Below are 72,089 nucleotides of genomic sequence, written 5' to 3'. Positions count from 1 at the left end.
ATAAATTAGGGATTCAAAAGCTAATAATATTAGGATGTCCCAAATAAAAATTGGATCATTAATAGTACTAATGATGTAGGAGTACGTGCATGAAACAAAACTGAAAAAGACGGGTATGTATATCAAATGGTCTAGCTGGCAATGGCATGGTTTTAGATGCTTGCCGTGCTACATATGTAATTTTATATTTTGCAACCTGATACGATCATGTGGTTCAGAATAATTTATTGTTGATTATGTTATTTTATTTTTAAATTAATACCATTCATATTACTTAAAAAATAAGATTTAATTTATATATATCTTGTGATCATCGGCCAAATCAATATAGCTTGCTAAGCAATAATAGGTGTATTTAAAAGGGGTTACAATATCTAGCTTATAATTTTATATACAAGAGTCAACGAAACGTAGTTAATAATTTAATTAATAAGGGAAATTATAACATATTTTCCTAAGGACAATATTGTGCTCTAACTACAACTAATTAGTTTATTTTCCAAAATGTTGTACATGCAGCTAGCTACAATAAAAATAAGTATTTATAACGGATTATTTGTGACGATAACGACTATTTACGATAAAAATAGACTCATTTAAAAAAAAAATAATCATTTTCGTTAAAAATAACTAGTTACAAATAAACAGTTTTATTGCAATAGCTCTCTATTAATTTGGAGGAATGGACAATACAGTAAAGCTTGCTGTACATGCGTAAATTATATAAATATATATATAAATATATATATATATATATATATGCTAGCTTTATTAATTAATGGAGTTACGTTAAATTCTATATATATTTTAATCTCGCTTTCATCACACAGTACTGTACCCATGTGACAATATTATTTAATAAGGTTAGTTTTTATTTCTAATCTTTAATTTGAGCACAATAAATGGTTTTTCATTGAATTACTACATTATTAATATTAATATTAATTGTTTTATATATGTTATCTCCTCGTTTACATTCAAAATCTACTTCAACTCATCTCAATTCATCTTATCTCATTATTATAATTTTTTCAAATTTTCACATAAAATATAATAAATAATTTAACTTTTATTCTACTATTTACAAACCATCTCAACCTATCTCAATTCATTTCTAAATCCAAACCATCGGTAGATGAAGAAAATATGGCCATGAGTTTTCCGTTGGGAGTAATTCTTTGTTGGTGCCGTGGACGGTAGTTCAATTAGTACTAGTAGTAGGTGTAGAAAACGATAGCTTATAATTAGCTGTTTATTCGTGCAAGTATGCACAAAATTAGTTAAATATTGGACGTGCAAAATGCAGATCGATTGATGATGATCTTCCTTGCGGAGCATGCATATATATTAGCTAAAATCTCACGTCAAAGAATTAATCAATCAGCCGGCAATATCATATATAAGATTATTATATTAAAGCAGATAAAGATATGGATTTGTGTTTTGGTAGTTAAAAGACTTTGTCCGTCTCGTTTAGATAGTGAAAATATTTCATGATCTCATATCATTTCATCATTATAACTTTTTCAAATTTCTACATAAAATATAATAAACAATTCAACTTTTTCAAGTCTTAAAACAATAATAATATTAAAAAATAATATTATAATAATATTTTATTCAACTTTTAACTTTCATTTAAAATTATATCATTTTGCCTCATTATCAAACTGCACCTAAATTAAGCATACCACCAAGAGTAAGGACTACCAATTGAGAAGGGTCAAGCTACTATTGGGTGCCCTATTAAGATTTTGTTTTGGTTTTGTTTGTTATTGAACCTCACTACTGATTCAATGGGTGATCATGCCATGATCTATATATGTTTGTTAGCCCAAGGTTTGGGGAAGCGATGTGAGATTTGCACATGCAATTTGTATTAAATTATTGTATTTAGATTCTTGAGATATTAAATTGTGAAATATATACTAATTAAACACTCTAAGAATATATAATTCGAATTTCTTTAAAAATTCACATATAGATAGACTATAATTTAAAGTTAAGCATGCATGGAATGAAATGAAAAACTTCATTTCTTAACAATATTAATTACTCGGGAAAAAAACCAATATATTTACATCCTCAAAGATATATCAAGGGTTTTGCTGTTTGCATCCCCCAACTAACAAAGCTACTGAAACATTGAACTCGAAGTACTGCATTTTTGCAGTACCATTCATTAACATTGAACATGGGTTGTTTACTTCTTCTTTTCTTTTTTTAATGGTCATTGGAAGGCATATTAGTGTTTTTCATTGGGCTGGACCAGTTCCGCTAGCTATGACCCTTCTCGGACTGAGATGGGCCTACACATAAGGCCCATGGGACTGTCGGCAAATATAGCCCATGGGCTGCATAAAGAAGATGACAGACCACCCCTCACACGGGAAAGGTGCTGACGTGTATAGATAGGACACAACCTGCACTGACACGTCTAGCAGAGGCACATCGCGAGAAGTCCATGCCGCATTAAAGGATCAGATGATGGATGTGGACGTAGATCACGATCGACTCCCCTAACACTAGACATAGAATATTCCCCCGACAGGTAGTATAAAAGCTCAACACCAGGTTATAAGAGTTCTTTTTTATGTTGGCTAATTCTACTAAGAAATCTCGAGAGGGAATATACTAATTTTGATATCGAAGGTTCTCCGAGACCTCCCAATTTTATTCTGTTGCATGTGACTGGATTGAATATCTTGTATGCAAAACACATCAACAAAAGTAATAATTTAATTGGAAAATTCTTTTATGTTAATTAGGAGATCACAATATGTAGATTAGGTAAAAAATTAAAAATAGAAGCTAGCTATCTAGCTCAACATGTGAAATCCAAATGCATGCTGCATGCATGCATACTCACAATATGATTTGTTGAGATCGGGTACTGTCAATTGACTACGCGATTTAGAAAGTGTTTCATCTTATTTCATCTCGCATCTCATCATTATAAGTTTTTCAAATTCTCACACAAAATATAATAAACAATTTATTTTTTTCAAATCTCAATTTAACATTTTCAAATCTCAAAATAATAATAATATTAAAAAATAATATTCTAATAATATTTTTTTCAACTTTCATATTTCATTTAAAAATATCTCATCTCATCTCTGAATCTAAACCAGTCCTTAAAAACGGTTTCATTTCATTTCATCTCATTATTACAACTTTTTAAAATTCTCACACAAAATATAATAAATAATTTAACTTTTTTAAATCTAAAAACAATAATAATATTAAAAAGTAACATTTTAACAAAATTTTATTCAACTTTTAATTTTTATTTAAAATTATTTTATCTCATTTTACTATTCAAACATGACATAATTATCACACTGTACACGTACACACAGCCGCGTGGGGGTGTGAAAACGTGTACCAAAATCAGGATCCTAATTCCTATCTCCAATTCTTCCCAAACCACTACATATACTGACTTATATTATATATATTGAAAGAAAAATGTTAGTTTTTCTCTTGGTTTGATCGTTAGTATGTTTTATTTTATTTTAATTTTTTAAAATATTTTAAAAATTTACTACATACTCATAAATTTATGTGTTTTTTTAAATATTAAAAAAAAAAGCAAAATAAACTAACGGTCGTGTCACGATAATATTAACGGGACAGCACAGTAGCACGAACCTATGTGAAATGAATTAAAGCCTGAAATTCCCATTGCACAACGGTCATGTTCAATTATTCTTGACAATGTTGACAACTTGAGATGGCTAAGTTGGCCGGCTGCGGGCGGCTCAAAAAGTCTATGTGATGATCATGACTTCCATGGCCGGACAGTAACCTTTTTTTTGTTGAATTTGTTTATCGTTCATATGCATTTTTACATTTAAATAAAAAAATGATATTTATAATTATGGAATATATAAATATCGTATAATTTTTTTAAAAAAAATTAAAAAATATAAAATTTAGTAAAAAGAAATTATTTTTTAATAATAAATCTTATTTCTTTTCAAAACAATTATACGACATTTGCGAATTCTACAATTATATATAGTATATTACTAGAACAAGATTGCAATCAAATAAAAAAAAAAAGACAAGAACAAGATCAAAGCTGTAATATTGGTACCATACAAGGAATAAACGCAACTACGTACGTACTAAAAACACAAAAAATAAGTATCTTATAACTTGTCGTTCAATTGAAATCTTCTTTAATTGATTGCCTGATGGAAATAGATATACGGTTGAACGGAGAGAAAAATAAAATAAAATCATTAAATGCCACGCATTGTCCAAATATTCTAGATGAAGAATATTAAATATTGAAAAATATTAATTTATGTATTTAAGAAAAATTTATAAAAAACTTATTTCTCTACGTGTCAATTATTGATATATATTAAAAATTATGAAATTTAAAATTTAAAAAAAAATGACAAAATGAATTGTATACGTAAAATTATAAATACATGTAGCATTATTCTTAAAAATTAAACCGTCACGTTGATGTGTCTATTTCTAAATTTTCAGAATTGACCTATATATATGTCTTAAAGCTAGAAAATATCTATTTTCGTTTGATGATCACTTGGTTCGGGTGGAAAGACTGAATTCACAATCTTCTTTGATAATATAAAGAAAATGAAAGATCACTATAATTTGTTATATTTTATTTTATTTTTATGCTCTAAAAATTAAAAGGTTGCAATCAGAAGGGGGACTTTTAAAAAAAAATCGGAAGCCATCGTCTTGCAATAAATATGGTTAGCTGCACATTGTGGACTTCTTTAAAATATTGGAGGACTAATTAATTAAAACTATGATCATGTAATGTGATGAGTTATTAATATTAATTGTCACATTTATTTTCCGAAAGTCCTAATCAGATCAAAATGACCAAAGTGGTTGTAAGTATAAATCTGTTTGTTAATTTTCACATATATATCATTAACCCCATAATTTCTGAATTTTGGAAAAGAGCGAAAAAAAATGTGTATGATACAAAAATAAAATATTATTTTTACTTTGGTCTATGAATTAAAAGAAATTATCATTTTACTGTAGAGTTGTAAAATGGTTCCTCTTTGTTCCCTTTAGAGTACTTTAATTTGATTAGTCAAAGTTAAATGATATTTTTTATGAATGTAAAAGAAATTTGACTTTTGACTATTCCATTCACATAAATCTTCACATTGGAATAATTATTTTTTCATTACATAACAATAAAATAATATAAGATGAATTTAATTTTGATTATTCACATCAAATCTCCACATTAAATTATATATTTATTCTTTATATAGTAATGAATAACTAATAATTTTAAAAATATTTAATTTTTTTAATTATTAATTTATTTTATTTTATCATATTTTACTATTCTACCTATTATATATTAATTAATAATCATATTCTTATTAAATTAATATATCACAATCTCAAATTAATATACCAATTATGATAAAATATGTGATAGAAAGAAAGGGAAATAGAAATAATTAATAAAATATATATTTGATGTATGTACAGTAACCTTCAAATTTAAAAAAACTTTTGAAAGTTACTGCAACTAAATTCTAAATATTTAGAATTTAGTTAATCTATTGTGAATATATTTTGCTCTCAAATAGCTAAATACTTAATGAATTTAACTTTTAGGTAATCCAATGAGAGTGCTCTTATATATCTCTATTACAAATAAGAATTTATCAATAAAATTGAGATATATTTTTTTTTTTTTTAAAAAAAAGAGTTTTAAAATGGTTGGGTACGTAACGGACTTGCATATATTATATAATGGACTTTTATATTCCACCTAACATGACTTTAGTCTTTAGTGTATTGACTGTGGTTTCAAGTCACCAGAGCTATGGAAATTAGATGGGACGATAACCCATATTGATCTGCAAAACAATGAGCTGTGGATGCATGTTTCTGAGTTTCCTAAAGGTACGTATATTATAAGGACGACTGAGGACCAGAACAGGCCTCTTTGCTGGAGAACTTCGTATATAACACGCCGTTTAGGTCCAACACCAGTGGGCTCTGCTACACTTGATGATTGCTTCTGACTTCTGAGACACTTCATTAGACTTTGTGAAAAGAAAATGAGAATCATACTTGTAGAGAAGTAATGATGGATTTGAGTGGTGAGTTGATTGAGATTATTTAAATTGATTTATAAATAATAATATTTTATAAATTTTATTGAGTTGGATTTGAATGTATAAAATAAGTTAATATATGTTTAAATTTTTATGTGAAATTAAAAAAGTAGTAAATTCTATCAATAATTAGTTTGAGATAAGTTAAGATGAGTTTCACATTCAAATATTTTTAATCTATAAATTAATATGACTTGATTTGGTATGCAAGTTCTAAATAATTTGTTCCATAATTTACTCTTTTTTGGAAATTGCCATTGATTGGGCATGATCATAAGTGTTGGACACGTAGGTGGATGAATGCTTTTAAGTCCTAATTGGATAGTAAAAGTATTTTATCTCATCTAAAATTATTTTATTTCATCTCACTATTCAAACTTCACATAAATCTAACATGGATTAATGCTACGTGTCTGGGTTGAACTTTGGAGGTGAGATGTCCTAATAAAAGATTTCAATAAACAACTTAATATATAAAATTGCCAAGAGTCTAATAGTTCGACGGCATATGACCCGGTTCTCTAAATAAAAAAATTAGATTCGAAACCCCCACGTCTTTTATATAACCTCAATTGATAAAACAAAACTAAAAATAAGAGCAGTGTACCAATGACCTATATCATTATCCGTTATATATATACCAACTTCTCCAGGAAAGAGGCCTGTTCAGTGTTCTGGTATCAATACAACTCCGCCAGTTGTTCTTAGTCAGCTTACACCTTGGTAACTCAGATACATGCATATGAACATGCATCCACAGGTCATTGTTTATTTGTACATAAATATGGGTGTATCGGCCCATCTAAGTCAATGCACTGAGTTCATGTTGTGTCCTGCATACCATTTATAATTTGCATATGTGTATATCTTTTCTTTCTTTTTATTTTATATTTATAAGAACATCTAGTTAAAACTAAGAAGCAATAAGTATATATAATGAATTTTTTCTCCCCTAGTTTCCATATATATATATATATATATATATATATATATATATATATATGACTGCTTGCAGAAACAGAGTAACAAGGTCTTAAAACTCATAAAAAAAAACCATGTAGCAATGATTTAGAAATTGTTACCACATCACCATCAAAATCAGCATATGTCAGGGTAAAGTCAGCATTGGCCGGGATGTTAAATGAATAACAGATTTTTCCCGTCAAACTAGCCATCCCGGGTCGATCATAAATTTTCATACACTTTAGAGTATCTCCAAATTTAACCTGTAGAGCTTTAGATCAGATCACCCGACTTTATATGTGAATCTTCTTCCTTGGCATCCCATGTAGCAGTTAAAGCAAAACTTCCCATCTTTTGAGTTAATTCAAGCTCCGGATCAAAGTCATTGTTGGTAGTAGCATTTGTTAACAAGTTATATTGCAATTTTGCTTGAAAAAATATATGTTGCAGGCCTGGAAATATTTTTGCTTTGGTGTTTTCCTTTTTGATAGTTATTAAATATTATTTTTCTTTGGAGTTTGTCCAAAATAATTGTCCTTCGAAGCTAGAATAACCCCAACTTAATCTGTTATTGACATATGTATATATTGTGAGGATTTACTCTTGTACTGACACTCAGCTTTTTCAAGCAAACTCTTATGGTTTGTCCCATGTTCATACAGCAGATGAAACATGATTGTGGGGCCCTACACTTATGGTTTGTCCGTGGTCACAGCGGAAATGGGCTGAAACCTATCCATACACTGTCCAGAATCCATGATTGTCAATAGCCTAGGACTCAGATTGGCCCTGCTTTGTGGCATTGTAATATTGGCATTGTCCAGAATTCATGTACTTAGATGCCAAGTGCTCTCTTTGAAGTTTCAAGTCTGTATTGCACACTGCTCTCTTTCAAGTTTGAAGTCTAGTTGTTAATTGTATAGCTAACCTATTGCTAATTCAAAGATCATGACAGATTCTGGAAACTGACATCATGTGCTAATTCAAAGACTAACTATAATGACTGATTCTGGAAACTCATATTAAAGAAGTTTGAATTTGAAGGTCTTTCGAGGTATTCAGCAAAACATCTTTTGCTGTTGAAAAAAAAAAAAAAACAAAAAACAAAAAAACAAAACAACACGGGTCGGAATACCAATTTTTTGAAAACTTTTCGGGTCGGCTAAATGGGTATACGGCTAATCGAAACTGTGTTGTTTCAGATCGGGTAGGAAATGTTTATTTTTTGGTCGGGTCGGGTCGGGTCGGATGAATAGTTCTGCCTCCATCTATACATGCTTAAAGTCTAAAGATTAGCCGGTTTTGCAGCTGCATGAGTAGCTTGATTTCCTTCTCTGCCAATCAATGAGAGCAGCCAACTTGGGTGGTGACAAAACTATCCCGATGTCTTCAATTACTTGCCTTGTCCAAGAGGAATCTACTCTAATAACATTAATAGAATCCACCACAACCTTTAGCATCCCCTTCCAATACCACCTGTCTAAATCCAAACTCATGACATAATTAGCATCCCCTTCAATTACTTTTAATATTGTACATTCAACTTAGACAATTAAATATCTCACTTGAATGAGAAGTTACTAAGTACGTAATTATTATTTTACAGGCTTTTTGGTAGTTACATTTTTTTGCACGTATATATGTTGCCATCACCTTCTCAATTATTCTTGTTTGCACATTTAATTGGAACTCAATAAGTCAATATATTTATATTTATATATATATAAATTGGACCACATTCAGAAGTATGGGCAATTGTCCATACGTTTGGACCAATTGGACCCATTGTCCCATCCATTAAAAAATAAACATACATTAAAAAATTGAAATACCCTAAACACAGAAACGTCAAAACGTACGCATGTGAAAGATCACTTTGTTGGTATATGGACAATATTTCAAGGAAAACACTATGCTCACGAAGGATTTTTATGAAATTCTCTACCGAATTTTTTTTATTTTTATTTTTGCTTAGTGATTAAATAAGTGTTTTTAAATGTGATTTTTTTAAAAAAAAATATTTAAATAGTTTAAAAAAATAGTAAAAGAAAAAATAAAAAAAATAAAAAAAAGATTGTGAGTAATCGGTAGAGGATGTGGACGTAGCGACGTCCATATTTCAATTCCGAGTGAGTGGACGGTGACTGTCCCATGAAAATGATCATTGCAGAAACTTTTGAGCCGCCGCCAGCCAACCTATCATCTCAAGAATAATTGAACACCGATGCAGTTGTTCCATGGGAATTTCAAGCCTTTCAATTCATTCAAGAGTAATGTCATAGAAAAGTTATTTATAGTAACGTATACTTTACATTTGCTATATAGTTGTTTTTAATTAATTATTTTTAACATTCATTTAGGAAGATATATGGTCAATATGATGTCACATCATGTGTATAAAATAAATTCTCTCAATAATAAATTCTATCTATATTTATTCTTCATTTAATATAGGGCGGTGCTCCTCTGCTGGATCATTAGATTTAATTGATCATTTTATTTATTTTTTAATTTTTTAATTCCTATTTTTTTATCATTTTAAAAAATATAAAAGAAATATCAATACACTAATGACCATTTCTTTAATTATTAAGTAAAAAAATAAAATAAAAAAAATAAAATACAATACATAAAATGTCAAAATAAGAGAACATATTAAGTGTGTAAAGTAGCATTTTTCTTTTAGATATACATATATCACTGCAATTAATTTTACTCTTAGCAACTAAGTTTTTATAAAATTGAATTTATTTTTAATTAAATTATATGATTACGTTAATTGATTGAATTTATTTTCTTTTAAATTATGCAAGAAATTTATGTTTTAAGATTTTTAATCTAAATTCAAAAAGTAAAAAAATAATAATATCAAAATAGTAATACAATAATAAAGAAAATATAAGAGTATCATTATCTTTTATTCTCATTATTTATACTAAAATTTGTTGTCCGAACATAAGGACTTCAAGTAAGAGAGAAATAAACCTATTAAGTTGGGCCCTATCGTTCTTAATATCTTTTCTGATATATTCGAGTAGTAACAACTTGAGGAGATATTTTTTCAAAATGTTTATTGTTTATCTATGACCATGGGAGTGCAATAAATCCCTGGTCTCTATCCTCACCCTTGGCGATTAGATTCACGGATAATTAGATGAATGGCCTCTAATTTTCTTTTTTTATTTCTAACAAAAGATGATTTCTTTTATGAAAAATTAAAATTAGATTGTGTTTATATGTTGAATCAAACTAAATTCATCTCAAATTAATTATTATCGAAACTCATTACTTTTTTTAACTTTCTATAAAAAAATTAAACTCATCTCAATAAAAATTATGAAATATTATTATTCACAACTTAACCCGTCTCAACGCTCAAAGATAGCCTAAATCTAAGCATGTCTTCTGCCTCTCATTTGTTGCTACAAAAAGGAGAAGAGGACTGATACGACTATTGAAATAGTATTTTCAAAATGTATCCCAAACGTATATTTTATTTTATGTATTTTTTTAATTATTATAAATATTTTTTAAAAAAATAAAAAATTTATAAAATTATAAAAAAACAATTTCTTAATTATTAAATAAAAAAAACTCATTTGAAATATTTTTTAGATTCTAAAAGGAGAAAGCGCCAGTTAATTGGCAAATCAACCGTTGAGAGTGGGCTTTCTTTAGGTGAGAGAACTGATGAATGAGTCACCTACAACGCATATAACGATACGTCCGGCCCACACCTGAAAGTCACGTGTACGAGAGTACTAGAATAGGCAAAGGCATTTTATACCTCACGCTCATTCAAAGGACAACGCAACATTTTTATTTGTATATATCTTGATTATGGATTCTGATTTTTGCAGTTTCTAATTTTATTTTTTCTTTTGGTGAATAATAAACTTATTCCGGCTAAAAAAAAAAGACAGGCTAGGTGTAATGAAAAATAGCTGAATATATATATTTCTATGAATCAACTCAACAAAAAATAAAAAGTAAAAGTAAAATATAAATACAAGGTACCACATAGCACTGTTCATACGGGCCGAATTTTTTTCCGGCCCGGTCCGGAACCCGGGTTCCGGTTTTCGGCCCCAATTTTGGATAAAAAAAATGTTTTGACTAGAAAGAGATATTCACAAAATAAATAATAAAATAACATGACTAAATATAATATATTATAATATAAACGAGTTCTGTTATTTATAATTATTTTTGTATATTTTTTTATGTATTTATTAATATAATTAACTAAAATAATTATTTTATATTAAAAAAAAAATACCGCAATCAAATGTATTAGTGGAAGTATACACAGATCTAGGGACAAACGAAAACACTGGAATGAAAATATAGAGTAAAATAAGAAGATCTTGAAAGAAATTACTGTATGAGGACGAAGGAAAAAAAAGAGTAGTAACTATTAATACTTAAAATTTTGTCTTATACTCGCAGCGTTGCTCGTTGATAGTTCGGTTGGAGATGTAGATATTGAAATCACAAGTTGTGGACGTAGTGGCGTGGATTTTAAAGAAAAGGATTTTGACTTTCCCAGAAAGTTTGATGTAGGTGTTGAGGGGTAGGACATCGGAGTTGACATCGGAGAAAATCTCAGTCATGTTGGAGAGCAAGCGGTCGGCAAGGATGGTGACCGACAGGTTCATGTGCTTGGTTTCGCCAGCAGATATCTTGTCGGCGAGCAGTGGGGCTTCACCGACAAGCTTGCCTCTATAGTTGAGGAGGGCGGTGGAGTTGGAGTACTTGAAGCCGACCTTGTTGGGATTCTTGACGGAGACATCGACATCCAGAGTGATGTTCAAGCGCACGGCTAACCTGGTAATGTCGATGGAAAAGTCGAGGTCTTTGATGCTCAAGTCTTCAAAAGTGGTCACCGGACGCTTGGCTTTGAACACCGTGAAAGCTAATATGACAATCAATAACACGATGCCGATTACAGTGCCGATCACCGCTAAACAACAAGTCTTTCTGCGCTTCCTAGATGAAGCCGGATTTGGACTCGAACTCGATCCACCTGCTTTCAAAGCTTTTCCTTCAACATCCATCACTGTGCTTTGCTACTAATGTTCTTCACGAAAACTTAAAGCCTGAGCCTGCCTGCCTATATATATAACTAGTTAGAGGGCACGTACAAGTTTCCGGCAGACGAGATTAGTTAAGACATATTGCAAGCAAAAGTCAGAAAGTTATGAATCGCTTAACCCAATACAGACTAAGAACCACCAAAGCATAAAAATCAGTCCATATAAAAAAGTGTTATATACGGAGTGAAATAAGCACATGAATTCGTGACTAACAAATAGCCACACACTCTCCATGGGCGACAATTTCATTTCTTACTCAATCCTAATTTATTTGAGAGATTATTTCTAGACAAATTCTTACCGAATTACTTTGTTAAAAAGGTGACCATACCTTTAAATTTTTAAGGGTAAAAAAACTTTTTTTAGATGGCCTCATTTTTAAAAAACTAACCTATTTGAAGCTTGGAACTAGCTTTATTCTTCATTTTCTTCCTTCGTTTTCTCATGAACCAGGCAACTTTTTTTTATAAACCACTAAACCAGTACAGCAGCTTCTAAGGCAAATGGGAAAAAACTCGCAAACTAAATTCAGAAGCTCGAGGACTTATTGAGGCACAAATACCCAGAGAAGTCCAAATCTGTAATGGGAATCAGAAAAAAACTTACCCCATGTCATGTAATCCCAGAAAGATCCACGAACGCCTTATGATCAGATCCGCTTAGAAATTATTTCCAGGAAAATTGAAGCTCAAAGGGAATCGATCCGATTCCAGGAAATTAATAAACAATAGAGAGCACCAGTCCTGTGTGCCAGGGAAAATCATGGGCATGAGGGAAAAAACTAGAACAACCAAGAAAAATATTTAGAAATCGCCAGCTAGCTCTCATGTGAGAGAGAGAGAGAGAGAGAGTTATCACAGATAGATATACTTGGTGAGTCTTACCTTTCCGATGAAGAAGCCGAGATGGGAACAATTTCATAAACAGTGCGGCTATGAACTTTATTACAACAGATAACAACCAACAAGCAAAGGCACCATAAATGCTAGCAGTATTTTCGTCCCCACATGCAGTGATCACAGCAATAGCTATGCCGCGTATAAGAGTAATAGAAAGATGCATGCACAGCGGGAGAAGATCATGGCGCGCAATTTGCATGGCCATTTAACTTTTGTAGCATACTTTGCACGCAAAAATCTAAAAATCTTATTTATTGTTAACAGCTAAACTCTCATTTTCTGCCCCTACTTGTTCAACTACGTACCTTCCACGGCACCAACAATTACGGAAAACTTACCGTATTTTTCTTTGGCCAACACAAGTGCCGTTATAAATGTTAAGATACAGAGAGATTCTATTTTGAAGCCGATAAGTAGGGAAATTGTTAAAAGTGTTATATTACATAATTTATTTTGAAAGATAAATTTTAAATTTTAAATTTTATAAATCAAATGTTACAATTTAAATGATATAAATCATGGTGTGCTTCACATATGGGATGCTTGAGAATGAAATAACTCTAAATATAAATAATAAAATTTATATTAAATATTCTACGTGTTGGGTCAAACATAAAGGGATCGAGAGTGTCCCGTATGTGAGGGGAATGAAGACATAAATAAAAATAATAAAATCCACATATTCTTGTTAGTGGACTTGTTTGGACAGTGAGATGAGATGAGATGAATTGTTTATTATATTTTGTGTGAGAATTTGATAAAATTGTAATGATGAGATGATGTGAGATATAATTTTTTATATGAATGGTGATTTCACCATAACTTACATAGATAAATTATTTGGAGATAATTAATATTATAGTTCAATGAGAACTGATTTTATTGTGTTCAAATTAAACATGTTGAATGTTTGTTTTTTTTTTTTTTCCAAACCCTACTTCGTGTGAGTAAAGGTATCAGGTATCCCCACTCTATTCCGTATTTACTCATATAATTAAATTCTTTTTATTTTTAAGTTATAAGATTTCGTAATAATATGGGTACTGAATAACTGTTTCTTTCTTCTATTTTTTGTATTTTACGTTAAAACTTGCTTAATTAATTCCTAACTATATATTGAGCAAATTGCATAATAAAAAATCACTACAAGAAAAATGAATATTTATGACGAATTATTTACAATAAAATAATTATTTGTGACAAGAATAATCGACACATGATCTTAGGAAATAACTTATCACAAATAAATAATTTTATTGAAACGAATGTGGCGTAAATTGATTCCTTTCGAGAAATGTTAGCCGGGGGGGTACATACTACTTTATTACAAGGGATTTATGAATCCGCGTAGCTCTTTCATAGCATGCAGTAAATAATTAAAATTTGAAAAAATAATTAAAAATACTTCTGACCATCCTACTCAAATGCTCTAAGCACACCCCAAGGGGCACCTACTGCACCTCCTGGTTGATCGACATCGCCTTTGGAATGGAGAGTTGACCACCGTTTATATATAAATTAGATAACTCTCGTGAGATAGGTTGATTTGCTTACGAGGGTGGTTGATCCAGCACCCTATGGTGTTAGCTATGTGAAGCCTGGTTTGTGAGTTGAGAAAATGCTAGATAGAGATTTTACTCGACAATCGCGCAATGAGTCGCTCAAGCGAAGCTCAGGCAGAGAGTTAACCTGACTAGGCTCGTGCAATACGTAGCTAGAGCGAATTAAGTTCATGCAGAGAGTTCGCTAGAATCTCGCTCGATAGGTCGCTCGAGCGAATGTCGGACAGAGAGTTTGATCGATAAGCGCTCGACACTCCGCTCGAACAAATAACCCAAAAATATGTTTTTCTAGGGTTTATGTCGTATGACTATATATATGTTATTATATGTGTTTTGTGTGCAGGTTGAGAAACATGAAACAGAGAGAAAAAGTGAGAGAGGCATCCCTTGTCTTAGAGAGAGAGAAAGTGAGAGAGAGACATTGTATTGCTCCACAATGTTCCTCATTTTCTCTGAATAAAATCTTTTGCAACTCTGTGGATGTAGACACATTACCAAACCACTTTAATTTTGTATCATGTGATTGTTTGTTTACTTTCTTGTTGCCAGTTACATGTCTGTAGCATTGTTGGTGTGAACTTGGGGTGTGTTAATTTCCCAACATGTGGTGGCTAGACCCCACCCGAAAGCCGATCGTCATGTCAGCCACCCATGGGTGAGGCTTCTAGGATTTTGAGCCACCCCCCTTTTATACATTTTTCAAAAGACAAAAAAAATATAAAATTTAAAGTTGACGTATTATCTAGATGAGTAATGTTAAATACAAGTTTTATGTATACAAATCTCGTGCCAATCATTTGTAAAAAGGTGGACCCTATTTGAATAAAATGACTTTTTTTTTAAATACTTTTTCACAAAGGAGTCCACTTTCTTTTTAAGAAGGCCTGCGCGAAATTTGTATATTTAAGACTAGTACAAATTATTACTCTATCTAAATATAATAGTACACTTGAATGGTCATATTACTTTGTAAGCCCACGCATGTTTTTCGTTCTGACAAGAAAAATGATATAGATTATACTATCATTTTAGAGTAATGCTATATACAAGTCTAAGTTTTGCAAGCCTTGTACGGGCCCCTTTGTAAAACAGTGAATCCCATCATAAATGTTATTTTTTTATACTTTTTCATCGTGGGATCCACTGTTTTACAAAGAGACTGTGCGAGGCTTGTATATTTAGATTTTGTACAAATCATTACTCATTATATATTATCAAGGTAAGGACTTGATTGAATTATTACAGCTCACCCAATTGTGGTGCATCGTGTATTATTAATAGGAATCATTTACGGTGTTTGAGAGGCATGTTTGGATATTATGAGAATTCTCAAAACTTCTCATAATTTCATTTCCAAATATTACTAAACATAAAATATTTTTTAATTTCAAATTTTCATCTAATCATTATTCAAATACAAAAAACAATACAACTTTTATAATTTTAAAACAAAATACAAAAATCAATAAAACTTTTACAAACCTAAAAATTAAAATAATATTAAAAATTATATTCAAACAGTTTTTTTAACTTTTTAATATTTTTATTCAACTTTTTTGCTCTCTTTTCTCAAAATCCAATAAAATATTTTCATTCAAACTATTTTACTATCATTCACAAAGTTTTGAGACACTCCAAGGGTCCAAACATGCCCTAAGAGATACTAATAAGATAGTTAATGTATAGCTATACAAGATTAGTATCTAAGTCTGACTATGATACATTTGGTAAATCGTCTTATTGGACTTTATCTTGCAGAGGTGTAGTGTCGTGCTTCACAGGATCTTTAAGAGAGTCCTTAACAAGCCTCTACAATCCCAAGTTTGGAGAAACGACATTGAGCTTGGTTCTGATTAATGAAAAATGAGCTTAAGATAATGGCTTTGTGAAAATGTCTACTAATTGGTCTTTGGTGGACAGAAACTGAATGTCAATGATCTTTCGAGCTACCATGTCATGAACAAAATGAAAGTCTACTTTCACATGTTTCGTATGGCGTGAAACACCAAATTAATTGAGAGATAAGTAGCACTATTGTTGTCACACCACATAATTTGTTGTTTAGTGATTGAGATGTAAAGCTCTTTGAGCAATGAGAGTAGCCACTGAAGTTCTGTTGCAGTGTTAGCTGCAACCTTATACTATGCTTCCGTTTTTGAGCAGGCTAGCCTGGCCCTACTTCTTGCAACTCCAGGAAATAAGATTGCGCATCAGTCATCTTAGGATCCAGCCCAATCCACATATGAAAATGCTTGCAACTATGAGCATGATGATTTTTGTAATAGAAGACCAAAGTGAATGGTTTGTTTGAGGTAGTGCAATAGGAAGTTTATAGCTTTCCAATGAGTGAATTTGGATTGTGCATGAATTGAGAAAGCGTGTTCATTGTGAATCAAATATTTGGTCTAGTAAGTGAAAGATATCCTAGGGCACCTACGGTGCTTCTAAAAAGACTAGGATCTGTAAAATCCTTATTATCAAAGGTTGTGAGAATCATGGATGTGGCCACCAGAGTCCGAATCGACTTGGCCTTAGCCATTTTAGTTCATTGGAGAAAAATATAACGTTGCTATAATAAAAGTATACAACCTTGTCCATGAATTAGCCTCAATACCCATAAAGAAACTCAGTGATCCTAATTCTTTAATTGCAAATTCAGAATGTAAGGCTTGCAGCAAACTATCAATGACATTCTTATTTGACCTGGTAATAGGAATGTCGTCAACATTGATTAAAACATATATGGTAAAGCTACTCGAAACATGAATAAAAATAGACAAATCAAACCAACAACCATGAAAACCAAGGTCTAGTGAATAATTGCTTAGTTGAGAAAACCAGGCTCGAGGAGCCTGCTTTAAACCATATAGGGCTTTATGTAATTTACATAAATGATGAGGAAATTGAGGATGAGCAAATCTAGGAGGTTGGGTCATGTAAATTTCTTGATAAAAAGATCCATGTAAAAAGGCATTTTGAACATCAATTTATCTTATTGACCAGCCAAAAGAAACAGTGATGGAGAGAATTAGGAGTACCATTGTCGGCTTGTCCAATTGGTTGTATGTTTTCGAGTCTTCAATACTTGATTGTTGCAGAAAGCCCTTGGAAACTAAGCTTGCTTTGTACCATTCAATATCACCGTTGACCTTGCGTTTTATGCTAAAAAACCCATTTTACCAATGACATTGTAGGCAGCATGGGGTGGACCAAGTTCTAATTTTTTTAAAGTGTATCAAATTCCTTATTCATGGATGCATGCCACTCTAGTGATTTAGTCACTATCGTGTAGCAATTTAATTTGATATTGGTAGGTTCAATCTCTGCAATGTGGGCTTTGGGCAATGGGTACTTGATAGAGCCATCAATATAGGTTTTCGGTCAAGATATGTTGTTCCTAAAATGAGTGATCATGGGATGTTAGGAAAATGAATAGTTTTCAATTGGGCTGGGAAGGGGTTTGAGTCTTATATGGGTGGAGTGAGATCAATGGGCCCAATGGGAGCTATTGATTTGTTGGAGGATTCACTTGCATAGTGTCACGTACCGCATAGGCTGAATGTAGTTGCATGGGCTGGATCAGTGAAATGGAGATGGGATATGGATTAAGAATTGGGTTAGATTTAGATTTGGGTTTGAGTTGGAAAGGAGAGTCAGACTCTTGAAAGACTATGTATCTAGAAATGATTTTTTTCCCTAATTGAAGATTGTAACATTTATAGCCTTTGTATTTCAAACTATACCTAAGAAAAACACAACGAGTGGAACCAAGCTGGAGTTTGTGTTTATTGTACGGATGGAGGCTAGATCAGCATGCAGAACCAAAAATCCTAAGAAAAGAGTAGCCCAGAGAACACTTGAACAAAAGTTGCAATGGAGAGACATGGTTCAAAAAAGGCGTAAGCATATGATTAATGAGATAACATGCAGTGTGAAAGGCCTAATCCCAAAACTCAAGATGAGTATGGCTATGATAAAGAAGAGCAAGTTCCATCTCAACAATGTGACGGTGTTTGCATTCGACAGAACCATTTTGGTGATGTGTATGTGGACAAAAGAGGCGATGAAAAATGCCGAGGGAGGCAAGTATTATGGATAGAGGCCGAAATTCACCACCTCAATCTGATTGAAGTGATTTAATTTTGCAATTAAAAAAGCATTCACATAAAGATTGGAATTGGAGCAAAATATTGGTGACTTCTTTTTTTGCAAGAAATAGGGTAGAACCATGTGTAACGACTATAGAAATCCAAAAAGTAGCATAATAATAACGGAATCCAGTTTTTGAAGTAATAGGAGACGAACTCCAAACATCACTAGAAATTAATTCAACTGGGGTAGAGGCTCAATTACATGACTCAAGAAAATGAAGTTGTTTACTCTTAGAACTAAGAAATGCTGGACATGAAAAAGTGTGACAATCTGATAAGGTCAGAAGAGAAAATTGAGACAAGACATAACAAACAACTCTAAACGCTGGATATCCCACTCTTGAGTGCCATTGCGAAAGAGAAGTATGCTCCCCAACAAAGGCAACATGTGGACAATCTTTATTGGAGGTAGATAATGTATAAAGCCCATGCTTACTTTGCCCATACAACAGAGTCTTTTGGTGGCTTGGTCCTTCACAAAAAAAAGTGGGGATGAAATTCAAAATAGGTGTTAGTGTTGGCAGTAAATTTTTGAATAGAAAGTAAGTTTTTCTTAATGTAAGGCACATGAAGAACATTATGGAGAATGAAAGAAATATTATGTGTGGTTAGTCGGGTTGTGCCAAAGTGTTTTATTGGTAAACCAGTACCATTACCTATACAGATTTGCTAAGATCCATTGTACTCTTTGGAGTTCACATTCAAATTGGCCAAATCGGATGTAAGGTGATGAGATGCATCCGAGTCAGGGTGCCAAATTTATTTATTTATTTTTATTTTTTTTTTCTGATTGTTGCGATGGAGCTTTAAAATGGGCCTGCACATTGGAAGGAGAATCACTTTGATAGGATTCATCGAAGTGGTGATAGCACCGAATGGTAATGTGCCTTGTTCGACTGCACACCTGACAAACAAGTTTTGGACTAGAGGATGAGGGTGGTCCACAACCACACCTCCGGCCTCGAGAAGAACAGTTGGAACTAGAACTAGAGCTAGAGCCACGACCATCACGAGAACCACCAGTTCGGGCAATAATGTTAGCACCAGCAACCAAGCGAAGCTCATGAGTGAGCATATGACCATAAAGATCTTTCAATGAAATCAGATTAACTCTGGTGGTGACCGACATAACAATATTCAGGTCCAAGACCAGCTAACAAGAAGGAAACAAGTTCGAAATCATTTAAGGGCTCATCTACAATGGCTATAGTATCTACCAAATTGGTGAATTTATGAAAATAGTTTGAGATAAAGGTGTTTCCTTTCTTGAGGGTAGTGAGTTAGTAGTGTAAATTGATGGAGCATGGGCAAGAGAAGGAGATAAACATGCGTTCAAGGGTGCTCCTTACTTGCCTTGACATTGTGCATTTTGTAAGGTGTATGGGAACGATTTTCAATGCGGTGGAGTTTAGGGCATTGAGAATAAGTTGATCTTGTATAGTCCATGTGGTAAAGGCTTGATTGGGAATAGAGGGTTGGGCGGGTGTGGGTAGAAGAGGAGGAGGGCAGGGTGTGGTTCCGTCGACGTAGCTAAAGAGATCAAGACCCTTGAGGTAGGGGTGACCTGCGCCTTTCATAGAAGATAGTTGTCACGAGTAAGCTTTATGAAAGTGAAATAGGGGTTTGATAGAGGGAGGGAAGGTGTTTGATGATATGATTGGCCAAGAGAAGAGAGAGGATGAAAGATGTGATTTAGAGTATTGAGATGCTTGGTCCTCCATAGGAAAGAAAATGACGTGAGTCAATTGGCTCTTGATACCATATCAAGGTATGGATTTGATTGAATAATTTTAGCTCACTCAATTGTGGTGCATTGTCTATTATTAATAAGAATTATTTACAGTGTTTGACTAGGAGTCCTTATGATACATTTGATTTTGATTGAATTTTATCTTGTAGAGGTGTAGCATCGTGCTTGACAAGATCTTTGAGAGAACCCTTGACAAAAATAATATTTTTGATCTTGTCAACATATATAAAATGTATAATTCATAGGTGTTGTAACCTTGTTTACTTCTTAAAGCAAGTGCTATTTAGCTAGAATGGGATGATCGAGGACTTAAACCTCTACTATTTAGCTAGAATAGGATCAAGCTTTCTTCTATTATTGTTAGAGACTAAATTGACTGGGTCCAGCCCTTTGAAAACCTATAACTAATAATAAGAGAAGGGATAAGGCACGGAATAGATAAGTCAGAAGAAGTTGACTCAGATTCTTAAAAGGAAAGATATTCAAACTCCTAAAAGGAAAGAGGTTCACAAGGCAAGTTAGACTCAATCATTTTATGGAAATAGACCTCTATAAAAGAAGGGGACTTTCCACAGGCTCAAGATGACTTCTCTACGTCTAGACTAAATTCATCCATTGTATTGAGCGATATGTGAAGCTATGATAGATTGTAAAATATCAATCATGATGAATTTTACCCCCGAACAACCTATGGATGTAGGCTTTCATGCCAAACTATGTAAATTTTTGTGTCTTTATTTATTTATTTTTATTTTCTTATTTGCTATTTATTTCATGGATGAACGCGAGGAGCACCGTATCGAAGCCTGAATCACCATCGTGAGCTAGGGATAATTCTTTCCTCCATTCCGGTCTGTCATACAAATTTAGGCATTAACAATTGGCGGAGTCTGTGTGATCGATTTATTATCTACACTGAAAATGGGAGAATGATGATTCCTTGGCTCACAAGTTCTTCTCTAGAAAATATCAGATAAGTTCCTCTATCTTTCATTTATTATTTTATTTTGAAAGTACTGTTAGAACAGATCAGATATATATATATATATACATACATATGGAGGAACCCAGGAAAATGGGGGCATGCACTGTGAACGTGCACCAAGCACTGGGTATGTCCACGACGTATGCCATGCACAGGCATGTAAGGTGCATGGTCATGTGCACTAGCTTGCGAAAGACACGACACGGCCCCTCGCCATGCATGGCGGACTTGTTGCCCACCACCTCTATGAGTGGTGCGGCACAACCCCAGCCACTAGGTCGAGCACCAGAATAGTCGGTATCTCGCCGCCAAGAACCCAGGAGCATGCGGGAAACCACCCATCAGCTACCCAGGGACTTTCAAGACTGTCGGTCGCCACATCTGAGCTCGTTGGTGCTTTCTGTCACTTGAGAGGTGCTTCCTGCCAGGCAACATGGCTGGATCTGATGAAGGGAGGTATGGATCAGTACACGTTGTGGGCAGCACCACCCACCGAAAACTAGCTAGCATTTGCCACCACCACACGGCTCACCAGCGGCTTCTGTCACTAGCGTAGTGGCCCTCTTCCCCGTAACTACGCCTACAGCGTCACCCCACAAGTTGTCCTCAACCGCACCATGTACATTGCTGAAAGCCAGAAGCCAAGTGTGTGTGCTAGCATGACCGTCGCTAGCCACCACCTAAGAAGCTGGCTTCTTCTATCATCGGTGTGGTGGTTCCCGATCACAACGACATTCCTTGCTATTGTTCCTTGCTGCAGTAGCGCACTGTGCACGCTATACACCTTGCAAGCTCCTAGAGCACGTTACCGAGCACCTTGAGAGAACTAGCTCGACCACACCCAGTACTCGTCCACGCTATACACCTCCACTAATGTTCCTTGCCCTTATTACTTGTCCACCATATGTTCCTCGCCATTCCCTCGTCGCCAAGCACGATTCTCTACGAGCTCCTGTGAAGATCGTGAGCTGATGAGGTCAACGACAATCATCATCTAGCTCGTGGACTTTTTCTATCACCAGCGTGATGGTTTCTGACCACGATGAGGCCCCTCTCCAGCAACACGGACGCGTTAACCACTGGAGAAGCTCTTCGACAGCACCATGAAAACTTTGCACATCCTGGATGCTTCATCGCCACCCTCACCAACCTTGTACATCCTAGATGCTTCATCGTCCACAGAGACAACCTCAAGCAACCCACGGTGGTGACCAGTCAAGAGGAGGCGAGCAAAAACATACAGACAAACCACGCAACTGAATGTGGTGAGCAAATGTGGCAAGCAAACAACCTTGGTGAGAAAGAGTTCAGATGCAAGATTTATTATTTGATGGAGCATGGTGAGCAACAAACGGGAAGACAACCATTCCATGACAGGGAACTGATTTTGGCGAGCAAATATGGAGAGCAATCGACCTGGCGAGCAACCGATCGTGCATGAAAAAAAAGTGCAAAAAAATAATATTCAGGGGTGAACAAACCCCATTACGCAAAAATCACTTGGCAACAAACAACCTCAATCAAGGAATAGTTGGACGCAACAGCAGCCAAATGGCTTTGGTTTGTCTTTCTCAAACTTGTTATTTTATTTACACTAACAAATTTGATTTTTTAAAGATTTCAACAAAGCTCTTCGAGGTTCCACAAGAAACCTAGTGGTTGTAGGCCCCGAGAATATACTTCGTTGGGAATCACCTACGTGGCACGAGACACTGGTTTTCAAAGCCCTTCTCAAGCATTGCTTGCCATCTTAAATTGTTGTCATCAGAACAGACCGTTCAATAACGCGGGCATCCCATGTCCTCATTGTTGCCAAAGCATGGTTGCCAACGGACATCACCCATGTGTCACCAGCCTTCATCACACTCAAGCAAGATGGTCCATGTTTGCAAACCTTAAACTTGTAATTTGAATTATTTAATCTAACCTGCTTGTTTTTGTTGGTACGATCGAGCTCTAGCTCCCGCCACAGAGTACGATCGTGCTTTGTTTCCCACCACAAAGAGTTGCATGGTCGAGGCACCCTCCCGCTACACTCGTATCGCCAAAGTTACTTGGTCAAGACACCCTCCTGCTACACTCGCGCCGACAGAGTTATGCGGTTGTGGCACCCTCCCGCTACACTCGCATCGCCAAAGTTACGTGATCGAGGCATCCTTCCACTACACTCACATCACCAGAGTTAAGCGGTTGATGCAACCTCCCACTACACTCGCATCAACAGAGTTACGCGGTCGAGGCATCCTCCCGCTACACTCGCATCGACAGAGTTATGCTGTTGTGGCACCTTTCACTACACTCACATTGCCAGAGTGTAGCGGGAGGGTGGATAGTTATGTGGTCGTGAACCCTCCCGCTACACTCGCATCGCCAGAGTTACGCTGTTGAGGCATCCTCCCATTACACTCATATCGACAACAGTTACACGATTGAGGCACGCTCCCGCTACACTCGCATTGCCAGAGTTACGCTATCGAGACAGCCTCTTGCTACACTCGCATTGCCATAGTTATGCGGTCAAGGTAGCCTCCCGTTATACTCGCATCGCAAGAGTTAAGCAGTCGAGACACCCTTTCGCTACACTCGAATTGCCAGAGTTACGAAGTCAAGGCACCCTCTCGCTACACTCGCATCGCCAGAGTTACGCGGTCGAGGCAGCCTCTCGCTACATTCACATTTCCAGAGTTACGTAGTCGAGGCATCCTCTCGCTACACTTGAATCACCAGAGTTACGCAGTCCAGACATCCTCCTGCTACACTCACATCGCCAAGAGTTATGCAGTTGAGGCACCTTCCCGTTACACTCACAACTGAGTATCTCCACTTGATACAACTGCCGCTAACGGGTTCCCTTTGGGAACGAGCTTCTGAGCTCTACAATCGCCTCGCGTGGGTGTCCTTAAAGAACGAGTTGACAGGCTCAGCAATCGCCTAAGATGGATCCAGGGTGTCAATCGGCACCTTGACCACTTAAGTACTGATTACTACAAACAAACTCTTACATATACATCAAAACGGAAAAGCACCAACAGAAAATTGTTGCACGGGGCAAAATCCGCTTATGCCACCGAAAACCAAAAACGATCACCAAGCATTGAAATACCTGCACTTGCTAATGATAAACAACACATGTAATCACCAGTGCACTCAATTATCACATAAACGTTCTTACAAACAAACTATATAGAGGCCCTTACTACAAGTTTTGCGAGTTCTTCTTGAGGACCGCTCATGGAGATCGTCATTGCATTGCATAACAGTGACAAACTATGGACCAGTTCCCATAATTGCTTTTTCTGCAGTTTTTACAGGTTACCTCCATCATGGTTGACTTGAGGATTCGCAAGGCCTTCTTGATAAACAATTCGACCTCAAGAATCATGGGCATTTGTTAGGCCCTAAATTGACTGGGTCCAGCCCTTTGTAAACCTATTGCTAATAGTAAGGGAAGAGATAAATCCAAGAGATAAAGTAGGAAATAGATACGATAAGGAAGAGAAAGTTTACTCAGACTCCTAAAAGGAAATGGGTTCACAAGGCAAGTTGAACTCAATCACTCTAAGGAAATAAACCTCTATATAAGGAGGGGACTCTCCACAGGCTTGAGATGACTTCTCTATGCATAGACTAAATTCATCCACTGTATTGAGCGATATGTGAGGCTATAAAACATTTTAAAATCATCAATCATAGTTTATTTTCCCCTAAATAACCCGTGTACATAGGCTTTTCTACTGAACCACGTAAATCTCTATATTTTTCTATATTTATTTCTACTTGTTTATTTACTATTTATTTCATGGATGAAAGCGAAGATCACCGTATCGAAACCTGAATCACCATCGTGGTTTGAAGATAATTCTTTCATACGTTCTGATCTATTATACAAATTTAGTCATTAACAATTATATATGAAAAAAACCTATTTGTTTGGGAGAATGAATAATAAATTATGAACCGCACAATTTTATCAGGTTGAAAAATATAATTTATTTATGTACAAGTAAAAGATCTTAGGAGTGCAAAAATAAATAATATTACAAGCCAATGAGTCAACATCTTTGATCGTGACACATATTATTAATTTAATTATAAACTTGAAAGTGACTAATCTCCTATACTGGTTTACCATCAGTTTACTACTTACAAATAAAAAATACATTTTAAAATTATAAAATGATTTATAATACGGTTTTGTCATTCTTTTTTATTTTATTATTATTATATATTAATTATGTGGTAAACGAATTGTATATCAGTTGGCAGAGTATCGTTATCATATGAAATATTTTTTTCATCAGTTACTATTCCCTTCCTACACCCCACACCTTACGAGGACTTTTTTTCCTCTCTTTTTCCTATTAACCAAAAGAGATTTGCTATACATCAGCTACTATTCACCTCCACACTTCACACTTGATAACTTTTTTTTTTTCTTCATAGGGTGTGGATGTGGGGGTGAATAGTAGCTGATGAGAAGAATTATTCTAACAAAAATGAGAGAGAGGGGTCCGATGAGATGAGAGAGAGTTTGAGGAGAGAGAGCTTTATGAGAGAGAGGAGTCTAATGAGATGAGGGAGTGTGAAATGATGGGTGAAAATGATGAGAGAGAGAGAGAGAGGAGGTCTAATGAGGTGAAAAGACAAAATTGGAAAGAATTTAAAGAGAGAGAGAGAGTGAGAGGTCCACTAAGATGAGAGAGAGTTTGAGGATAGAGAGCTTGATGAGTGACGGGGGACCGATGAGATGAGAGAGAAATGATGGGTGAAAATGATGAGAGAGAGAAAGGGGTCTACTGAGGAGAAAAGAAAAAATTGAATAAGAATTTGAAGAGAGAAAGTGAGGGGTCCAATGAAATGAGAGAGAGTTTGAGGAGAGAGAGAGCTTGATGAGAGAGGGATTTGATGAAATTGAGGAGAGAGAGTGAAATGATGGATTGTTTTGTAGGAGGTGTGAGGTGTTTATAGTGGCTAATTTATAGAATTACTATATTCGTATATAATAGGGCGTTTAGATCCAAAACAAATGGGTTGTGCTTAACTTGATGATTTTTTCTAGTGAAGGCACGTCAATTAGCTTGATTTTGCAAAACGAAAGTGAGAATCCTTAGTTTACAAAAAGAATTTAGAAAAGTAAATCTACGAGATAGTGTGACTTGATTTAATATATCAGATTGTAATTTTTTATTATTATAAAGTAGATATAATGTTTCACATTGAACCATATCGGTTTGTAAGATCTTTTTGTAATTTTATGTACAAACTGGAACGGTAATTTTCTCGTTAGATATCAGGAAGGTACCATTTATTTATAAAAAGTTTAAGTTGACGTGAATTAGGGTTATATTTTATTATTTATTTTATATTTTTAGCACTTCACTTACATGTGAATCAGACTCTCCCTTAATGAGTGAGCTCAACACGTAGAATATTTAATTAGATTGGATGGGGTATAGAGTCAGGCTCAAACTCAGAACTTCTGCTCTAATACAATGTGAACTTATCATTCATTTCAAAAGTGTAAGATCATATAAAGAAGCATGTTCTATTATTTATTTTATATACTTTATAGTTTATAACAGTCATGCATGTAGGTGAATGATCCATCAAATAGTAACTACAACTTTAATCTAAGATAATGGATTAATGCTACACGTACTCTGGGTTGAAGTTTGGAGATGGATCGAGTTCTTCCTCAATCTGTTCAATTCAGCCATTAATGATTCATTTTAAATAAGATAAGAACTCAAGATTTTGTTTTTTAAAGCGTAAGTCTTGGAAAAACTCTAAACCCAAGTAGGAGTCGGGCTTGTCTGCAGACGACATCCTACATGGAGACAAATGCAAGTTTTGGAGTAAATAAAATAGTACGTTTAGAGTCTAGCTGAAATGGGGTTCAGCTTTGATGCAAAGCGGTGTGTTTTACATTTTCTCCTTGCTCGATCTCTCCCCCAGACACTCTCTCTGTGCTACAACATTCACCACCTAACCTTTCTTCTTCATTTCTCTCCCCTGCTCGATCTCTCTCCCACACACTCTGATAGATGCGACTCCATCCTTCGTTTCCAATCCCATTCTTTTATATTTTCTAAATTGGTTTCTCTCCCCTGGTGAAAATTCTAAAGATGATCACTAGTGTTCTCAACCTACCTTTTGCATGCAGCACCATCTTTCACAAATAATCAGTAATTACTTGATTAACTTCTCTAATCACTGATCACAAGTTAATTCCATGCATGAAATTATAATAAAATCATTAATTTTCATAGTATATGCTTAGAATTAAGGATAGTACCCTACCAATTTAGTCCTAATTAATTTTCATAATTTGTGCTTCAAGCAGACCCACAAACATATATAAGTCTGTAAATAATATGATCATTAATTTCCAAATTAATTATTTCATCCCCCATTCACTTATAATTTGCAGCTTGTGATGACACACTAATGCCATAAGATATATATCCATATAATTCCATTACAGTTTGACAAAAAATTTAACTTGACTATGAGAGAAAGATCACCCTAACAACTTTATCTCCGAGTATTTCCCAATAGCTAGAAGCATAATGATGTTGTAGGTGAAACCCTTAATCTCTCAGTATTATTTATAGACTTCTGGCAATCAAAAAATCGAGAGACTTTGTATCTCACTATAATTAGATATAGAGTTAATCTTATTTCTTTGGAGTTAATCTTATCCCATTATGACTCATCAATTAAATGATAACTATTGAGCTATTCTAAACCCATCGGGATATGGATGTGTAAGACATATAGTTTAAATAAAACTATTACATTCTCTCACTTGACTCAGACACCCATAAATATTATATTCCGTTCATGGGTTTATTATAGGAAATCAACCATACTGCGCAAATTCATTTCCAGAAAACTTTCATAGCTCAGAATACATTACATGAGTTCCGTAATATCAATGTCAAACTAGCTACCAATGTGAGTCATGTCGGTCCTCTGTTATATGACCAACAAATTCTCTTCCATATACCACAACACTAGTAACTTAATTCAACATGATCTTTAATTAAGACAATTAAGACTAATACTGTAATGCCTTGGGTTCCAATTCATGTCTATTGTAGACATTATCTTGTCATCATTCATATACACCATTTAATATATATATAAAGTGGAAAGACAACAAAACATAAACAACCATAATAGATATCTTTCAATATCTAGTAACAAAATACTCAGCATATCAATAATCTCTTTAACATGTTCACATAATGGGTATAAGCATATGACACATATTTTCAATATGTCATTTGAAGTATAATCATTAACACACTATTATTATGGACATATTTGTTTTTGTACTTTCTGCTTAACACTTAAGTATTTAATGAAAATTAAATACTTATCATTCGAAGAGGAATATTTTTAGGAATTCTTGCAATAATTTTTTAACGACTTGACAATAAGTCGACAATTCCAAGTCCCAAAATATATTTATTCAGTTAGATATCATACATTGTGACTTCAAAGCATACTACAAACTCAATCCTTATTACACATGAAGCAGTAAGAGATCTGCCTCATACTTTTCCATTAAATAACTCTACTAGATAGCGAAATACATAACCATAACTGTATTTTCCATCATTAGAGTAATCTTACAAAATATGGTCTGAATTTTCAGTTACTTTAGGAGTACCAGTTCTTCTTAAGGCAACAATATAGTTTTCAATTTCTTGCAAATAACCTTACATTATTTTCACAGCTTTTGGGTCAAATATCTTTAGGTTAATTTGACAACAACCAATAATGCCAATCGAAAAATTGATATTCAACTTTATACAAGTTTGTGCAATCATCATATTTATTATAACAATCATATATAGAATTTCCTTAAAAACATAATCAATTCAAGGACAATGCAAAATATTGAGTAAGTCACATTTATTTTTAAAGCATCTATTGAGTAACAATTGTTCATGTAAAATCTTCCAAAATTCTATGCAACTGTACTGAGACAATCTTAACAGTCATAGTCTTGGTATTAAAATTTAATCTCAATTACGAATGATGTCTAATTCATAAATTTCATTCAAAATTATTTAGAGACACAACTTTAATGTCATACTACAAACCACGGTTCATACTGGTCAAAAAGTCATATACATGCATAACCATAAATATAAATCTACTCCCACTGATCTTAGGGTATATACATTAACAATAAATATTTTTCTTAAATCTAAAAACACTATTGGTATTATCAAATTTCAGATACCAATTTTTTTTAAAAATCTATTACCCTTTTTTAAGTAATCATTTTATTTGTTTCTTGTAGATTTCAGACTTTCACTCTATAATTATCTTCACATCTATTTGATGTAACTCTATACTATAATGAACAACTAATGCCATAGTGATCTTTAATGAGTTCTTTCGGGTTTATTAGAAATCTCTTTCAAATCAATGCTCATTTCTGAGTGAAATCCTTAATTATAAGTTTGATTTTATATTGTTCAACATTGCCTTTAAAGTCAAGGTTCTGTCTCCAAGACCTATTTACATTCGACTTTTTATACATTTTAGACAATTTAGACGAAATTATAGACTTTACATTGATTTATGAATTTCAATCACTTTTTTTTATGTATCGGTATTTTATAAAATCACTTATTTCTATAATTTGTGAAAACATATGTAAGCCTTCATTTATTTCTATGTCAAATTCAAATTTTGAAAATACACCACACAACCTAACCAAAAATCAAATCAAAAAGATCATATGAGGTTACCTGTTCTGATGCCTCCATGACCAATTCTTCTGCAATGTTTCTTTTATGAGGTAGATGATCATTTGTTTGTTGTTTCATGTTATCATTAAGATAATCATAAAATGAACTATAAGTATTTTTGAAGTGCAAGAATGCACTTCACAACAATTGTATCTCTAGTTTCTATACTCTAACTGATTTTGCCAACCATAAAGATTTTGACATTTCAATTTCATCAAAATTCAAAATATTAATAGAGACAAGACAACCTAAATCATTTGGATCTCTCTGAGTAATCAATAATGTACCCATTAACTATTATACGATCTAATTTTCTTTCATTTGGATTGTAAAGTCTTACTTTAGATTGACTATTCATACATGTATATGATTTAAATCAAGTATCCTTTCACTCTACAACTCAAAATAAGTCTTTGAGACTACTTACTAGGAACACAATTTAAGATATATACCATTGTCTTTAATAATTTTACTATACATCTTTTCAAGAAGTTAACAAAATAAGTCAGAGTTATGACCTGACTCATAATACTTTTTTTGGCACTCACTACGCACTTCAATCCAATTCAAAGATTTTCATTTTTCTACCTACCAGCATTTCCTCCCACGTGAAGTTCTTCAAGAATTACTAATGGTTTGAGACTTTTCATGTAGCAGATAGATACATCCATACCATGAAAATTATCTATGAAAGTAATGAAATACTTATATCTATCAAACATTATAGAGAAAATGTTTACATGCGTTTATATGCATTATCTCAAGAAACTCTCTATTCCTTATATCATATTTTCTTGCTATGTTTGATTTTTTTTCCTTTATACAAATCAACACACATCCTGAGATTATAAAATCTAAATGCGAAAAATATTTTATTTACTAACCTCTATAACTTTTCTTGAAAATATTTTTCAAACTTTTATGTCACAAATTATGTTTCAAATTCTATGTCACAAATTGTAAAAAAAATTTCATAAATCATTTTTCATTTGGTTGAATTCAAGCCTCATGAGGGAAAAGGAAAAACTTTTAACAAAATCACTATTATGAAGGCATGAAAAATAAAGATTTTATTGGAATGAAAAATATAACAAACATAAATTGCATTTTGAAACAATTTAAAAATTTGAATATTTGAGCTCGAGTTCAACCACTAAAATAAGTATAAACATCTATAGAGTTTGATTTGAAACTTATACAGACAAAATAAATATGAACATTTGCACTAAGTTTAATCTAAAAAGAATGTATAAGATCATATTCAAAACTTACACTGAAAAAGAGTTACCCTTCCCTTCGAATCATGTCTTATGCTTAGGGCACCTAAATCTTTCTGTATCATTGTTTCTTTCAAAATTTAATTGATACAATTCTTACATTTTCATGACCATCATTTCCTTTCTTGCCCAAAAGATACAATTTTTTTTCAATACAAATTAACAAAATCAATCTAACAACCATGCTACCAACTAGTTCATAACTCATTACTTTAACGAAATAATAATGCATCTGGAGTAAACCATTATATACAAAATAAGAAGATTTCATCATTTCCATTTCTAGTGTTCAAAGTTTGATATGTAATAATTAATTTCATCTTCTTAAACATTATGCATTTCTGTCCATTACCAATATTCTCAATAATTATTGATTTTAGACTTAAAATAAGTAAAAGAGGGTCTAGAACTATAGTCATTCCCAAGCGAGACCTTGGTGAAAATCTTGCATGCTCATATTTCTCTAACCTAGAGTTTATTATGTACAGAAAACCTTGTAAATATATTTGTATACTTACTGCAAGAAAAACATTTTAATTACATTGATGCTTTGAGTTCGACACTCATAAACAATAACAAAATTTAAACCATTATGGATTAAAAAATAGTGTCATCGAGATCCCTCATTTGGAGGTGAATCCCAACACATAAAATATTTTCTCCAATTTTAAATTCTGTAGATGAACTAGTTATATCATCAGAATTCTCATTTGAGAGTAAACTCTAACATACAAAGTGTTCCCTCCAAGCTTAAATTATGTGGATGGACTAGTTGTATCACCAGAATTCTCATCTGAGAGTAAACTCTGGCTACACATTGTTCACTCTAGCTTTACTTTAATGAATGAACTAGCAGTGTCATCAAAATCCTCATTTGAGAGTAGATCTTGATACACAAAGTGTTCTTATCCATATTAAATTATGTAGAAGAACTGGTTGTATCATCTGAATTATATTTTGAGAGAAAATTCTGACATACAAATTGTTTTGTCCACTTTATTTTGATGGATGAACTAGTAGTGTCATCATCATTTGCCCCATATTAGATAAACAATTATATATGGCATAATAACAATAATTTAAATAAGAGCCAAAAATAAATAATTCATACATGTATTTAATAATAATAACATGCACATAAAAAAAAAAAAATTAATACATGTATTTAACAATAATAACATACACAGGATATTTAATAAAATCTAATACATGCATGTAACAATATAAACATGCATATAAATATGATAAAATTTAATTAATTTAATTTAATTTTTTTAAATTGTTGTTCTTTAGTTTGGCATTTCACCCGTTTGGCTCTTACTTCATCACGGCCCGGCCCAGTAGCCTAAACTTATATGCTATAGAAATAAACCCTAGTTTGCTTCTTCAACCTCCAACAACCACCACCACCCCCTTCCTCTTCAAGCCTTAATTTGCTGCGGCTATTGGTGTCGCTGGCGAGGAGAGGACAACAAGGTGTCTCTGTCTTCCTCCTTCTGCCGATCTCCAGACCACTTTCCATTTTTCTTTCTTTTTTCTTTCTTTCTTTTTTTCCTTCTGCCGCCGTTACGTACAGCGATGCCGGTGAGGAGTTCAACAACTCCTCCCAGCCAATGTTTTGAATTTTGTACCGCACAAGCTGGTATGACCGAAATATACCGTTCCTGTGGTGTAGCTGGTACAGGGAAGCCTGCTATTTTTTACTTATCAAAATTTCGGCCGTTTCGGCCCGTACTGGCTTCGGCCTTTACTTTTTTCTTCTTTTTTTTTTATTTTCATTTTTTGACTCCCCAATTCATACAAGACTATTTATAATTTATAAATATTTATATTTATATATAATTTATTCATATATAGACTATTATTTTAGAATATGATTTTTTTATATATTTATATATATAATTTATTCATATATAGACTATTTTAAAATGGTATTGATACCGAAATATCTCGTTTCAATGCCTTGACTGAAACAGTCACCGATACGGTATTCAAAACATTGCTCCCAGCGCCGACCTTCCCCTCACCTGATGGGAACCTTAAACAGGTAGGGGCAGCGCCCATTCGGGACTTCACAACCCCTCTACGCCACCCCTAAAGGCCGCCTCCTTTACCGGCCACCACCCACAATGCTATGCCCTCACCCAACATCTACATAATATAAGGGCTACACAGCGGTTCACTGTGTTACAAGGCTCTGAGGAAGGATATAGCTTGCCTATTACAGATTACTATACAAGTCGGATTCTAGCACTCACAGTGCTTTGCGACTTCACATGGTTCCTCAACACGCAACAGTGTAAACAATATACAACACAGTAGAGAAATAGAGAAAAATATAACACCCAATCAAAGGCAGATGCAAAATACATTAAAGGGAGAAATATGTACACTTTAAACCGAAGTATATTAATGAATATCAGTGTATCACTACATGAACCATGCATAAAAATATCATCGTAAATTTATTTGTCTGATCAAAGAAAGACAGTGTTTTTAGTCTTTCGCAACATGATAAAATCACAGATAGTACACAAAAGCACATGTAAAACCAAATAGTCATTTTACTCACTATATATTTTATCGAGATCATAAAAACTCTATAACCTAAAGCTCTGATACCACATGTTTAATATTTTAGCATGAACATTAATAATTAGAACTTCAATTTTTTATAATCCACGATAACAAAATAATAATAGTTAGAAAACATACATCTCTCCATTACAGTTTGATAAAGAATTTGACTTGACTATGAAAGAATGATCACCCTAACAACTTTACCTCCGAGTGTCTTCCGATGGCTAGAGACACAATGATATTGTAGGTGAGAACCCTTAACTCTTCAGTACTATTTATAAACTTCTGGCTATCAGGAAATTTATAGACTTTCTGTATCACCGTGATTAAATATAGAGTTAATCATATCTTATTGGAGTTAATCTTATTTCATTGTGACTTATCAATTAAATAATAACTATTAAATTATTCTAAATGCATAAAGATATGTGTGTGCGCAATACACATTTTAAATAAAACTCTTACGTCGTGATGTTAATTTATTTGTTCTCCTCCACTACTCGATCGGAACTAGACAGATCATGATCATCATGTGATGAATTCGGTGAAGGTGGGAAAAAAGTCAAGAACCAGCTGCTAGTTAGCTAGCTAGCTAGCTAGCTGATGAGGATAGTCAACAAATTCCAAGAATATTCATGTGAGTCGAAACAAAGCATGCATGCATTAATGTTAAACCATGCAGTACTAGTACTGTACTACTTAATTTAGCGTGTTAGATGAGATGCTCTTAGAATCTTGGTTTAGCCGTATATATATAATTTCCTTGTGCGTACGTAATTAGATTGACACTAATCCCAGTATCCCAGGTATTTTTCTTTTTTGGCGTACTCACTAGCTCGTAGGGATATCCGCCAAACAAGAGATCAGGGGCTAGAGTTTTTTGTTGGAGAAAAGATCGGGCTGCGGTTTCGTCCGCTAAAAAGCGCGCAGGTTAGATGATGTCCAACCCGCATCTAATTTCAACCCAACTTTATCGGAACTGGTCGGATCGATTTTAGCGGGTGGGTCAGGCCCATTGTATTTTTGCACAGGCCTAGGATTAGCAAGCATGATTAAAATTAAAATTATATATTAATGATTTAAGCTTGTGATCATGCTCAAAAAAATGTGCTCGTGCAATTGTCGATCCTCTAAATTATATATGTATCTATCTTCAAGTGCACGCAAGATCAATGTTTTGAATACCGTACCGAACGTCATACCGGTCAAGGCACTGAAATGAAATATTTCGATACTGGTACCGTTTCAGGATAGCGTTTCGGGATAATGTTTCGGGATAGTCAATATATAAATAAATTATATATATAAATATATATAAAAATTATATTCCAAAATAATAGTCTATATATAAATAAATTATATATAAATACATATATATAAAAATTATAAATAGTTTAGTCTGAATTAGGGGTTAAAAAATAAGTTTGTAGTTTAAGAAAATGAAAAAAAAAAACACAGGCCGAAATATCGGCCGGTACCGATCGAAATATAGGCAGGTATAGGCCGAAATTTAGTCCGGTATGGCCGGTATTGACCGATACAGCCGGTATTTTAGCCGGTACGGAACATATATAGTACCTGTAACGGCCGGATGGCCGAAACGAAAAATTTCAACCGTACCAACTGGTATAGTACGAAATTTAAAACATTGCGCAAGACACGACCAACTCAAAAAAAAAAACACAGGCCGAAATATCGGCCGGTACCGATCGAAATATAGGCAGGTATAGGCCGAAATTTAGTCCGGTATGGCCGGTATTGACCGATACAGCCGGTATTTTAGCCGGTACGGAACATATATAGTACCTGTAACGGCCGGATGGCCGAAACGAAAAATTTCAACCGTACCAACTGGTATAGTACGAAATTTAAAACATTGCGCAAGACACGACCAACTCAAATTGACTTATTGGCTACACCAGTTTTTGTTTTGTTTCTTTTTTCCTAATTAACTACCTCATGTTGACTACCCAATAATATTAAGACAACTCCTCGTGACACTTTAATATTATAAAAGAGGAATTCAAGTACAGTCTAATCAACCGATTATTAGCAACCACAAGTACTACCAATATTCTCATTCAATCGAGATTATTAATTTAGAAGTCCTCCTATCTATAGCTAGCTGTTAAGAAAAATAATAAATATCATGTAGTGTTAGAAGTTTCACCCCAAAGTCCTAACATTCAATAGATCATATGATGATATCAGTGCTCGTCCATTAATTCTAGCTCAAGCATATATGTATAATCACTATAAAAAAAAATGAGCCTTTGTAACTAGTTATTTGCAGTGAAAATATATTCATTTTGACAAGAAAAAGTTATTTTTATAGAAAATAACTAGCAGCAAATTAAGGATTTTCTTGTAGTGATTTTCCAACTCGATTGATCGTTTTTTTCAAAGCAAGCATATAATTGGTAATTGTGTGCAAGCAATATTTATAGGAGCTAGCTGATCAAAAGCTAGAGGGCATTAGTTCATGTAATTGCTTGGTGAAGTATAATCCTCATAAACTATGACTCTCTCTCTCTCTCTCTCTCTCTCTCTCTCTCTCTCTCTCTCTCTATATATATATATATATATATAATATATATAAATATGATCTTTCACCATCTAACATACTTGAAGTAGCAACGCTAAATCCAAATTGTAAACTGTTGTACTTATGAAAAGATTTTGTCAAGGGGCTGGAGTGGTTAACGTTACTAATATCGGTCCGCAATTGTCGGCGGCCTATATATTTTCTTTCATCTTAACGGTATATACACTACAAAAAATTTGATTTTTAGAGATGAAATCTTTTAGGAAAGAATTAAATTTCGTCCCAAAACAAGAATATAGTTCTAATTTATGCATGCGTTTGAACAAATAAATATCTATTTAAACTAGAACTTTTGAGACGAAATATAACGTCTCAAAAAATAAAACCATTCGAACGCATCTCAAAATAAATGCATCTGCAAAGTGGCAATTGTTTGTAGTTGAAATGCGTACGTATTTCTATAGCTTCGATTTTAAGAATGTGAAGTGCAAAACTCATGATTACAATTTGAGGATGTAAATTAGAATTCTTTAATATATTTCACTTAAAACACTTAACATAAATAATAACTAATTAAGACCAGCTTGCTGCATGTTGCTGGAACTATATAATATATATATATATATATATATAATTAGTCAAATTAAAACTATAATGGAATGAATAGAACTGATCATATTCAAATTAGTAGGTCGATCACATGAAGCGTCTAGCTACAGCTAAGCAACTCCTGTATACAGCCTCCTTCTATACATACATGATGATCCGTGAGCCCAAAATTAATGTTAATTAATTAGACAGTACATATATATATATATTAGTCAAGGATGCTGCATGCCAGTACGTACTCAAATAAAAATCTTCCGTCTCTGCACCAATGGCAATGAATCTCTGGCATGCTGCACATGCAACGTTGATCATAAGTACTATTAATTAGAGATATATTAATGTTTTTTGTAATTTCCGTGAAGAACTTACATATATATATATATATATATATATATATATATATACTAGCAGTAGGTAACGTCCGAGCGACGTTTGTCCCTTTTTTTTTTAATTTTTTTTTTATCTAGTGATTGAAGAAGTGTTTTTTTAATAATTTTGTGAATTTTTTACTTTTTTTAAAAATATTTATGATGATTAAAAAAATACATGACAAAAGGAAAATAAAAATAAAAAAGTGAAATACACATTCAAGACATATTTTTAGGTTACTTCTTCATTAGTTGTAGCAGTTCTTTTTAGTTAATTAAGAATATTATCATATTTAAATTATGTTAAAACTCTAATTATTTATATTGTTATTCTTTTTTAAAAATATTTAACAAAATTTCATCATTTATTTAATATTCAGTAAAACTTTATCTTTTATTTAATGATGAGAAATTAGTATTTTATAAATTGAAGTTAATTTTAAGTGTATGATATAATTTTTAAAATTTAATTATCTATTTTATGTTAGTTTAAATCAATATTTAAACTTCTATCGTTTGATTAAATCTGAAAATTAAAGATGAAGGGTTGGAATTTAAAACTCAAAAACTAATATTTTTTCCTACTGTTCATAATTACTGTTTATAAACAGTAGCAAACGGTAAAAAACCATGTGAAAAAAAAAAATTTTGTTACTATTCATTTCATACTGTTCATCTATGAACAATATTTAATATTTACTGTTCATAATTACTGTTTATAAACAGTAGCAAACGGCAAAAAAAAATCATGCGAAAAAAAAACTTTTGTTACTATTCATTACTGTTCATCTATGAACAGTAAATTTATAGCCGCTTTTAAGTATAGGCCGTGATATAGGCCGGCTCATTTAGAATATCTTAGAATTATGTAAATAGTACGTAGTGAAATAGTTTGTGAATATATAATATAGTAGTGAAATGGTTAGAGTTAAAATGTTTTATTGAATTTTAAAAAATGATAGAGAAAAAATTGAATAAAAATATTATAAAATTACAAAAATTTTTAATATAGTTTTTGTTTTAAAATTTAAAAAAGCTACATTGCTCTTTGTGTTATGTTTGGAAGTTTGACAAGTTATATTAGATTTTGTATTTAGATAATAATTAGGTAATAATGATTAAATGAAAAAATTGAACTAAATTTGAAATTGAAAAATATTTTTTATTTAATTGATATTTGAAAAAAAAAAATTAAGAGAAGTTTTAAAATAAATGTCATCTAACTTGCCAAACAATCTTTAAGATTAACAGCTGCTAAAAACAGAATATATATCTCAAGTAAAATTCCAAGAGTATTGTCTCCGGCCTCTTTCAGCAGGCCGGTTGGCCAATTTATATATGTTTGGGGCATGGGATGAGAAACAAAATTCTAATCTCATTATTATAATTTTTTTAAATTCTTATGTAAAATATAATAAACAATTCAAATATTTTTTTAAATACTAATTCAATTTTTTTAAAATTTTAAAATAATAATAATATTTTAAAATAATATTTAATTTTAAACTTTCATTTAAAATAAAAAATTCTCATCTTACTCTCCAAACTTAACATCTGCACAAACAGAGATAGATAGTTCTACTCTGAATACATTTTAAGGTACTCAAAGAAGAATACCACTCTGCCAGTACTTTTTGTTGAACATTTTCACTCTCCAATTCTCTCAAGAAAATTATCATCAACTCATTCTTGTATTACCAGATTAGCTATTTTGGCAGCAAATTGACAAATTAGTCAACTTATTTTTTCATTTAATTGATTGAAATTATAAATAATATTTGGCTGCAATCTGTTTCAGAAATAGTAAAAATAATTATATCAAATGCATTTTCTATTTTGGAACGAACAACGAACAACGAACAACGGCCAACTAACACTTTACTTTAACTCATTAAATTCAGTAGTACCAGATTTATTAATTGCACATAATATCTCGAATGTGACTCTTAATGCTCATGAGTATGATAGTATTGTCTTTTCTGCAGGCCGGGTGGCCAATTAGTACCGGACCCAAATTTAGGGAACATTGAGTGTGCGCCACAACAAATGGGGCCGGGGCTCCATTTATCGCTGGCACATGTACAGACCGATCGATCACCGCCCTCTCTCTCTCTCTCTCTCTCTCTCTCTCTCTCTCTCTCCTTCCTTATAAATGGGAGGGAAAGCTACCATTATATTTCATTCCGTTAAGTGATCTTTAAACTCGATATATAGGCGCCTCTTAGTCTGAGTCTGAGGGCACAATTAACAGAGATCGATCGTCTTCTAAACACATTTTAAGGTACTCAAGAAGAAGAGTACCACTCTGTCACTACTTTTTGTTCATCATTTTCAATCTCCAATTCTCTCAAGAAAATTATCATCAACTAATTCTTGTAGTACTGTGTTAGAAAAGATGTCTCCATGAGATTAGCTATTTTGGCAGCAAACAAATTGGTCAACTTCTTTTTGCATGTAGTAGTTAAAGTTGCAATGTATCGATATTTGAAAAGTTCAAAGTGTATTATATTTTCTCTTTCCATGTACGCTTGATCTCTGATCACCTTGCACGTACGTACATATTTCAATAGCTCGTTAGTGATCATGATCTTGAATGCATGCATGTAGTAATTTATTTGTTTCACATGCAGAAGATCATGTGGAAGTTGAAGATAGCCGAAGGAGGTCCAGGATTGGTGAGCCTCAACAATTTCGTTGGACGACAACATTGGGAGTTCGACCCTGATGCCGGCACACCTGAAGAACGTGCTGAAGTTGAAAGGCTCCGCGAAGAGTTTAAGAGGAATCGGCTTCGGACGAAGCAAAGTGCTGATCTTTTGAAGAGGATGCAGGTTCCTGATCTCTCTCTCTCTCTCTCTCTCTCTCTCATATATACATACTGTCATACATACATACATATTATATACATACATGGACATCTTATATATGGACATCTTGATGAATTTTACTAGGCATGAGAACATAGCATAAAAAGAGAGAGGGAGCTTAAAGTATGTAGAATGTATGTGTGTGTACACACACTAGGAAAGCCCCGGGTGTGTTAGCCCCGAGGTGCACCTGATATGATGATTTGAATAAAAAAAAAGTGAAAAAGTCATGAACTTATTTATCTAGGAAAAGAAAATACAAGGTTAAAGAAAAACAAAAAATTAAAATTAAAAAAAATCTAAATTTCAGCAAAGTATGAGCATTGGTTTGTATCCATATTTGATTATTTATTTACTATATAATAATAAAATATTATTAATTTTTTATTTAAAAAAAATGAAACAAAAAGAAAGGAAAATGAATACACTGTCAGAACAAAAATGACATGAAAAAGAGACGTCAATTCATGTGTGCCGCGGGGCTATTAATGACTTTTTAGTAAAACATGATTCTTCATTAAATTCTACAAGGAAGCTACACGTCAAATGATCAAAGAAATTAAGGGTCATTTGGTAAAACAGGATTTAACGGACTTGAAGAAAAACAAGAAAAGTTAAGGAAAAAACAACAAAAGTTACTACTAACAATTAGATAACTACTTATTATAATAGAGTATATATATATATATATATATATATATATATATGTATATATGTATGTGTGTATGTACGTACGTATGTATTTATATATTTTGATTTATAGGATGGAGTAGAGTAGCAAAGAAATTGTGTTTTAAGGTTACTAAATTTGACATTGTTAATTAATGGGAAAGATGGTTCGCATAAAAAAACAAATAACTAAGCGCGGAATTAGACAATTAAAAGTCTTAGAGCATAGAGTATTTTATTAGCTGGTCAATTATCAGCTAACCAAACTGATCATGAATATATCATTTTTGGATATTTATCATGAATTAACAATATATATATATATATATATATATTATTCAAGTCATCAGTTTTGATTAGTTGAAGACTCAACGAAGCAATGTCAAATCTTAATTTATTACTTGCAGAACTCATATTATTTCTGAAAAAAAAAAGTTAAAATACAAATATCAATTTTTTTTTTCTTTTTAGGTTAAATGAGTCACCTTCTCCCTTAAATTGTTGCTTTTGGAGAATGATCTATAAAGAAGATCATAAGAAAAAGATTTTCTCAATTTCTTGTTCGAATTTGAAAGTCTAAAATTCACGTGAAATAGGTCATACAATATTTATCGTTGTCCGTATAAATATTTTGGACATTATTAAATGAGCAGTAAATATTGCAGGATCAACTTAACCTGTATGTTAATTTATATCTCGATCTCTCAATACTTTAGAGGAACCTATATCGCTAATCATATTTTTTCCACATTTTTCTAATTTCTTCTATATTTTGTTATACGTATATTCAGATTTTCATCCAACAATAGAATTAATGGTTTATTCCTCCTTAGAGATTTAAATATGCTTCATTTTCTATTGTTCTTGTTAGAAATACTAGATCAAAGTATACATAGCGGAGTGATATTAACTCATAAAAAATATCATGGATCTAGTTCAGTTATTTCACAGATTCTTCATCGTCGTCGTTGTTCATCCGTAATCTTCTTGGCGATGGTGGAGTGTGCTATGTGGTAATATACTAGAGCAACACTCACATATTCCATAGCCTAGATGCTGGGACTAGAGAGAACTATTTGAGAGTGAGAAGTTGTTTGTGATGCAAACGTCTAATCCACGAGGGGAGATAGGTTATTTACATAGCCCCTTTAAGTGTAGCCCCTGACTGGCCATTAAGGGCCAGCTATCAAGGCTCATGAAGTGGCTTAAGAACCACTTCATAACCCCCAAGATAAGGGGAAATGATTTCCACTATGGGTGCCCATTTCTTACATCTCCTACTCGCACATAGTGGGCAAGATAGACCCCAGGTCTGCTTCTCTCAATATGTTATTAATCTCATTCATATTGGCGAATAGGCTGAGCACAGCTGTAAAAGAAAAATAGGAGCACTATACCAAATCTCTATAAGAGAAGACCAGCATAGCAGCATCCATAAAAGTTTCTCGTTATGCCCCGACTCATTTGGTCACATCAGACTAAGTATCCTTAATCCCTTTCGAGTTTGAATGACTCATAGCAATGCTTAATCTCTCTAAAACATGATGTATGCACAACTATACTGCAACTCCGAAGAAGCAACATAACTTGCCGGTAGTGAGTACACACCATTATCGATAGGTTACCAAATAGTCTTCCCTTTGCCCTCATGTCATTTAGTTTTAGTTCAATTGCTTTCCCAACAATGTCTCTCTAAATCGTATTACCCATGGTTATAGATAACATACCAAAGTAGCAGATACTAAAACATCAACCTCATGACATAGTCAAAAATCTCCTAAAGGCATAACAAATTATGGTCATCAATTATGACCTGCAGGACTTACATAGTGAGAAAGCAGGGATCTATTCACTCACCTCTACTGTTTGTCGCAAAAGCACATGTAGTATGAAATATATGCTACAATAGAGTTCTCTTTCCAAAAAAAGAGCGTATATCTAATTTCAATTCACTATACAAATCTTATTCTAGTCGCTATCTCAGCGTCTAATCTGAGTCCCTCCATTTGCTCGCTATCTGAAGTGTCAAAGAGGTTCTCGCATCTGGCTAAACCAAAGGCTATATCGATTGTGGGTAATCATTCACGGTCCTTTTAAACACGATGGATCTCATTTTAGCTCTCACTAAGGCGACATATCATTTGTCTTTTACAACTTATCCATCTTTGCACAAGTACCGAGTGACACATTGTCTCATCTTTGCTCGCTACATCTTTATAGTGCCAAAAGAGATCACTTGTGTGAGTGAGCCAATCTAAGTCTGTCGATATACCTTTTTCACTATAACTCCTAAATCTATGGTGACTGTGTGTGCTTACCAAAAATGTGCTTACCAAAAATGTTTCCAATCACGCCATATGATCATAGAATACATCAGTATCATGTGCACAACGACCAATACCATGAGGTAAAGAGAAATCACATGGTCAACTACAAATTATTAAACCACAACTCTCAAGTGGTGTTTAATGACCATTTATCTCCATGTGTATTCTAATGTATAGTAACTTTCCAAACCATGCTCCTATCAAAAGACTCCGTTTTTACATATAAAAGGCCTTTGCACAACCAAGAAATCAGTGACGATTCATTGCGAATCCAATTTAGGTCAAACTCACAATATAAACCTTAGATTCTATTCAGCAAGTCCAACTTCGATTTTTAAGAATTTACAAGGTGACCACAAATGTCATTCAACAACTTTAATTTACGAGTTCAAGGTTTCATATAAATCTCTTGTACTCAACAAAAGCATGTGAGATAACCATAATTTATTTTTCATTAAGAGTAAAGCGATTAAGACTTTTGCCTCCAAAGACAATCATTATAGTCTAGTTATTACATTCAACGACAGTCGCATCACAAACTCACTTAATCAAGTAAGTCATATTTACCCTCTGACAAAATCTTAACATCTAACTCCCATGAGAAAATCATAATGGAAATACCAAATAGTATATAAGACAATACTAGATTCTTTGGTATTGTCCATCTTATTAATTGTCTATAGGTTTTGAACAAGAGCTCCTAGAAATTGATTTTCTTATACATAGTCTCACAAGACTTCAAGTTTTAGCTACTTTTTACAAACTCATGTCCATCACTCGTAATATGGTTAACCTCTTATTAGGTGATAATTAATTATCTAAGACAACCAATTCGTCATATCTCTTAGGATGACACTTTTCTAAGATTGTCAATAGCGTTCAAAGAGCCCCATTTTATTCAATAGGTCGTTAATAAAAACGACTAGTTACATTTGTTATCTTTGAATAGATAGTTTGTTTAGGCTGCATGTAAGCAGGACCACCGACATTCATTTGCTTTTTGTACCAAAATAGTACTAGTAACAATCATGCGCTCAAAGTACTTCATGCCTAAACATCACAAAAGCTAACCATCTAATTCTCCTATGAGAATCAACTATTTAACTTCTTCAAGAAAAGTTTCAATAAATATGCGATCAATAACTATCTAAAGGTAACTCAATTAGTGCCAATAGATGGATTTAAATAGTGGATTTTATTCAATAAGTCTTTAATAAAAACGATTAGGTACATTATGTATCTTTCAATAGATAGTTTGTTTAGGCCGCATGTAAGCAGCACCAACGATATTTATTTGATTTTTGTATCAAAATAGTACTAGCAACAATCATGCGCTCAAAGTACTTCATGCCTAAACATCACAAAAGCTAACCATCCAATTCTCCTATGAGAATCAACTATTTAACTTCTTCAAAAAATGTTTCAATAAATATGCGATCAATAGCTATCTAAAGGCAACTCAATTAATGCCAATAGATGGATTTATACCTTTATCAACTTTACTTTTATTGCGTCAATCATATCAACAACCTAGGTTGCATTATATAAGTGAAGTGAATCTAAAATTCTATGTTGGGGTTCCTATTATGTGAATTCAATATCTTCAGCGGAGTCATATTACAAATATTCTCTGTCTCTAAATGACGAAATAATATTGATATATTGCTACCATGCTATTTATGAGGATATTTACATTCTATAACTTTTGGGAGTCACAATCACTAGTGGTACATCATCACTTAAATGTATACTTACACTAGTTGTTGAATTACTCATACTATTTTCGGCAACCTTTTATAAAAAAAAAATTTGAAAATATTAATATTAAGGTAATGTGGAATGAAACTAAATGAATGTGAAATGAAACATTCTTTCCAAAAAATAAGTGTTATTCAAATCCACAATTTCTCACCTTCGTTGAAAATACGAATAGTTTTCCTGACTCAACTAAAAAATGATCAACAAAGTTTTTAATAAAATTCACGTTTGCATAAAATAGTCATTCAACCTTTCTCAAAGGTGAATGAACTTGATCTAAGGATGCCAAATTAGAATTAAGGCTGCAACCCCATATTACATCAACTCAAATGTGATGTAACAACTGTTTTGTATCATAATTCATTTATAATTCCATTCTTAGCAAATCATTAAACTGTGAGACAATTATTCTCATCATATAACTCATACGATTATGATTTTGAAAAAAAAAAAGAATTTAATTCAAAATATATATTTTCCTTAAAAAAATTTGGAATCGCATTTATATGATGAAATAATATTTTTATTATTTCATGTCCTTAGTGTGCATGTATAGGAACTTTCACATAGAAAATGCTCACATTACATTTTCCTTGTTGACTATGCTAAATAAAGGGGAAGGATCTCATTAGCGAGAAAAACTTTAATTTCTCAAATTTCACACCCATTATCCTATACCTCCATAGCACATTTTAGCATATCGTCTCTCTACTTGAGAAATAGTATCACTGAGTCAATGAGTGAACCTCTAGGAATTCTCACTAACATCACTGCTTTCAATGAGTTTTAAATCAAATTAGGCCTAGACTTCTCTAATATCGCATTAAAAGTGCTAATAAAAAATATCGCTTTGTGCAACAAATGTAGTATGTGACGTTTTATCTGCTAACTAGCGATATATCCCAATTTCTTGTTTACTCAATATTTTTGATATTCTTCAATCCACAATAGGACATGATAGAAATACTTTGCAATAAATTATTTTAGCCTAAAATATATCTTGCATCAGTGCAACCACGAGCAAACGTTTTAGGCTTAATTAAGTTGCACCTAATTATTCAGACTTCTACCACAGTTACCGTGCAAACCTCCAAAGTGCTTGGTATTACGTTACTATCAAAGGTGCTCTTAGGTTCATATATTTGCAAGAACCTATTCGTTCTCACTAGAAAGAAATAAAACTTGAGGAAGATTATTAGTGCTAATACTACAAAGATATGCACTGATAAAACTTTTTTTAAAAATGAATGTGTTAATCAAGAATGTCCTAAACACTCTTACACACTCAAATTTTAATATCCTTACTTGCCAAATATACTAATAAGTTTTAGAGAGTATGTACTTATTTGTTAGTTAATCAAAATTGCTTCAAGATTATAATATTCAACCTTAAATATAGGAGCAATTAATCTTTGCGTTACAAAAACAACTCACAACTTCTATTATTACCAACAAGTTCTCAAAAGCAAAATAGTGGTTTAGCTCTATCTAATAGTTGATCTCATCAACTTCTATGAAAACTTGTATTGCATGTGTCCCACGTGCATTTTCAATTTTACTCTAAACCTTTCAGATGTTTATACAATAATGATGGTCTAAGACTCTCTGACACTCATAATAATTTTCATTTATTTCCAATTACTACTCATGGAAGAGATTAATGAGAAAATTAAGTAGCATAAATAATCTCTAGATGCCCTCCTAGAGACAATTAAGTCACCAAGCCTGAAAACCTGTGGGCTGCCCTCCTAGATGCCCTGCGCCTAGCCCTTACAGGCCCTTTGCTCGGCCTAGTTGTTTAAAATAACATATATAAATTTTTTAAACAGATGGGATCTGGTAAGAAAAACATATGGGTCGGGCCCAAAGCTTGATTTTAAAAAAATAGCCATAAACATTTAAGTCCAAAACCAGATTATGCAACCCACAATCCATATATATCATCCAAAAAAGAAACACAATGTTCATCTTCCCCACCCCTTCCAACTACTATTCATGTAATGGAAGAAACAAACTTAGCATGTAACCGCCTCCACCACCCTTTCAGCGTCACTCAGTGGGGCTCCTGCCTTCCTCCGCTCACTAGTGTGCGCAACACTTGGACCTCGCTATCTTGGTGCGCGCAGCACCTGGTGAGTAGTAGTGCTCCTCTATGAGCACGCCATCAACGGCTTCTCTCTGCTCCCGGAAGAGCTCGCTCGCAGCTACGGCATGGTGCGCGCTGTTCTACGATAGTGTAGTGCACTGCCTATTACACGCTGCTCTTGGCAAAGCATATCTCTCTGCGTTCGGTGGAGTAGCATCAGTTGCACTATAGATAGATCAACGCAGCAGCCAACAACTTCTTGTAACTCCCTACTGCCATGATTTCAGCTACTGCGCCACCTTTGAAAGCAATCAAACTGTGCATGGTTCCGACGTCTGTTGCTTCATGGCAGTTGTTTAACACTGGCCTGGTGCAAATCTTTTTTTGCGGGTTGTAGATCGCGTTGCGCCAGCCTGGTGCTTGGGTCTGCGCGCGACAGAGCTATTTCACCGGCCTAGTGCGGCTCTCTGTGCCTAACAGAGAATTCTGCTGTTACGATCCCATATCGACTAAGTATGAAATTAGTTAATGGTTTATAAGCCCCTAGGCACCCTTCCCTTGCAAGTTAGTTTTCAAGGGTGAGTTCTACCTAGTGAGTTCTTAACAAATGGTATCAGAGCTACCCCACATCTAAAGCCATGTTGCGGCACGGGGGGTGATGCCGGCATGGCAGTGTTCACCCGGAGTTAGGAAAAGACCTAGCACACAACCAACCAGTGTGAGCGCCAGGACAGACGTGGACGTCGGCTGCGAAGCGTGGTGGTTGTTACGATCCCACTTCGACTAAGTATGAGATTGGTTGATGGTTTATAAGCCCCTAGACACCATTCCCTTGCAAGCTAGTTTTCAAGGGTGAGTTCTACCTAGTGGGTTCTTAACGTCTGCATTGGCCTGGGGTGCAACTCTATACATAGTAGTTCAATGTCTCCATCGTCTGCGAGGTTTGCCTATGACACCAGTAGCCGCAACACCAAAGGTTGCCGAGGTGCAGGTCGCACCGTACCGCTGCTTCCCACACCACTCTGGTGCAATGCAAATCCCTTTAGGTACAAGCTGTAGAGCACACTGATCTCATGCACAGCACTGCACATGGAAGTGCTAGGTTCTGCACCACCTCTTCGAAGAGACGCGGCCCAAAAGAGCGCAACATCATTGGTAGGCGCTTCCGCCACCGTGATTTCTTACCCTGCAACGGTGCTGCCACATGCAATAGAACATGTAGCTCTACTTGCGGCCCTACACGTGGACCTGCCCGCAGCAGAGTAGCCTGCTGCACCACCATGGTGCATGGCTTTGCACCTGGTGCGCCTTTGATGTTCAAGCACCTTATGTGTGCGCTATAGCCCACCGGCTTGCATAGGACAAAATTTGGTTGCGACACCATTTTATGCAGCACCAAGACAGACACAACACCACTGTTGTGCACAGTTGTTGGGCACTGTGCAACACCCAGTAGGTGTGTATAACGACCTCGTCAACGCATCACCAGTGTGCATAGTGTACCATGTGCACTAATGTCGCCACCTGCAACAGCTCGCTGCACCTAAGGAGCTTCCTTCACCTCCCATGAACGCTACATCTAGCTTCATATGGCACAACGTCGAGACCTGGAGCGTCTCCATGTGCTGTGGCTCGCGTTGCTTTGCGTGGGTGGCTACAACCATTGCTTGTGCAGCGCTACCACCGCAACGACCAACCTTGGCAGCTCTCGGTTACAAATCATTGGAATAAAAATTCACTTCACAAAAAAATATTCGATAAAGAAATCACTATATGCACGATAAAATATAAATTGGGAACAATCGATATTCTTTGGTACCAATATTATAAATACTAGATCAAAGTACACAGCAGAATTGATATTATCTCATTAGAAATATCTTGAATCTAGTGTAGTTGTTCCAAAGATTCTTCATCGTCATTATGTTCATTCGTAATATTCTCAGCAATAGTGAAGTGTGCTACGTGATAATATACCAGAGCAACACTCACATATTCAACAGTTTAGATGACGGGACTAAAAAGAATCTTTTGAGAGTGAGAACTTGTTTGTGATGCAAGTGTCTAATCCACATGAGGGGAGGGGCTATATAAATAACTTCTCTAAGTGTAACTCTCGGCTGGCCATTAAGGGCCAGCCATCAAAGTTCATGAAGTAACTTAGAGTTACTTCATAACCTCCAAGAGAAGGGAAATAAGTGCCCACTATGGATGCCCATTCTTATTATCCATTTTCCGTCGTTGAGAACATCAAGTAAAACTGGAAGTTAAGAAAATGTTTTTTTAAAAAAAAACCCAATTTCTCTTGCATGATTGCATTTGAAGTTTGAACATTAAAAAAAAAAAAAAAACAATCGCGGTAATTGCAACGAATAATGATATTCATGCATTTATAATACAACTCGTTTTACAATCAATTAATGTAATAATGTCACTAAATGAAAAACCCTAATATTTTAAAGAGAAATGCTACTCTTACATATAGGGGCTCCCAGATAGTTTTTTTTTTTCTTTTTCTGAATGGTGAAAAAATATTTTTTAATGATGTTGTGAATTTTTTTAAATATTATAAAGTGTTAAAAAATGCATAAAAAAAAAGCATTGTTGAGAGCCACCATGTGTGGCTGTAGAGCCACACCCTATTTTAAAACCGAATTTCAAATTTTACACAATCATCCTCTATTTAAAACAGTGTTATAAAATATATTTTTTAAAAAAAATTGTATGTTTATCATTTACTGAGAAATTATATATCCACAAAGAGATATAAAAAAAAATCTATAAATTGACGAGACTTCATATGATACATCCAATTTACTTTAAATGAAAAGTAACCTTACAATTATCTAATATACCATATCAACTTACGTTAGTTTGTGAGTTTATTTTTATGAGATCTTTTTATCGATGAAGTATTTCTTTTTTCAATTGTGATTAGAATTATGTTATTGATCATGGGCCTGACTCGTAGATGTTAATAACCACCCAAAAATGCTTGAAAAATATCTTAGGATCAAGTTAAATTGTTCATGTGCTTTGTGTTGGAATCTAGAAATTTTTTACTGAGGGCTTTGAAATTAGTTCACACTAATTGATATGAAAATCTCGCAGCTTAGGAAGGAGAACCCATGTGGGCCAATTCCACCACCAGTCCAAGTGAAAGAAACTGAGGTGATTACAGAGGAAGCAGTCATCACAACATTGAGGAGAGCCCTAACCTTCTATTCATCCATTCAGGCCCACGATGGCCACTGGCCTGCTGAATCTGCCGGCCCCTTGTTTTTCCTCCAACCCTTTGTATGTATTTTTTGCATCATTCTTATATATATAAATATATATATATTATTTTTTAACTTCTCTCTCCCTAAGATATAAAATGTTGACAGTAAATGTTTAAATTTTTTTAACTATGATATGTATTAGCATTTAAGACTAATGCTCTACCATTGAACTTATTCTAACATAATTTCATATTTTTACAATATGTAGGTAATGGCATTATACATCACTGGAGCTCTGAATGCCATTTTTTCACCAGCACACCAGAAAGAAATTATTCGATACTTGTATAATCATCAGGTGTTCAAACAGCTAAAAATGCCCCCAAAAACTAAAAATTTGGCTAAATTTAACCTTATGTACAAACAAATAACCTTATCTATATGTAAATATGTATATTGACTATTTATTTGTTGGACAGAATGAAGATGGAGGTTGGGGCTTCCACATAGAGGGTCACAGCACAATGTTTGGTTCAGCTTTGAGCTATATTGCCTTGAGGATACTTGGAGAGGGTCCTGAAGATGGTGAAGACAAGGCTATGGCTAGAGGACGGAAATGGATCCTTGACCATGGTGGTTTAGTGGCAATTCCATCTTGGGGAAAGTTTTGGGTCACGGTATGTATAACCGGTTGAAATATAAAATATATTTTTATTTTAGTTGCCAAGAATTGTTGGTAATATTACATTTATATGCCAATATATATATATATATATATATATATATATATATAAAGTAGCATATTCTAGTGTCCAACTAGAAGTATCACCATATTGAAGTGTATATACCTGAGTTTGAGAGGTTAGATTGTAGCCCAAAAGTCCATTTGCCTTAAAACAATGACGAAAGCATTATAATTTATCATTCAACCCTATATAATTTTTACTATATTGTGAAAACTCCGAGGCTTCCTAACATGGATAGGTACTCGGATTATATGAGTGGTCTGGCTGCAATCCATTGCCCCCAGAGTTCTGGCTTCTTCCACAAATCTCTCCAATTCATCCAGGTTCTTTTGTTTCACAACTTTTTGTTGAAAATCACATTTGTAATTTATATGAGATGCGGGCAAAATGGAATGATATTGTCTCATACTTGAGGTTGTTATTTATTTGAGATGCAGGCAAAATGTTGTGCTATTGTCGCTTGGTTTATATGCCAATGTCTTATTTATATGGGAAAAGGTTTGTTGGTCCAATCACTGAGTTGATTCAATCACTAAGGCAAGAGTTGTACAACAAGCCTTACCATCAAATTAATTGGAACAAAGCCCGGAATACGGTTGCAAAGGTTGGTTAGATCCTTAGTCTCTATATCTTGCATTTGATTTTCATGTCATAAACCTCCATCTTAGATCCCACTTAAGCAAATGTAAAGATTTATGACAAAATAATGTATACATGAAACTTATACAATGTGCTAATTTAGGAGGATCTATACTATCCACATCCTCTTATACAAGATATGCTATGGGGATTTCTTCACCATGCAGTAGAACCTCTTCTGACCCGCTGGCCCTTTTCATTGTTGAGAGAGAAGGCACTTAAAGTTGCAATTGGTCATGTTCATTACGAGGACGAGAACACCAGATACCTTTGCATTGGAAGCGTGGAAAAGGTTGTCACTAATTAGTATTATAACTATAATCAAAATGCAATCATATAGATCATACTAGTAATTGATGTGTGCTCTATGAACTAATTTTTCAAGGTCATCTGTATTACAGGTGCTATGTTTGATTGCCTGTTGGGCCGAAGATCCGAATGGGGAAGCATACAAGCTTCATCTATCTAGGATTCCCGACAACTATTGGGTTGCTGAAGATGGGTTAAAAATTCAGGTGATGTGAGCCTGTCAGTGCAAATCACATATGCATAAAGCATGTACTCGAGCCTAAAGAATTGCAAAGTTTCAATCCATTTGAAATCTCATCTTTTGTCTAGAAATGTACCAATGATTCCAACCTTATGTCATGCAGAGCTTCGGCAGTCAGATGTGGGATGCGGGTTTCGCAATCCAAGCAATTCTCTCATGTAATTTGAATGAAGAGTATGGACTAACACTCCGTAAATCACACGACTTTGTGAAAGCTTCACAGGTCAGAATACATATCAAATACCCCTTACGAGGTTTGATGGTAGATAATGCTTGAACATAATCTTGATATTTGGCTTTAACAAAATTGCGTCATTTTCTAGGTTCGAGAAAACCCTTCTGGTGACTTCAAAGCTATGTACCGACACATAAGTAAAGGAGCATGGACATTCTCAATGCAGGATCATGGTTGGCAAGTCTCTGACTGCACAGCAGAAGGGTTGAAGGTAATGCCTCACCTCTACTGAAATATGTGCATTCTAGAGTCATAAATTCCCAAGGTTCGTTTAATGGAAAAAATTTACCAAAACATTTACTTTTGTAGGTTGTTCTATTGTTGTCACAAATGTCACCGGACCTAGTTGGGGAAAAGATAGAGACAGGGCGATTTTATGATGCTATTAATGTCATTCTCTCTCTACAAGTAAGGATTCTACAATACATATTCAGTTTTTGAATTAGTTAACAAGGAACATAACTTGTTTCTAGTCAGATTGTCCAATTCACTTCTTCTGTTTATTATGCTGCTTGACCTGAATAATTGACCTTATATTTGCCAATGCAGAGTAGAAATGGTGGCTTCCCAGCTTGGGAGCCTCAAAGAGCATTTGGTTGGTTGGAGGTAACTTATCTAACAAGCCAATTGATTTGGTCTGTTCGTGATTATTACGAGAAAACATCGTTTCAACCCAATACTCACTACTACAAAATTTGTATCTATTTGCAGAAGTTCAACCCCACAGAGTTTTTTGAAGATACTCTTATTGAGCGAGAGTAAGATATCTTCATAATGAAAACAATTGCCACATAATTGGTCACTCTTTGCTTCCTAACATCAAAATTGTGTCACCTTATAATAGTTATGTGGAGTGCACTGCATCAGCTGTTCAAGGGTTGGCGCTCTTTCGAAAATTCTATCCCAAACACCGTAGAGTAGAGATAGACAACACCATTTACAGGGCAATTCAATATATTGAAGATGTACAAGAACCTGATGGATCCTGGTAGTATGTTTTTTCAACATGACATTCTTGAAAAAGGAAAAAAAAAATTGCTCTACGTATTCCTACAGATTGTAATTTTTTTATTTTCTTTTTACTTTTCTTTTGGCTGATGCTCTTGTTATTAAAGGAGATAACATAAAAAGATCTAAGCAAGTTTAGCACTATACAGGTATGGACATTGGGGGATTTGCTACACCTATGGTACATGGTTTGCTGTAGGGGGACTGGTGGCCTGTGGCAGAAACTACAAAAATTGTCCAGCATTGCGCAAAGCTTGTGAATTCCTGCTATCAAAGCAGCTACCCAATGGTGGATGGGGAGAGAGTTACCTTTCAAGCCAAAACAAGGTACATAGGCAATTGGTTTTCCAATTTGAATCTGAATTACTAAAAAACTGGAGAAAAGAAAAAGAAAACGAGGGTGGAGTGAAAAGGGACAACTAAAGTAACTTGCTCTTTGAAACAGGTGTGGAAAAATATAGAGGGAAACCGTGCAAATTTGGTTCAAACTGCATGGGCTATGTTATCCCTCATTGAAGCTGGGCAGGTTATCCATCCATCGTTGTCTCTTAAGTTATTCTGTATATTAACTTTAGTGAATTACATTATGAAATTATTCATGTCACCATGGGTGTAGAAATGGTTAAAAAACTCAAGAATCTAGCAAATAGTGGATGACAGTGGAATATATTCAAGAATACAATGCATGTTAAAAGAGAAAATATACACATAGATGTCATTTTGGAGCTTAAGAAATGAATAAAACCCAAGTTGAGTTGGAACAATATATGCATATGAATAGAAAAACTAGGACTTAAAACAAATTTTACAGGGAAGAAAGTTAGAAACTGCTTTATTAGGAAGCATGATCAATATGCTGATTCTGAAAGTTTTTATAAATTTTTAGGCCAAGATAGATCCAACACCAATCCATCATGGGGCAAGGGTGCTGATCAATTCACAAATGGAAGATGGTGACTTCCCTCAGCAGGTAATTCACGTTTATTCAGAATGCAACACTTTCAGTTATTTTTTGTGTCATCTTAGTTGTGTGCTTTTCTTCTTCTTTCTCTCTTTCATCACTTCGTTTCTTTTCTAATATCATCTTTCTGCATACCAAATTATAATTTCAAAGATAACATAGTCAATGGTTATTGGCAACAGGAAATCACTGGAGTATTTATGAGGAATTGTTCATTAAACTACTCATCATACAGAAACATCTTCCCCATATGGGCTCTTGGAGAATATCGGAAGCAAGTTCTGCATGCATAATATCTAAATGATCTTATCAACAGTGTATAGATCGATCGATCATTCATGCTCCTAAATAAAGTTTATACGTAGTCCTCAAGCACTTTGCAAGATGTAATATGTGTGTGCAATGGTACAGTTACTTCTTACAACTCAATAATCTACCATAATATTAATTTGGGAATATTAGATTTTATGCACCGTGTGAAATGGAATTTCAATGTATACTTCCTTTGTGAGAACCAGAGTATATATCAATGATTAATGGATAATAGTTATATAAGCCTTCTAGTTTTTTTTTTCGATTCCTTTTAAGGTAGTGTTCGTAACTTTTCTGCATCATATGCTTTGCAAACTCATTAGATTACTCTCCGCGAGTTTATTTAGGGTATGTTTGGACACTTGGAGCATCTTTGAATTTTGTGAATGGTAATAAAATGGTTTGTGTAAAAATAAATTTTTTTTTTCAGTTTTGGGAGATGATAGAGAATTAGAGGGGCAAAAGTCACTTGTGGGAGTATGTGTGTCTTCCTAAAAAGGAAGGGGCCTTGGTCTCAGAGGTCTAGAAGAGTGGAATAGGGCCGTTATGCTCAAGCATTTGTGGCACATATGCACTGACAAGGAACAATCAGTGTGGTTGAGTTGGATCCACACTCATCTGATCAAAGCCAAGAATTTCTGGGAATTGAAAATCCCTAGCGAGTGTACTAGGGAATTGGAGGAAGATCTTGAAGCTTTGACCCATGGCACAAGTGAATTTCAAATTTCGGGTTGGCAATGGGTATTCTATTTTCTTATAGTTTGATAATTGGCACCCACTTGGCCCTCTCATTGAGAGGTATGGCGAAAGGATCATATACGACTTTGGTTTGGGGAGAAATGTTGTTGTGGGGGCCATCACCAATGGTGTGGAATGGGATTGGCCCACTGCTCCATCCATGGAATGGTGACTTCAAATCTATTCCTATGAAAGACGACTTTTTACAATGGAGAGGAGACCCAAATGGCAGTTTTTTTGTGAAAAGTGCATGGGAAAGTATTCGGTCTAGGGGTCCTAAAGTTGAGTGGCACAGGGTCGTTTGGCACAAGAAAGCGATTCCGCCTCATGCAATTATTTTGTAGCTAGTTGTTCACAACAGGCTGAAAACTCAAGATAAATTGTGTGCGCCATGGTATCATTTCGGAGGTCCGCTGTGTATTGTGCGGGCAAGGGGTAGAAGATCTTGACCATCTCTTCTTTTCTTGCCCCTTTTTTTGAGCGCTTGTGGCTTTTGCTATGTGATAAATGAAACCTTCCATGGATTCAGAGAAGCTGGGTTGAGAGCGTGGGCTAGATGATATAGAACGCTAAAGGTAAGTCCCTCAAGAGCTTGATCTATAAGTGGATGTTTGCTGCTTCGGTTTATGCTATTTGGAGGGAAAGGAACACAAGGACTTTTCAGGACAAAGATAGACATGTCAGTAGTATAGTTTATAATATTTTGTTTTGGATCAGGGTTAAGTGTAATACCCTACATGGTCTTTCACCATCTCAGGAAAATATATGGCTGCAAAGATCGTGGATATTTTAGAGGAAGTATTTTGGCCATGGTATATATATCTGTAGAGCTATTTTGTAATACTTGAGTTGGACTGGGTACTTACACTTTGTGTTAGTCCCCCAGCCAACTTGAGCAAGGTTGGTGTAGTATTGTAACCTTGGGTATGCCCCTATGCTTTTGTACAATCTTTTATCATTTATACTACTACTCACTTACCCTAAAAAAAAAAAAACTAAATCAGGGTATATATCACCATATCGCACCTTTTGCGATGAAAATTTGCATCGAGTTCAAATTCACTACAAAAAATATATTTTCTAGGAAATTATGTTTGGACGATAATAAATTGGAGGCAAAAACCCAATTTTCTTGTAGCGTTAATTTGTTCAGTTCAACCATTAATTATCCGTTTTAAATAAATAAATAAAAAAAGAACTCAAGTTTTGATATTTTAAGGCGTATAGTACTAATTAGTCTTGATGGCCTCACTGATCGATCATAATAATCAATTCAGAAGCTGTGAAGTCCATTAATCAATCCTCTATGCATGACTTTAGACGCCTCACCATATTCCAAAAGTGCACGCCCAGCTTATAATCTTCCTCAGATCGAGTGTCACCTTTTGCATGCACCAGCTTTTACAAAATAATCAGTAATTACTTGATAATTAATAACTTCTCTAATCACTCACATATATGTTCCAGACATGGAATTATAATTAATTAATAAAATCATTAATTTTCATTGTATCGTGTGCTCACATTAATTAAGGATACCCCACCAATTTAATCCTAATTAATCATCATAATTTGTGCTGCAAGCAGACCCTACAAACACATGTATGTAGGTCCGTAAATAATATATGACTGGAAGGAGCTTAATCCTCTCTTTAAGGCCCGCTGGGTATTGTTGTGGGCCTAGGCCATGGTATGGTTTGGTGGGCTAGTGAATATCATGTCTAACTCCAGGCAAGTCTAATCTAAATAGAGACAAACCCCAAACTGCCCAAATATCTCGGGATGAAAGGTTGATCGACTCATTTAAAATAGAATAATGTTATATATAGTCGTAGAATGCACAAATATCGTACAGTTGTTTTAAAAAAGGGTAGGAATTTACTATTAAAAAATTAATTTATTTTCATGTGAGTCTTATATTTCTTCACTTTTTTCAAAGTGACTACACGACACTTGCATACTCACGATTGTAAATATCGTTTCTCTTTAAAATAGGATAAGCCATAAATCTCTATGACTTGAATTTCAAATAACAAGTAAGACGATTACTTGAAAGTATCTGATCACAAAACGCTATTTATAGGATCATGTACGATTATGATCTCAAGGAATATTGGGACTAGTAAAATTATAATATCATTCGCTAATTTAGGCATGCATCAGAAGTATCCATTGAACTAGGGGTGGGCTCCGACTCCGACGGAGTCGGAGTTGTCATTTCCGACCTCCGACTCCGACCAGATTCGGAGCCAAAATTCCCCTCCGACTCCGACTCCGAACGTAGTCGGAGTCCGATTTCGATCGGAGGTCGGAGCTCCGACCTCCGATCGGAACTCCGACTGGAGTTCGGAGGGAGCTCCGACCTCCGGTCGGAGCTCCGACTCCGAACTCAATTTCAGAATTTTTTTTTTTATTATTATTTAAATTTTGTTGTTCAATTTCGTTTCAGATAGTGGGCAACATATATATATTTTTTTAAAAGTTAACCATCTACAAATATTTGGTTTATTCAAGAGTTTTCAATAATTTAAATATTCGTTCTGATTTTGTTACTGAATTTTGATTATATCTTTAATTTGTTTTATGTCCACCTGAAATTTAGCATTAAAAGTGCTCATGACTCATGAGTTGAAAATTACACAAATTTAAAATTTTATAGAAAAGAATGATGGTACGAATTTGTATAATTCGATTAATTTCAGTTGGATAATAAATTATAAACTTTTGAGAGATGATGGATAAGTATTAATAGAAATTATAGAATAAAGAGTACTTATCCGACGTATTTGCTCGGGATATAAGTACATAAATATAACTATATAAATAGTTTAAAAAGTAAATAACATGTATGATGCAGCCATAAGTTATAACAGTCTCATTTATAACGTAATAACAATATGACTCAGTCTTGAAATATAATTACATAAAAATTAAACACGGGTTTCACTCAAACCCCAATGTTCCATTGGTCACGCCTGAAATGAAGATAGAAAGTAGCAATCAATAGATGAAAAAAAATTGATAATAAAAAATTATATACGGTAAAAGAATAATTTGATTCTTACCAAGAAAGGAGGTTCTCTCAACTCCATCACAACTCTCAAGTAGCGTCCGTTCCAAACTCTCAATCATCGGTAATTATGTTAGGGTTCACAATTAGATCTATAAAATCATAAAAAGTAGAAGTTAGAAACATTAAAAATAATTAAATCATCATTTAAAAGCATATAAACTTACCCGATTCAAGCCTATAGCTCTCGGCATCAACGCCAACGGTATCTAGTCCAATGGCGTTTCACTTATCCAATTCTGTGTGCAAACGAGGGCCTCCACGGTTGACGGTGACAATGAACTCCGATAAGCATCCAACACGCGACCTCCAGTGCTAAATGCCGACTCTGAGGCAACCGTAGTGACAGGAATGGCTAGCACATCTCGGGCCACACGGGAAAGGACTGGATACTTGGTGGAATTAACTTTCCACCAAGTTAATAACTGAAATACATCACTAGGTGCCTCGACAGCTTCCATAAAATATCGTTCAACCTCAGATGTACAATGCATAATATTCCTTGTTGACATGAGTTGATGATACTGCCGTATGACACGATTGCCTCTAACCCCTACAGATGGGTCAGTATCACCTGAGGGAACTGTCGATCCTGTCGGCCTCGAATGTGAGGAGCTACCAACTGCGGATGAAGGCTGAGCACTAGTACTGTAGTGATGATATAAGTCATCAACATCACTTTTTAGCAATCTAATAAACTCTCCAGCCTTCACTGCCCCGAGGACGGAATTTACCCAAAATTCTAGAACGGCCAACTTAACTCGAGGGTCAAGGATCACAGCCACAAATAGCAATCTATTTATCTTCTCAATATTCCCCAATATTTATCATATTTGATCTTCATCCTCGTAGCCATATCAGATAACAATCCAGCAGAGTCAGTACAACTATTTTCCAACTGGAAGTGAAGCTCTGAGAGCTCACTGAAAAATGAGTTCGCAGTCGTATATTTGGATCCAGATAGTCGCATGGTTATCTCATAAAAAGTTCTTAAAAATTCAACAAAATAACTCACACTGGTCCAATCATGTGCGTCTGGCGCACCGAGCCCCTGTCCTGCTGGCTCCAACAAAGCATACCTCAGGCCCCCATCCTCGACCTCCATCCGCTCGAATGCTTTTTGGTACTTCTGTGCCACATCCAACATCATGTATGTAGAATTCCATCGAGTCGGAACGTCCAAGCACAGCATACTAGAACATTCAATCTTCAAATCTTCTGCTATTGCCTTAAACTTGGCAAGCCTTTGAGGGGAACCCCTCACATATCGTACAATGTTGCGGACTCGGGTTATGGAATCATGAACCTCTTTTAATCCCTCAACAACTATGAGGTTAATGATATGAGCACAGCATCGAACGTGAATAAACTCGTGGGCCCGAATGACATCATCTCTCACCGTCGTGTTCCGCTTAAACCAATCAATTGCTGTTTCATTCGCACTGGCATTGTCAACTGTAATACACAACACTTTTCGAATTCCCCAGTCCTTTAAACAATCATCCATCTTCGCCCCAATGGATACACCTTTATGATCCACAATTTCTTTAAAACCAATAATTTTTTTATGCAAAATCCACTCACTGTCAATGTAGTGTGCAGTGATACACATGTAGCAGACGTTCTGTATGGAAGTCCATGTGTCAGTCGTAAAAGACACTCTTTGGCCAGTGGTAATAAACATCTTCCTCATCTCCTCCTTGTCCTTCGCATGCCTCTTCATACAATCTCGCATCACTGTATACCGTGATGGAATGGGAAATCGTGGCTCAACAAAATTTAGAAACTTTCGAAAGCCTCTTTTCTCGACTGTGGTAAATGGCATCTCATCAGTAATTATCATCTCTGCAAGCATGTCCCTCAACATCTTCTCACTGTATTGAGGGATGACCAATTTCTTAGTCTGTGTACCATCAGTGGCTGTAGAAGTTTGGTAACTGAGGTTGGTCTGATCAGTGGCTTGCAATCCCTTCGCTATCTTATATCGTTGGCAACCATTTAGATGTGCTATCAACACACTGGTACCTTGCTTCTTCGAATGGCATCCACAAAGTGATCCACAATAATGACATCTTGCCACTGGGTTCGCAATTTCACCAGGTATTTTGGTGAAATGCTCCCATGTCCACGACCTCTTTTTAGAAGGTCGTGGTGGTTGATCTTGCTCAATGGGCATCTCCTCCTCCTCGTTGAACATATCTTCATCCTCTATATCAACTGGGAGTGGGAGTCGACTACTCGCACAAGATGTAGCTGCTCTAGATGTAGCTGCCCTAGATGTGGCTCTAGGGGTGGAAGTACCCACCGGTGTAGGAGTTGTAGCATTGGCATCCGCCACATCCCCTTGTGGACGATCATCTCCACTATGTCTAGGATCCATATCACAATCAATGAAGCTGAAAAAATTAAATTAGAAGCAAAAAATTAGTTTAAAAATAAACTAGGCTATTGTATTATACAATAGGACATGTATTATTGTATCATAATAATACATGTATCGATGTATTATTACATTGAGGTTCGGTTGATGTGCGCTTGACTCAGACGAACCCATCCAGATGGGTTCGCTCGACGTGCGCTCGACGTGCGCTCGAGCAAGAGCCATACAGAGAGGTTCGCTCGACGTGCGCTCGACATAGCGCTCGAGCAGAACCCATCCAGAAAGGTTCACTCGAGGTGCGCTCGAAGTGGCGCTCGAGCAGAACTCAAACAGAGAGGTTCGCTCGACGTGCGCTCGACGTGGCGCTCGAGCAGAATCCATACAGAGAGGATCGCTCGACCTGCGCTCGACGTCGCGCTCGAGCAGAATCCATACAGAGAGTTTCGCTCGATGAGCGCTCGACGTAGCGCTCGAGCAGAACCCTTCCAGAGAGGTTCGCTCGATGAGCGCTCGACGTAGTGCTCGAGCAGAACTCTTCCAGAGAGGTTCGCTTGACTTCCGCTCGACATATCGCTCGAGCCAATGTTCAATACAACGTGCGCTCGACTTGCGCTCGACACATCGCTCGAGCGCAAGTCTTCAAAACAATGTAAAATTCATGTTTTTGAGCGCCGTGTTGGGGACTATATTGAATATTCAATACACAAGAATCACAACCACTGGCTCCAATTCATAAGAGACGTGCTTGAATTAAATTTAGGGCTCATAAATTTAGGGCTCACCGTAGGTGGAAGGCTGGAAGCTGAACAGAGGGACGGCGGCAGGGAGGAGCAACGACGAACGGTGTTCTGAACTTCACTGGTTCACTGGTTCAGTCACTGGGACGGGAGACGCGAGAGAGAAGTGAAGGAGGAAGAAGAAGTGAAGAAGGAAGAAGGAAGAAGAAGAAGTGAAAAGGAAGAAGGAAGAAGAAGAAGTGAAAAGGAAGAGGACGCCGTTCGTGAAGAAGAAGCCCCTTCAAGAAGGAAATATGGAACGACGCCGTTCCATATTAAGTGGAACGGTGTCGTTCAAATTCGGAGCTACTCCGAATTCCGACTCTGAATTCAGACAACTCCAACTCCGTCGGAGTCGGCATCGGAGCGGAGGTCGGACGGAGTCGGAATTCTCGAAATTCTGCACACCCCTACATTGAACCCTCCAAATTTCTTCATTCTTTGGTTGCAGGTGATCACGTGTGGAGCACTGTGAAACACGTCTGCAACAATGATCATCAATTAACTTAATATATATGAATGCCGGAAGAGTTATATATATATATATATATATATATATATTTCATTAATGATGTTAGTTAATTTATTTGTTCTCCTCCACTCGATCGGAAGACAGATCATGTGATGAATTATTAGGCCGTGAATTAAGGTGGGAACAAAAAAGTCAAAAACCAGCTAGCTAGCTGGATGATGAGGATAGTGGTCAACAAATTCCAAGAATATTGTTCATGTGAATCGTGATATGAATTATATGTTAATTGAAAGTCAAAACAGTACTCAAAGCATGCATGCTGCATGCATTATGTTAAACGACACGAGTAGTGCTGCATGCATGCTTATTTGATCATCATATTATATTAATATATATATGGTATTTTCTCATGTAGTACTTTAGCGCGCGAATCTTTAAACTCTTGGTTTAGCCGTATATAATTAATATCCTTGTGCGTAATTAGATTAACACTAATCTCTGGTCTATTTTCTTTTTTGGTGGATCTCGCTCACTACATCAGAAAGCATGTTTTGTGACGGATGAAACCGTCACATTAGAAAAAATAAACCATCATAGAAGTATTTTTGCGATGGTTAGAAACCTGCGACTTACCGGCACAACAAAGGCATCATGGAATATATTTTGTGACGATTTACTATTCAACTATTCACATTTTTTTGTGATGGTAGATAGTTTGCAGTTCATTCTTTCGTGCGAACATGATGACAATCAATTTGTGATAGTCAATTTTTGTCACAAAAAGTATGTTCAAATGTATGTTTTGACGTTCGAACATCAACCCGACCGACTAACATTTTACTTGTTCTAATGTTCAATTATATTAGTTCAGACGGTTAAAAAAAATGTTCGCACATATTCTTTGTTCAAATGTTTGAAATATGACGTTAGCATTTTATATTCGAATATTAGTTATTGGTAGTTCAGATGTGAAGAGATAAATGTTTGGACGGTTAGAAGGATACGTTTGAACATATGGTTCGTTTCAACATTTTAAATCTAACGTTCGAATGATATAGTAATTTTAGTTCAAACGTCTTTTTATCATTAGTTCGGATGTGAAGAGAACATAACACCATATATGTTCCTGGACTTCAACACATATTCTTTCATTCTGCTCTTTTTGCTGCTCCTGGAGACAAGTCTCTAAATCTGACGATCGAGACATGAGATCATTTTCTCAATCTCTTAGCACCCAATGTCCAAATCTTTAGTAAGATTATTCACTTCTGAACTAACATGCTTGAAGGAATGTCCAAGCCCTCTGAACAAACTAGACTTGGTCCTGAGGACTTTGGTAAGCTTGTCGATGTCACTGGGAGAGGATTTCTTAGAGTCTGCCTGCAACTCAATTATTTTCTCCTACAAGAATCACAAAAACTACAATAAAAAACAAACAAATTAAAAATAGTAGAAAAACATGCAAAACAAATGATATCCATAATGACATAATGCTTTGAAAACTAATTTTAAGATGTAATTCTCTCTAGCTACAAGATTAACCCACTCATAGTTGGTATCAGTATGGGTCATACCATACACGTGAGTGAGAGAAAAACTTTCAAGATCACCGTGCTTCTAATTAAGTTACATTAGAAAAATTAAATCATGTTAGCACTTAATTAAAGAATACCATAAATATATATATAACTAATTACCATTTTCTCTACAATACTTTGGAATGACCTTGAATCTGCGTAATGGCTAGCTTTGTTCAGGTTTGTGAAGTCTACACACATATTTAATTTTCCGTTCACTTTCTTAACTAACACCACGTTGGAGAGCCACTCTGGGTAGTATGATTCCCTTATAAACCTCACGGCCAGAAGGTGATCTATCTCCTCGGCTATGGCTATACACTTCTCCATACTGAAGGTTCTTTTTTTGGTGTATCTTCTTATATCATTGGATCAACACATAGTCTGTGCTCTATGACGACATTGTCAATTCCTGGCATGTTTTCATGACTCCAAGTGAATACGTCTCTATGTTCAATTAGCAGTTCTTTTAACGCGTCCCTATATTCCGAGGGGAGTTCCCACTCGCGTTGTGGCGTTTAGCTGATCTGGGCGTTGCGTTACTATCTCTAGAGGTTCATTTGCATTTGCCTACATTAAATTGTTCTCATCCCTAGCTTCCATATCCTGGCAAGCTATGATTAGCAGTGGGGGTGGCAGTTCCCTTCCAACCTTTCCGCAACGCATAAGCCTGCCTCCCCTACTTTGAATTGTTGCATGTTGCATTCCTGTGCCAGGATTTGCTCCTCCTGAACCTCACTGACGCTTGTGTCCATTGGGAACTTCATTTTTAGATGGTAGGTAGAAGTTAAAACCTTCAAATCATTCAAAGTTGGGTGTCCCGATATGGCATTGTAGCATGATGAGGCTTTAACAACCAAGAATTCTCTCATTGTTGTAACCATGTGTGCCCCTTGGCGAATTGTGACTGGTAGTGCGATGGCGCCCATTAGTTGAACAGTCTCCCCAGAGAACCTCTTTAGGGGGGTAGGTGATGGACGTAACCTATCGAGCTAATGCCCATTTTGGCGAAAGCATCCCAAAATAAGATGTCAGCTGAACTCCCATTGTCGACTAAGATCCGCTTGGTAGTGTAGTTTGCAATTAACAAGGTTACTACCAAGGCATTGTCATAGAGGTACATGACCCGTTGATAGTCTTTGACTTTAAAAGAGATAATAGGCGTGGTACCCAGTCTGGGGTGTTTGGAGGGTCTATCTACCATGTACACCTCATGGTACCTCACTTTACGGGCGTGAGGCTTTCTGTTGGATGCTGTCACACCCCTACCGGTGAACCCTTATGTTATGGTGCAGATTTCTCCTAAGGGAGCTTGGTCTTAGTTGTGAGATTGGCAGGGGGCATCATGCCCCTGTTCCCTTTCTTGTCTTTGCCTTTTGGGGCTACTGCTCCACCTGGACTCACGCCTTCGGCCTTCTTCTCTCATTAGCTTGACTTATGGAAACTTGTCAGGTTTGAGTACTAAAGGGAAAATGGCATGTTCAACTTGTAACAAACATACCCAATTTGAACGGCTTACGTATGGGAGGAAATTATGCTTGATGGGTCATTGCTGATTTTTACCTAGTGACCATAGATTGTGTGGAAATTTTAGGATGTTTGATGACATTGTTGAATGGGAGCACCATCTACCATATTTGTCTGCCCAAGATGTACTTGATCAACTAGTAGATGTTGTTTGTAATGAATTTGGTAAAAAGTAACGGAAGAGAAAATGAACTGCAAATGAGTTGAGTTGGAAAAAAAAGAGTATATTGTTTAAACTAGGGGTGATTAACGGTCTGGTCAGACCGAACGGACTGACCGGACCGACCGTTTTGGTCCGGACCGGACCGGACCGAGACTTAGACCGGTCCGGTCCGGTCCATATTTTAGAGGACCGAAATCATTCGGTCCGGTCCACGGTCCACAGTTTTTTCGGACCGGACCGAATGAAAAGTTAAAAAAAAAAAAAAAAAATTTATATATATTTTATATATAATAATTGTACAATTAACAATATAAATTTTTAAATATATTATTAATACTTGTTAATATTCTATAAATTAACAATATTTTATATATATCTTCATTTAACCTATTACTATTAACAATATAAAATTTTAAATATACTATTAACACTTGTTAATATTCTATGAATTAATAAATATATAATATCAATTAGTTAATTATATAGTAATTATATAAATTAATAATATAATTTTCATCTAATTTATTATTATTGACCATATAAAATATTTTTTTATTGAGTTTGTTACATAATCCACATTAATAAGTCACTTAATTTAATTTAGTATTTTAAATAAATTTTTTTATTAATTAAAAAAAAAAAAAAAAGGCCGGACCGACTGGACCGGACCGGACCGATAGCTATCGGTCCGGTCCGGAAAAATAATGGACCGAAAATTTTCGGTCCATCGCCGGACCGGACCGGACCGGCCCGTTTGCAGCCCTAGTTTAAACTCTCATATTGGTCGACATTAAAAATGTGGCTAGACTCAATGTTACACTTGTTGAGAAAAATATATGCTAGTCTATGTTGGGAACTTTGATGTCAATTAAAGGCAAAACGAAGGATACATTAAACTCACGAAAGGTTCTAAAGTGGTTGGGGAAAGACCGAAAATGCATTTAAAATAAAAGTGGTTCGTTTGTCTAATTGCTGATTGGGTAGTATACATTGTCAAGGAACAAAAGAGTTACATTTTGTAAGTGGCTAATGAAAATTAAATTACCAAACAGTTGCTGCAACTTTAATAATTCTCCCAAGTGTAGGATTGTCGCGCAGTAATAACTTGGTGAGTCCGAGATCGAATCTACATAGAAGGGTGTAGAATTGTAATTCAAAGTAAGAAATTCAAACAAAACAAGAAAACTTAATAGAAAAGATTATCAAGAGTTGATTGAGTTGCTGAAAAAAAAATCAAAACTATGGAGAAAAATTCAATATCTGAAAACACTAAGATTTTGATATTCGTACACAGTGCATCTAATGATAGTTTCAACAATCTATTTTATAACTCAACTAAAATTGATACGAAGGTTGATCATAGTCGAATGATTTAGTCCTTAAAGCACATATTAGTTTTCAAAGATAGTTTCATGAATTAGATTGATTTTAGGCAAAACAAATCTAGAGGATTTATGTGTAGGAAATTCTAATCATTCAACGTGCTCAGAGTCTACGATAAATCAAATAACTATACATAATAAACCTCTTTTCTAGAATGGTAAATCAATCAGAAAACACCAAAATATAAAAATAAAAATCATAAACAGATTGTTAAGAACATACCAAAAGATGGTTGGGCTATACTCTACACCTTAGCACGGTGTTTAGCACTCCATCAACAAAAGAAAATAAAACAATAAATTAAAATTGCTCCTGGCCTCCTCCCACTCAGTTCCCCCCAAATGATATGCTTCTCTTCGGTATATAAGAAACCCTAATGTTTTTCTGATTCTCGCATAAAAAATTGCCTACCTTTTAAGATTTCGATTGGTAGCCACGTATGCACTTCAAGAGTCAGAATTTAAATATCCCTATCAGATGTTAATTTGTAACTCTTTAAGATAATTTTTTAACGCATCAAGAATCATATCAATCAGAATTGTGAGTGAAAAGTTATGGTCAAAAGACTAAGGAATGTCCAGACTGTCTCCTAGCACTCTTCAGACATGGACTTCTTGCGGTTTTCTTTTGTAACTTCATTCTTTTTTTTCTTCATCTGAAATACTCTCAAACCCTACAAAAAAATATTTATGCATTAAAACTCATTTTAAGCACAAACTTAAGAAAATAACTTTATTCTAAAACAACATATACTATGCATGAATTAACCTAAACTATATATAATAAAATTATCTACTAATGAGATAAATGTGCAAAACTAAGCTATTATCAATAGTTATGCCTCGAATCTAGCAAGGTGTGTGTGAACAGATGAATGGAAAATTATTGGATTAAAAAGTCATGATTGTCATGTATTTTTACAACGTATCTTGCCTATTGATATTCGTGGGTACTTAACGAGAGATGTGCAAGTGGCGTTGACTGAGTTGGGTGCATTTTTTAAATACATGTGCTAGAACGTTGAATGTAGAAGCTTTGGATCTTATGCCATGGGAAATTTTGTAAGCTGGATAGTATTTACCCACTGTCATTCTTTGACGTTATGGTTCACTTAGCCATTCATTTGTCATGTGAGGCTGGACTTGCAGAATTAGTCCAGTATAGATGGATGTATCCCATTAAATGGTTCCTTAGGAAGTTGAAACGCAAAATAGTAACAACGCCCACCCAGAAGGGTCAATTGCAGAAACTTATATTGACGATGAGTGTCATATATTCTGTTCTTAATACTTCCTTGGAGTTGACACGGGGTTTGATCAGCCGGAAAGAAACTTTGATGTTGACTAAGCAAGACAACGAAATGGGTTTTCTGTGTTTTCCCGACACATATGTCCACTTGGTGTAGCATGTGGTTATGATTTGTGTGGAAGAGAATTTGAGAAAGCTTAGTGGTACGTATTAAACAATTACTTTGAGATAGAGAATCACTTGAAGTAAGTTGTCATTATTTTTTAATTAATATTGTAATTTACTTAAAAATTATAAGATTATAAATTGTTTGTAATCTTCAATTTTATTGATCATATTAATGTGCTCAAAGAACTGAGAGTAAATGATATAAATTAGAATCATGAAAAGGAGTTCTCGAAATGGTTTGTACAACGGGTAATGATATTACATACGAGTTTGGATTACCAAAAAATATTATGATTGTTTATTTTAGTATGTTTATGCTTTATTCAATATGTATGTTGTACAAATGCATGCGAGTAATCCAAACGATATATCGGAGGAAATCTATGCATTGGCACGTGGCTCCTCGAGACATGCTGCTCGATATTCTGCATGAATTTCTTGAAAAAATAGATATCACACAATGGATCGATAACGCTATAGGAAAATATAAAATAGTGGTGTCCTAGTCGAATGAAGTCATGAGGAATAAAATATTGATTTTTATGAGTTATTTTCGATATAATTGGAATGAGATATTTGGGAGAGCTTGTGGTGTATCTGTTTATGTGTGATTGGTAGAAAAGGAGTCCGCAATGATGAATATTTATTGATTATTAATAGATCGAAAAAATGGTATGAAGATGATCCTTTTATGTTGGCTTCCCTAGCATCTCAAGTATTATACTTAGATGATCCTGAGTTAGGAGATCAATGGTGAGTGGTGCAAAAGTTTTCTCCAAAAAAATATATATGATATTATCCCCGAGGTAGAGTGACAAGATAAAGAAGAAGATGATTCCTCTATTCAAGAAGCATACCAAGAGAGTCAGCCCATCTTTAACTTGTTTGTGAATTTATGCCAGTATGAGATGATTCCATTACATAGAAAAGATATTGAGGCTCAAATTGTTCATGCGATAGTTGAGCAAAATGTTGGGTCATCTGAAGTATCTACAGATGATTGACCGATTTTGTATTCACATGACACTTTATGACAAATCTTTTATATAATGAATGTATCGGTGCTTTGAAATTATGCCACCGAAGAGGAAAGAAGTTTGCATTCCATCTCTACTTGTTCCTAGCTCTCAGTCTGACTCACTATTAGAGATTAACTTTACAGAAGAAGGTAAAAATTTGATAGTCATTTTATTTCAATTAAGATAATTCATAGATATTACACTGTTTCTAACCATCATTTATTTCGTTTCTACAATGAATATTATATTTTTTAGACTTAACAGTATCTCGTCAAGGTCGAGACACTACTAGAGGCGTGAAGTTGAAAGAATATTGTAAAGTGGGCAAGTTTAAGGTTAATATTCCTGACAAACATACTGGAGTTGAAAGATAACCAGCAGTTTGGCTTGCATCGCATGTTGGGTGCTCTTACAAGAACTTATGAACCTTTGACCACGAGTTCGTGACAAAAAGTCTCCCAAGATTTGAAAGAATTTATCAAGAAACTTTGTTTGCTAATGTTTAAATAATTGATTTATAATATTATTTAGTATGTATGCAAAATATAGAATATGCAAATGATAATTTCTTTGTATATATATATTTTTTGAAGGATGATTTTGAACTAAATAATGGTCGGATATAGGAGAGTAAGACTTTCGATGAGCTTATATGTAATGTATTCCAAAAATATAAGGCAATATGTTATGAGCATTCTAATAAGTTCGAGAACATGGAAGGGGCACTCCGACATCCTTTTCATGATGTCTGACTCTCCGATTGGGAAAAACTTTGTGACATGTTTGGACATATATCATATAAGGTAAATTAAATAAATTGTTCTACGTGTCCTATTTATAATTTTTGCTTCCTAGTATTTACAACTTCTATGCAGGAGCAAAGTTTTTTAAACAAAATAAATAAATCGAAGTCGAAGATTTATCATTATGCAAACTCAAAATCTTTCTATTGTCTCTCTAAGAAATTAATAATGTTATTTTATATTTTTTTATATAGTATATTGTTTTTTATTTGCATGTATTATAATGACTTTATATCTCAACAAATATCTCTTGTAGAAAGAGTCATATACCAATTATGATCTAACAAAATTATATGTTACATCAAATACTGATTGTAATGGAGAGTGGATTCATCCCGATGCTCATAAAAGTTATGTAAGTATTATTATTTGTTTTAACTAAAAAATATATGAATATTTGTGGCGATATTAATTTTTTCTCTTGTGTGTAGGAAAAATGGTTGCCCTACGTGCCGAATCTACGTCAGATCAAAATTTTTCAACAAGAGATATGAAATTTTTTACACAAGTACTTATAGGTCCACATTCAGGATATTTGAGAGATTTGTGTTGCTAAGTAAAACCTTCTAGCTCATTCTCATTGTCCGAGTATGCCTCAACACCTCTAGAACGTTAAAGTAAGTGAATTCTAAGATCGAGGAATTAAGTACAAGACAATATAAGTTAAAGACTCAATTGGCGAAACAAGCAGACATGAAGATGGGCATGAAATAACAAAAAGGGTTCAGGAGAGAGATACAACTCCAAATGTAGATGCTTATGTAACAGTTCAGGCCTTCAAGCAACTGATTTATATTATACGTACAGATTTTGGAATCTATTTCTGTATGACGAACGCTAGTACTACTATTTTATTTATTTAATTTGCACTTATGAGACTACTTTTATGAGTATTGAAAAAATTGTAATGTATTTTTTAAAATATTATGTATGTCTGTTTGGTTTTGCATTATTGTGTAAAATAAAAAAGTTACCATTCGACATTTTGGGACTCTGTTATTAGAACGACCTTTAAATATTTTTTTACATCCAAAAATATTTTGGTATGATATCACAATTTTTGGGATTTCAAAAAACCACTTATGTTGTAGTGACGTTGTGGTTTAACATAATGCATGCAGCATGCATGCTTTGAGTGTTTTGACTTGCAATTAATATATAATTCATATCACGATTCACATGAACAATATTCTTGGAATTTGTTGACCACTATCCTCATCATCCAGCTAGCTAGCTGGTTTTTGACTTTTTTGTTCCCACCATAATTCACGGCCTAATAATTCATCACATGATCTATCTTCCGATCGAGTGGCGGAGAACAAATAAATTAATTAACATCACTAATGGTGTATATATATAAATATATCTTCTGGCGTTCATATATATTAAATTAATTGATGATCATATTATTCACAGACCTACATATAATATGTTTGTGGGTCTGCTTGAAGCTAGCATAAATTATGATGATTAATTAGGATTAAATTGGTGGGGTATCCTTAATTGTGAGCACACGATACAATGAAAATTAATGATTTTATTAATTAATTAATTATAATTCCATGCATGGAACATGTGAGTGATTATTTTGTAAAGAGTAAAAGCTGGTGCAAAAAGTGGCACTCTGAGGAAGATTATAAGCTGGCCACGTTTTGTTATGAATCAGTCGTTCAAAGAATTGATAAAGTTC

At 34.5% G+C, this 72,089-nt stretch overlaps 2 protein-coding genes across 4 annotated transcripts; one reads left to right on the top strand and one right to left on the bottom strand.

The window, feature by feature from the left end:
* Nucleotides 1-11,437: 11,437 nt before the first annotated feature.
* On the bottom strand, nt 11,438-13,314 carry LOC108989548. Of its 2 annotated transcripts, none has more exons than XM_018963190.2 (3): nt 13,084-13,314; nt 12,806-12,942; nt 11,438-12,212 (listed from the first exon to the last, which is right to left on the bottom strand). In XM_018963190.2, the coding sequence occupies exon 3, from the start codon at nt 12,158-12,160 to the stop codon at nt 11,528-11,530; it is 633 nt and encodes a 210-aa protein (XP_018818735.1). In that variant the 5' UTR covers nt 12,161-12,212; nt 12,806-12,942; nt 13,084-13,314; the 3' UTR covers nt 11,438-11,527. The 2 variants fall into 2 exon arrangements, with proteins under 2 accessions (XP_018818735.1, XP_018818734.1); XM_018963189.2 differs by having other exon boundaries at nt 11,438-12,216; nt 13,084-13,265.
* A 26,558-nt stretch (nt 13,315-39,872) lies between these two features.
* LOC108989546 (lupeol synthase-like) lies at nt 39,873-55,318 on the top strand. 2 transcript variants are annotated; one of them, XM_018963186.2, is made up of 19 exons: nt 39,873-39,977; nt 40,330-40,527; nt 50,515-50,700; nt 50,893-50,982; nt 51,104-51,301; nt 51,609-51,693; nt 51,808-51,974; nt 52,113-52,301; nt 52,411-52,524; nt 52,663-52,782; nt 52,883-53,005; nt 53,104-53,202; nt 53,344-53,400; nt 53,506-53,552; nt 53,639-53,782; nt 53,952-54,129; nt 54,248-54,328; nt 54,689-54,772; nt 54,946-55,318. In XM_018963186.2, the coding sequence occupies exons 2-19, from the start codon at nt 40,333-40,335 to the stop codon at nt 55,054-55,056; spliced, it is 2,268 nt and encodes a 755-aa protein (XP_018818731.1). In that variant the 5' UTR covers nt 39,873-39,977; nt 40,330-40,332; the 3' UTR covers nt 55,057-55,318. The 2 variants fall into 2 exon arrangements, with proteins under 2 accessions (XP_018818731.1, XP_018818730.1); XM_018963185.2 differs by having other exon boundaries at nt 40,327-40,527.
* The last annotated feature ends 16,771 nt before the right edge of the window (nt 55,319-72,089 follow it).

This window comes from Juglans regia, chromosome 6 (genome assembly GCF_001411555.2).
Source record: "Juglans regia cultivar Chandler chromosome 6, Walnut 2.0, whole genome shotgun sequence".
NCBI classification, from domain to species: domain Eukaryota; kingdom Viridiplantae; phylum Streptophyta; class Magnoliopsida; order Fagales; family Juglandaceae; genus Juglans; species Juglans regia.
The sequence above is the reverse complement of the archived record's forward strand: the minus strand, read 5'-3'. Positions and strand labels throughout refer to the sequence as shown.

What these genes read in the sequence shown, in the direction of transcription:
- LOC108989548 (XM_018963190.2), bottom strand. Translation starts at nt 12,160, where the DNA reads ATGGATGTTGAAGGAAAAGCTTTGAAAGCAGGTGGATCGAGTTCGAGT.
- LOC108989546 (XM_018963186.2), top strand. Translation starts at nt 40,333, where the DNA reads ATGTGGAAGTTGAAGATAGCCGAAGGAGGTCCAGGATTGGTGAGCCTC. An exon ending in TGTTTTTCCTCCAACCCTTT is followed by an intron (nt 50,701 to 50,892) that starts GTATGTATTTTT and finishes TACAATATGTAG; the next exon opens with GTAATGGCATTATACATCAC. An exon ending in ACTTTGTGAAAGCTTCACAG is followed by an intron (nt 52,783 to 52,882) that starts GTCAGAATACAT and finishes GTCATTTTCTAG; the next exon opens with GTTCGAGAAAACCCTTCTGG.